Raw genomic sequence first — 72,089 nt, forward strand, 5'->3', positions numbered from 1 at the left:
AGGAGGAATTTTTTCACCCAGAGAATGGTGAACCTGTGGAATTCGCTACCACAAAAGGCAGTTGAGGCCAATTCATTAAATATATTCAAGAAGGAGTTAGATATATTTCTTAAGGCTAAAGGGATCAAGGGATATGGGGAGAAAGCAGGGACAGGGTACTGAATTTGGATGATCAACCATGATCTCATTAAATGGCAGAGCAGGCTCGAGGGGCCGAATGGCCTACTCCTGCTCCTATCTTCTATGTTAACTTCACTGCAGTATTACAGTTCTTAAAATTTTCTATACAGGATATCCATCAATATCAAATTACCTTAGATCCCCGAGGTACAAAGAGTGAAAGACCACTGAGCCGCCTCTGTAGTCGAGAATCGCTTTGCCCGATTAAAGCGATTCTGATATCACAATCCTGGAACTCCCTACTGAACAGTACTGTGGGAGTACCTTCATCACACACACTGCTGCAGTTGAAGAAGGCAGCTCACCACCACCTTGGGATGGGCAATAAATGCTGGCCTTGCCAGCGCCACCCACATTCGAGTTGGGCAATAAGTGCCAGCTTTGTCAGCAATGCCCACATCCTGAGAATGAATTTTAAAAATGGAAAGTGAAGAAAGTACAGGAAGTAAGCGTGACACAGCAAATGCACTCTGCATGGAAGACCTTTGTGGTAAACCACTGTTGTTGTTGTTGTTACACACTGTTGTACCTATGCATGCCTCAACATGTCTCGGCTGGCTCCACCCACACAGGCCCAGGTATAAAGGTGATTGACCTGCAGCCCCCTGCCTTCTTGGAACCCAGTCAACCACGAGAGGCATGCTCTGTTCTTTGCTAATAAAAGCCTTTAGTTACTCTCTTAACTCTCAGTCTTTTATGAGTAATTAATAGCGCATCAATTTTATTAGCAAAAACAAAATGTCGACATTTGCTGAACAGCAGGCTGCTGCACCAAACGCTGAGCAACAGGAGCTGCTGCGAGCCCTCAGACCAACATGCCTGGACCTAGACCCCCAAGAAGCGGGTTCGGCTACCAAATTCGCGCATTGGCTGCGTTGCTTCGAGGCCTACCTGCAAGCCTCAACTGTGACCCTGGACGAAAACAAGTTGGAAATCCTGGCCTCAAAGGTGAGCCACCAAGTTTATACAATAATCCAGGACGCGACGACCTACGCGGCGGATATCGGTCTGCTAAAAGGGCAATACGCACGCCCGGTAAATACGGTCTATGCCCGGCACCTCTTAAGATCCCACAGACAGCAGCCTGGGGAATCGGTGGAGGCCTTCCTACGGGCACTACGGATACTCGGCCGAGACTGCGATTGCAAAGAAGCATCAGCCACAGCACACACGGAGGGATTGATCCGAGATGCTTTCGTTGCGGGTCTAAGGTCCGACTACTCCCGGCAGAGACTGTTGGAAAAGGGAGAAATGGACCTGAGAAAGGCAGTGTCCCTCGCGCTCTCGCTCGACGCGGCCCACAGGAATATGGACGCCTTCTCCCCTAACCACTCCGCAACGTGGACGCCACAACCTTGGGTCATGGGACCGCCACCTTCAACTGCTGCTGCGATGTCCAAGGCACAGAAATGTTATTTTTGTGGCCAGGCAAAACACCCCAGAGCACGCTGCCCGGCGAGAAACGCTACCTGCTCCGGCTGCGGGAAGAAAGGACACTATGTCAGCGCCTGCAAAGGTAAAACCGCTAACGCCAGTAGCGCCGCGTGCGAACCGTGGAGGCAGCCATCTTGTCCGCCATCTTGGACTCCCCCAGCCGCGTGGGGATCGGGACCATGGGCGCCGCCATTTTGTCCACCATCTCGGACGTCTCCAACTTCAACCACGGGGGACCCGGACTCAACCACCGCCTCATCTGACGACCACATCGACTCGCTTGACCATACGCTGGCCTCCGTGATGCTGGACCAATCTCTCCCTCATCAACTGTCCAGGTCCATGATGGACATTAAGGTAAACGGCCGCGCCACTACCTGCCTTTTTGACAGCGGGAGCACGGAAAGCTTTATCCACCCCGACACGGTGCGGAGTTACGCTCTCCCGGTCCTGCCGATGCGACATCGGATCTCTTTGGCTTCCAAAGCCCAGTCAGCGGACGTCGGTGGCTACTGTATAGTGACCCTTTCAGTAAGGGGCACAGAATACAAAAATTTTAAACTCCTGGTCCTGCCCCATCTTTGCGCTGCCGTTCTACTGGGGTTGGATTTTCAGTGCAACCTTAAGAGTGTCACATTAGCGTACGACGGACCCCTCCCCCCACTCACAGTCTGCAGCCAGCAGCTTTTAAATTGCCCGCTGCGCAACATTTGCAGCCTCTCCACCCTTAAATTCCCCCCCCCTCCTTGTTCGCTAACCTCACCCGCGACTGTAAGCCCATCGCTACCAAAAGCAGGCGTTACAGTGCCGGGGATAGGAGCTTCATTAAATCCGAGGTAGCAAGACTCCTGAAGGGATTATTGAAAGTAGCACCAGCCCATGGCGAGCACAAGTGGTGGTAGTGAAGACTGGCGAAAAACAGCGCCTAGTTATTGACTACAGCCAGACGATCAATCGCTACACCCAGCTAGATGCATACCCACTCCCCCGCATATCTGACATGGTCAATCAGATAGCACAATACCGGGTGTTCTCGACGATTGATCTGAAGTCGGCATACCACCAGCTCCCCATCAGGGCTGAGGACCGCCAGTACACAGCTTTTGAAGCTGACGGTCGTCTCTACCACTTCCTCAGAGTTCCCTTCGGCGTCACCAACGGGGTTTCAGTCTTCCAACGGGAGATGGACCGGATGGTCGACCAGAACGCGCTCCAGGCCACTTTCCCCTATCTAGACAACGTCACCATCTGCGGCCGCGACCAGCAGGACCATGATGTTAATCTAGAGAAATTCCTCCGTACGGCCCAGCGGCTGAACCTAACATACAACAAGGACAAATGTATGTTTTGTACCAAGCGCCTTGCCATTCTTGGCTGTGTAGTGGAGAACGGAGTCATCGGCCCCGACAGGATGCGCCCCCTTATGGAGCTCCCCCTCCCCCACTGCCAAAAAGCACTGAAGAGATGCCTAGGGTTTTGCTCGTACTATGCTCAGTGGGTGCCCAACTATGCGGACAAAGCCAGACCCCTCATCAAGTCCACCTCCTTCCCCCTGACAGCAGAGGCCTGTGCAGCCTTCACTCTCATAAAAGGAGATATTGCGAAGGCCACAATGCACGCAGTGAATGAGTCCATCCCTTTCCAAGTGGAGAGCGACGCATCCGACTTTGCCCTAGCTGCAACCCTTAACCAGGCCGGGAGACCCGTGGCCTTTTTCTCAAGGACCCTCCAGGGCCCCGAGATTCGACACTCCTCTGTCGAAAAGGAGGCCCAGGCCATTGTGGAAGCTGTGCGACATTGGAGGCATTACCTGGCCAGAAAACGATTTACCCTGCTCACTGACCAGCGTTCAGTAGCTTTTATGTTTAATAATAAGCAGAGGGGCAAAATCAAGAACGACAAGATCTTGAGGTGGAGAATCGAACTCTCCACCTACAATTACGATATCTTGTACCGGCCCGGGAAACTCAATGAGCCCCCAGATGCCCTATCACGTGGTACATGCGCCAATGCGCAGGTCGATAGACTGAAGACCCTCCACAATGACCTCTGCCACCCGGGGGTCACCAGGTTTTTTCACTTCATCAAATCCCGTAACCTGCCCTACTCCATCGAGGAGGTCAGGACCATGACCATGACCTGCCAAATCTGTGCCGAGTGCAAACTGCATTTTTATAGGCCAGACAGAGCAAGCCTGATCAAAGCCACGCGCCCCTTTGAACGGCTGAGCGTCGATTTTAAAGGGCCCCTCCCCTCCTCCGACCGCAATGTGTACTTCCTCAACATAATTGATGAGTACTCCCGTTTCCCGTTTGCCATCCCTTGCTCAGACATGAACAGTACCACGGTCATTAAATGTCTGAATGACCTCTTCGCCTTGTTCGGTTTCCCTAGCTATATTCATAGCGACAGGGGCTCATCCTTTATGAGCGACGAACTCCGGCAGTACCTGCTCTCGAGAGGTATCGCTACAAGCAGGACCACCAGCTACAACCCCCGGGGGAATGGCCAGGTGGAAAGGGAGAATGCGACGGTCTGGAAGGCAGTCCTTTTAAACTTGAAATATAAGGGCCTTCCGACCTCTCGCTGGCAGGAAGTCCTCCCTGCGGCGCTCCATTCCATTCGGTCACTGCTCTGTACAGCCACCAATGCTACCCCTCACGAGAGAATGTTCTCCTTCCCCAGGAAGTCCACATCGGGGATCTCGTTACCGACATGGCTGACTCCTCCAGGACCCGTCCTACTGTGGAAGCACGTGAGGTCCCATAAGACGGACCCCCTGGTCGAGAGGGTGAGCCTCCTCCATGCCAACCCTCAGTATGCTTACGTGGTGTACCCGGACAGGCGGGAGGACACAGTCTCCATACGAGACCTCGCACCTTCGGGTGCTCCCGAAACACCCCCCTCGCCATCCACCACTACCCACGCCTACCCCCAGTACGCTTACATAGCGTACCCGGATGGGCGGGAGGACACAGCCCCCACACGAGATCTCGCACCTTTGGGTGCCCCTGAAACACTACCATTGCCATCGACCACTACCCACAACCCAACCCCGCTAGACGGCATGCCGCAGCCCCAGGACCCGTCATTGACCACCCAACCACTCAATGAGACGCCAGACTCAACGTTGGATGCTGCACCATCACCGCCGCCACCACGACGATCAGGACGGCATACAAGGCCACCTGATAGACTTACTTACACGAACCTTTAGTACACTTCACCCCGCCAGACTCAATTTTAAACAAGGGGTGAATGTGGTAAACCACTGTTGTTGTTGTTGTTGTTGTTACACACTGTTGTACCTATGCATGCCTCAACATGTCTCGGCTGGCTCCACCCACACAGGCCCAGGTATAAAGGTGATTGACGTGCAGCCCCCTGCCTTCTTGGAACCCAGTCAACCACGAGAGGCATGCTCTGTTCTTTGCTAATAAAAGCCTTTAGTTACTCTCTTAACTCTCAGTCTTTTATGAGTAATTAATAGCGCATCAACCTTTAACATATTTTGTATCTTAAATTTAAGGTCAGTTGTTCTGTCCAATATAATACTTGCAGCAACTGCAGGTGTGAGATGTACGAATAATAAAACATTAGCCCCCTAGTATTACTGATAGGAAATCCAGTATTAATGGATTTCAATCAGTCTAACATACTTTGCCACTTCTAAAACTCTTGTATTCATCATTTACCATTATAGCCCTGCACAACAGTCAATATTTATCTAAAATATATATTCTCGGGCAATGATCAGTTTGGGTAAGGGTAATCACGTGTTATTTCAGCATCAGATTGCAAAGCACGCTTTATCGGGGTCTTGGTCAATCTTCATGGTGATGCACGCATTGTAGTTGCGACATTGAGAGGCAGAAAAAGAAATAAAATGTGAAACCGTGAACTAGGCAGTGGCTTTTAATTCGTTTGTTTGAGTCAACAGCTGGTTGTGTACTGTTCTGGTTAGGTGATTAAATTTTGGGTCTGTAACTTAAAACTTTAAATAAAACTTAACAAATTACATTAAAATTTCATTGGTTGGGGTGACAATGCACTCCAGTCCCCGCGGCGCCCACCGGTCGCAGAAGGCCTCAAGCATGCCGGCGGACACCGCGTGCAGCTGGTTGTGTAGGGTTACTGAATACCGAGATGCACGTTTAAACCACTGAGGGATGAATGACCTTTAACTAACCAGGCAACAGACCTCCCCATAATCCAGTTTAAACAATTCCAATTCCGTTCATTTTGATCCCGAATATACTACCATTTCAGCTGTTGATATGCCTGGTCCAGTTAAGCCTCTGAGCAATGGGAAAGGCTGGTTGATGATGATGCTGTTGAAACTCATCAAATAAACAGCTGAAGACGGTTGAGACAAGGATGCTGACCCGAGGAACTCCTGGAACGATGTTGTGGGACTGTGATAATTGGCTTCGAACAACCACCGACCTCTTCCTGCGCATCAGATTTAACTCCAGCCACTGGAGAGTTTCCTCGTTGACCTCCCCTGCTCACAGTTGACCTGTTTTGCTCGGGACTGTTGGTGCTATGCTCAGTAAAATGCTGCTTTGATGTTAGGGGTAGTTGTTTTTGCCTCTCCTCTGGCATTCAGTTCTTGGATCTACATTGCCAATCATACTGCCCATCATTACTAGACAAGTTCAATTAAGTCATGGTTACACTAACTGTAGTGTCTGAGGATCAATAATACTCAGACTGCAGGAGAACAATAAAACAGGTATTTACTGAACAGAGGGTAACTTAAGACTGACGTACAGAAGCCTGCTATGGCTTTATATACAGGGGTGGTCACTGCCGGTACTGCAGTATAGAATCAGTTCTTCTCTTAAAGGTACATACACAACAATTCCTCCCCTTTTAGATAAACAGTACATAACATTCATTTAACAACTAAATAATAACTAATTACAATTACAATTTTCTCTGTACTATATACACATCAACTGAAATAATCATTTATAAGTTCAGTCTTTGAGGAGGCTTCCTGATCCTGACTGGATAGCGCCTTTCTCAAGTATCCTGTTCTTGCGGCGGAGTTGATTCTGGCTCATTGTCATTGGTTGGTTCGTCAGCTTCCAATACCACTGCTTCTGAGGTAGACGCAATCTGTACTTCGGGTTGATTACCAGGTGCACCTGCTCGTGGTATGGGTTTGGCTTGTTCCTGTGACTCTAGAATCTGGTCAGCATGGCGTCTCACGATGCTCTCTCCAACGTCCACTGTGTACATTAGTGGTCCCTGCTGTGTGCATATCGTTCCTGGCTGCCATTTTTCTGTTCGGTAGTCGCGGGCCAAGACTGGTTGCCCTATCTTGAAGCTCCTGGTTGGCTTCTCATTTATGTGCTGGAATTGCTTATCCTCAACATCTCGTCTTATGTTTGGTTTCAGCAAATCCAGGCGACATCTTAGCCTTCGGTTGAAGAACATTATGGCTGGAGTTTGGTTGGTGACTGCATGTGTCGCATTCCGGTAAGCAAACAAGAAATTATCCACCTTGTGTTGTAGTGGTATGTCGTCATTATGCATTGCCTTTATTGCCTTTTTAAAGGTCTGAACAAACCGCTCAGCCAATCCATTTGTGGCTGGATGACATGGGGCAGATGTGTAATGTTTCACCCCATTATTCCTCAGAAACCTCCGGAAATCCTCGGACACAAACTGTGGCCCATTGTCGGAGCAAATCTGTTCTGGCAAGCCATTCCTGGCGAAGATGGTCCGTAGGACTGCAATAGTTTTCTCCGTGATGGTGGAGGACCTTTTGATGACCTCTGGCCATTTCGAATGGGCGTCCACAGCGATTAGGAACATTGAGTCCATAAATGGACCAGCAAAATCAATGTGTACCCATTGCCATGGAGATGAGGGCCACTCCCATGGATGTAGCAGGGCCTGTGGTGGAGCGTTTTGGACCTTCTGGCATCCTGTGCATCTCTTGGTCATATCCTCGATTTCTTTATCGATTCCCAGCCACCACACAAACGCCCTGGCTAGGCTCTTCATTTTTACCCCTCCCAGATGACCCTCATGAAGCTCATTGAGCACTCTCTCTCTCAACTTGGGTTTGTAACAGGTAGACATTCGACTATGGTCGCATGGAATATCTCAACAGGGTCCACTGCAGGTGCTTCCTCTACTGTAGGCAACGGTAGGCGTGACAGCCCATCAGCGTTTCCATGCTGTTTCGTACTCTATGTCGTACTGATGTGCCCCTAGAAAAAGTGACCATCTTTGCAGCCGTTGCGCCATCATCATCTGAATGCCCTTCTTTGGGTTAAAAATGGAGACCAGGGGCTGATGATCAGTCAGTAGGGTGAATTTCTGCCCGTGCAGATAGTGATTGAACTTCTTCACCCCCCACACCAGGCTGAGGGCCTCCCTGTCAATCTGGGCGTAGTTACGCTCGGCTGAGGTTAACGAGCGCGACGCAAAGGCTATTGGCCTCTGAACCGTCAAGGAATTTGTGTGACAGCACCGCTCCGATGCCATAGGGAGACGCATCACATGCTAACCGAATCAGTAGTGTTGGATTGTAGTGGGTCAATACTTCTTTTGAAGTGATTAGGCATTTACATTTCTGAAAGGCACGCTTACACTCATCACTCCATTTCCATGTTACTCCAGTTTGCAGTAGGGCGTTCAGTGGGTGCAGAATTGTAGATAAATTCGGCAAGAACTTATGGTAGTAGTTCACCAACCCGAGGAACGACCGCAGTTGCTACACATTTTCCGGTGCTGGAGCCTTGACTACAGCCTCAATCTTGTCCGGTGACTTATGCAACCCTTCCTCATCAATCATGTGGCCACAATACAAGATTTGTCTCCTGAAGAACTCGCATTTGGGGCGGTTAGCTCGTAGCCCATATTCCTGTAATCTCGTGAGCACCTGCTCCAGGTTGGCAAGGTGTTCACTGTCATTTTCGCCCGTGACCAGGATGTCGTCCAAATAACACTGGGTCCCCGGGATCCCTTGCAGGACTTGTTCCATCGCCCTCTGCCAAATAGCCGGGGCTGATGCTACCCCGAATACCAGTCGATTGTACTGGTAAAGGCCTTTGTGAGTGTTTATCATGAGGTATTTCCTAGATGCTTCTTCCACCTCCATTTGTAGATACGCTTGGGCCAGATCAATCTTTGTAAAGCGTTTCCCTCCAGATAGTGAGGCGAAAATATCTTCTATCCGTGGAAGTGGATATTGTACAGTGTACAGGACTGGGTTCACAGTTACCTTGAAGTCCCCACAGATGCGAACCTTCTTCGGTTCCCCAGGCGTGTTGCTCAATGATTTCTTCATTACAGGAACGATGGGTGTGGCCCACTCGCTCCAGTCCACCTTGGACAGCACACCCGAACGCTCCAGACTCTCCAGTTCTGCTTCAATGGCTGGGCGGATCGCATAAGGTACCGGTCTGGCCTTAAAAAAAATTTGGGTTTGCGTGATCTTCGATTTTTATCATTGCCGTTACTCCTTTTAGAGTCCCAAGTCCTTGTTGGAACACCTCTTTTGCGTCAGTTAGAATTTTTGACAGTCGTCCAGGTGTGACGTCATCATCCTTTTTATCAGTCACAGTTAGCACCTGAATGGAATGCCAATCCAATTGTATTTTTCGGATCCATTCACGTCCCAATAGTGGTGGTCCTCCATCCGGTAGTATATATAGATACAGTTTGTGTGTTTCCTTGCCGTCGTATTCAACTGGCACCCTTATTTTTCCTCTGGGGTAGACTTTTTGCCCCATGTCTTCAATACAATGTACGTGTCCTTCAAGGGTATGTGTGAGAATAGCCGCTCATAATCTCGTCGATTCATGACAGTTAGGGCTGATCCTGTATCCAATTCCATCTTTACTTGGGACCCTGCTATCATGAGGGTGACCCAAATGGTTCAGTGATCCTCCTTTGCGATCACGTTGTGTAACTTTAGACAACTTAGTCTCCTGCTCCCGGAGTCATTATCACTCTCCTGATCTTCCGAACTACTGCCTGTCATTTTTTTTTTTTTACTGTCTTCTACTTTTCCTTAGTAGTTCTTGTAGTGTTGGTTTTCTTTCCCGACCTGCAGACTCTTGCTATATGTCCCATTTTCCCGCATTGCCTGCATACTTTGTCCTTAAACCAGCAGTCCTTCTGATCATGGGTTGTTCTGCCGCAGCAATAGCACTTTTCTGCTCCATACGCCATTTCGTTAGCGCTGTATTCTTGTGGTTTCTGTTGTATTTCCGCAGCTCCCCATGCTGCTGCTTCGTAGGATACTGCCACGCTGAAAGCCTATTCTAGCGTCAGGTCCTTTTCCGAAAGTAGTCGTTTCTGGGTTCCTTCACTCTGGAGCCCGCAGACAAACTTATCCCGTAAGGTGGCTGCCAGTCCTGCTGCGAACTGGCAGTGCTTCGATAACTTGCGTAGTTCCGTAAGATAGTCAGCATTGTTCTCATCTTTGTGCTGGTTTCTTTTATGGAACTTGAATCTTTCTATCAGCAGTGGTGTTCCTCTAAGATATTAACAATCTCTTCAAAACTTTTCTCCATTGGTTTAGCTGGGGTAATTAAATTCCATAATAGGCCGTACATTCTCGTGCCCATCAAATTTAATAATACCGACGCCTTCTTTCCATTGGCCACCTCATTGGCATTGCAGTACACTTCAATTCTTTCCACATACGTGGTCCAGTCTTCTACCTCGTTGTCGAAAGCAGTGATACTGCCACTCTTCGGCATCTTGGGTGATTTAAAATGGCGCCTCCCGTGCTTTTACTTCTTCCCCAATGTAATAAAATGGCGCCTCCCGCGCTTTTCCTTCTTCCTCAATGGAATAAAATGGCGCCTCCTGCGCTTTTCCTTCTTCCCCTTGCTGCCACGCTGCTCCTAGCGTTCTGCAGGGTAATGGCGGCGACCCGCGGCTTTGGCGCGTCTCACTTTTCCTTCCCCGCGTTCTATCCTCTCCACGCTGCCCTGTTCTTGAGCACCGACCACGCCCTGTGCGCTCCACCCTCTCTCTCTTCCTCCCGACAACGCTGCACGGCCCCTTTGCAGAGCCGTTCGATCGAGCCCGACGCAGTCCGGAAGGGTCAGCACACTACCTGCTACCAGCCCGACTTGCTGGAACACCTCGACTGGGGAGCCAGGCCCAGCTCTCCACAGCCTCCCCTGCAACTCTCTGATGGATCCCTGGGCGGTTGTCCGCGGTCGACGCCCGCCGTTCTGACTTCGACCTCCAAGAAGCTTCTCTTCAGGGAAAAGATCCCCGTGAGGTGATGCAATACTGCAGGAGAGTTCAAACCTGCCCGTCGCCAGTGTAGTGTCCGAGGATCAATAATACTCAGACTGCAGGAGAACAATAAAACAGGTATTTACTGAAGAGAGAGTAATTCAAGACTGAAGTACAGAAGCCTGCTATGGCTTTATATACAGGGGTGGTCACTGCCGGTACTGCAGTATAGAATCAGTTCTTCTCTTAAAGGTACATACACAACACTAACAAAAGCCATGGAATGATAAATTAACTATGGACCAAGGAACAATATGCAGAGTGACAAACATTGCTTATTAAGGAATGTATTTACATGCAGCCCAGATACATCCTTGGCTTTGTATTTCAACGGAATTTTCTTATGCTATTTAAGTGGTGATTGGTTATATAAAATCCCCCCACCCCATGAGGAATCTTTTGAAATAACAACAGACAATGCTGGAAATACTCAGCAGGCCAGGCAGCATCTGTGGAGAGAGAAACAGGGTTAACGTTTCAGGTCTGGGACCCTTCATCAGAACTGGAAAAAGCTGGAAATGTAACAGATTTTAAGCAGGTGTAGAGACGGGGCGGGGGGGGGGGGGGGAGGTGGTTTAGGAGGGGAGGAAGGAATTGAAAGAACATGCTGTGAAAATGTTGCAAATGGGAATGGCAAAATCATACTGCATGAAAAATGGGGGCAGGGATTATTATCTGAAATTGTCGAACTCTTCCTATCTCGACTTTTTTCTCCCCTTGTCCAGTCTCTTCCCGCCTACATTTGCAACTCTTCCGACGCCCTCCGTCACTTTAACAGTTTCCAGTTTCCTGGCCCCAACCATCTCCTTTTCACTATGGACGTCCAATCCCTCTACACCTCCATCCCCCACCAGGACGGCCTTTGGGCGCGCCGTTTCTTCCTTGAACAGAGGCCCAACCAGTCCCCATCCACCACCACCCTCCTCCGCCTGGTTGAACTTGTTCTCACATTGAACAACTTCTCCTTTGACTCCACTCACTTCCTCTAAATTAAAGGTGTTGCTATGGGAACCCGCATGGGCCCTAGCTATGCCTGCCTGTTCATGGGATATGTGGATCATTCTTTGTTCCAGTCCTACTCAGGTCCCCTCCCTCACCTCTTTTTCAGGTACATCGATGACTGTATTGGTGCCGTTTCCTGCTCTTGCCCTGAACTAGATAAGTTCATTCACTTTACTTCCAATTTCGGCCCTTCCCTCACCTTCACATGGTCCATCTCAGACTCTTCCCTTCCCTTCCTTGACTTCTCCGTCTCTATTTCTGGCGATCGGCTTTTGACAAACATCCACTACAAGCCCACCGACTCCCACAGCTACCTGGACTACACTTCCTCCCACCCCGCTTCCTATAAGGACTCTATTCCATTCTCCCAGTTTCTCCGTCTCCGCCGCGTCTGTTCTAACGATGCCAGTGCTTCCAACATGTCTTCCTTTTTCCTCAACCGAGGATTCGCCTCTACTGTGTCCATTCTATTTCCCGCACTTCTGCTCTCACCCCCTTCCCCTCCCTCCCTCCCAGTACCATGATAGGGTTCCCCTTGTCCTCACCTTTCACCCCACCAGCCTTCACATTCAACGGATCATCCTCCTCCACCATTTCCACCACCTCCAACGTGATCCCACCACCAAACACATCTTCCCCTCACCTCCCCTTTCAGCATTCCGAAGGGACCACTCCCTCCGCGACACCCTGGTCCACTTCTCAATCACCCCCAACAGCCCTTCTCCTTCACCTGGCACCTTCCCGTGCAAACGCAGGAGATGCATCACATGCTCTTTTACCTCCTCCCTTCCCACTGTCCAGGGCCCCAAACACCTCTTCCAGGTGAAACAGTGATTTACTTGTACTTCTTGCAATTTAATATACTGTATTCGCTGCTCACGATGCGGTCTCCTCTACATTGGGGAGATCAAATGCAGATTGGGCAACCGCTTTGTGGAACACCTCCGTTCAGTCTGTAAGGGTGACCCGGAGCTTCCGGTTGCCTGTCACTTTAATTCTCCACTTCGCTCCCACTCTGATCTCTCTGTCCTCGGCCTATTACATTGTTCTAATGAAGCTCAACGTAAGCTCGAGGAACAGCACCTCATCTTTCGATTAGGCACTTTGCAGCCTGCCGGACTCAACGTAGAGTTCAACAATTTCAGATAATAATCCCTGCCCCCATTTTTCATGCAGTATGATTTTGCCATTCCCATTTGCAACATTTTCACAGCATGTTCTTTCAATTCCTTCCTCCCCTCCTAAACCACCACCCCCCCGTCTCTGCACCTGCTTAAAATCTGTTACTTTTCCAGTTCTGATGAAGGGTCCCAGACCTGAAACGTTAACCCTGTTTCTCTCTCCACGGATGCTGCCTGGCCTGCCGAGTATTTCCAGCATTGTCTGTTGTTATTCCAGATTTCCAGCATCCGCAGTATTTTGCTATTATAGGAATCTTTTGCAGTTCAGCCAGATACAAGTGAAGAAAAACTTTTTGCAAGTTTAGAAACAATGGTTTTGAAAGAAGTATTGCTAGAAGTAGCAATTATAACACGAACAGCTTTCCTAATTAGATTAAGATTGCATATTTATGATGATCCCGTCTGGATAAATTAAGAATCTACCATAATTCTACCAATTTTTTTCTGCGGTATTTAGCGATGTCTACTTTCACCATCAATATCTGCAGATCAACCGCCGTTGAAATATTTATTTGGTTTTAAGGGGCGCTGTAAATAATCACAATTCAGAGATCAGGTATCATTACAACAGCTAATTATTTCAAATGAGTTACATATGACTGAAACACGTGACCTGTGGTGACGAGATACAGAATGCTGCTCAAGGACTATTTTGCTACAATACTGACCAAGGAAGGCCAACTCAATAAGCCAACTGCAGTCATGGGATGCGTGTTTGTGCCTGCTTCTCCACACAAGATCCTGGACTAGGCTAGGGCGTAACGTGAGGTCGCAGCAGATAAAGGCCAGACGCTTCCCCACAGGGGAGACATAGAAACAGTGACTGCATTACAGTCTTGCTCACTCCTGTATAGAACACACCTATGCCCTGCCCCTAGAATACTAAAGCAAATACACTCCCGTCCCCGAGGTCAAACATGATGTGTTTCACACTTAAAAGGAGCCGCATGTATTAATTAAAATCACTAGTGATTTAATAAGTAAAATATTTCAGGTATTTAAAAAGAGCAAAGTTTAAATTACTGAAATTAAAACAAATATACAGAGCACCGGAGCGAGAGACAGGGGATGGAGGGATTGAATAAATACTTGAAGGGAAAAAAATTACAGGGCTATGGGGAAAGGGTAGAGGAGTGCGACTAATTGGGAGCTCTTTCAAAGAGCCGGCACAGGCACAATGGGCCAAATAGCCTCCTTCTGTGCTGTATCATTCTGTGATTCTATGTGACAGCGGGAGAGGGGGGTCATTGAGGGAGAGATCGAAAGTCAAACATTTCAGGTGGAACCTTTCATCAGAAGAAAGCTTGGGTTCATGACTCAAGTGACTCAGAATAGGACGCTCGCTGCCCTGGCACTTCTCCAGGTGCCACCATTGCATTACATGTCCGCTTTGCTCAACCCAAGCCCCCAATAAGGGATGATCTCGATAACATCAATCAGCCTTACCTAAATGTACAGATCTAGCTGTACTTGCAAGTAATGAACTGTACAACGATCCCATAATCAGCAAAAACGTTGTTGCTGTTAATAAAAATTGAAGGGGGGGGGGTGGAGGGAATATCCTGCAACTTCCATTTGAATCCAGTCAACAGGAAAAAACTTTGGAATAGTTCATTTCAATTCTTGTTGCGTGTGCACCTGAAAAGTGATTCCACTCTCCTGATGTATCTAAATAATCTCCCAGTGATTGTATAATCACTTCCATATCAGCTGATTCCTGCTTTTGGAGTTCGGTTGTAGTAATCCGTGTAGATGCGGATTGAAAAATAGTAAATATCTGCCATCACCTTAATTAAATCTGATTCTTGCTTCACCAGAAGTAAAAATGATCAGTGGTAATCCCTAAAGTATGGGCTTTGTGCTTTTTTTTTTTTTTAATTTAGTAGAATTAATTTAAATAGCTTGTGCAGTTCGTATTGAGAGGGTGGCTAAGAGCTGAGCAAGTTTTTGAGTGAGTAATCAAGTACATTCTTGGAGGTACAAAATACATTTGCACGAGGGAGATTTCTTGAACTATGAGAGGACGACGGAGTGAAACGTTGACAGAGCTCGTCTTTGCTGAGAGAAGGTAAAGAAGTCGATGGGCTGAATGGCCTCCTTCTGTGCCGTAAACCTCTAGTGTTGTACGAATAGGAACAGGAATTTGGTGCAGAGACAGAGTGGGTCTGAATCTGCAAGATCCAGCTAGAAAGTAAGAATTAGTTCCAATTAATTTTGTCTAGAATATCATAGCAGTTAGGAGTAAAGGAATGGGAGATCAGGAGCTAGGCTAGTGATATGGCATGCATAATGTGACATGCCCTGGCTCTGCAAAGTATCCAGGAACGGATGTACATAACGCAGGGAGTCTCAGAGGTGTGTTGCTCTAACAGAAGAGCACAAAGTTTGACGACCAAATGACTGCATTCTGCAACCTACACGGAGGATTTCATGAAGATACATTCCAGAGGGTGGTTACCCCACACATAGAGAGGAATAGCGAAGCAGAGGAAGGGGAGTGACTGACTGCCTGCAGGGGTGGGGATGAGGACACAGTACATGAAAATCCTGCGGATTATCCAATTGCTATATAGTTGATGTGAACAAAGGGGGAGGTAATCAAGAACAACGCCATGGAACAATGGGTTACACATGGACAAAAGACTCTAATAAGAAAACTGGGAGAATGGTAATTGTGGGCAATTCTATAATTAGGCCCATTCTGCAGCCCTGACCAGGAATCATGAATGGACTGTTGACTCCCAGGTGCCAGGGTAAGGATCATAATCGAATAGGTGGTAAAGCATTTGAAAAGGAGGGAAATCAGACAGTACAGGAAGGTTAAGGGGTGATTTGATTGAAGTTTTCAAGATATTAAGGGGAACGGATAGGGTAGATAGAGAGAGAAACTATTTCCACTGGTTGGGAAGTCTAGGACTAGGGGCATAGTCTAAAAATTAGTGCCAGGCCTTTTAGGAAACACTTCTGCATGCAGAGGTTGGTAGAAGTTTGGAACTCTCTTCCGCAAACAGCAATTGATGCTAGATCAATTGTTAATTTTAAATCTGAGATTGATAAGATTTTTGTTAACCAAAGGTATAAAGGGGTATGGGGAAAAGGCAGGTATATGGAGTTAGGTCACAGCTCAGCCATGATCTTACTGAATGGCTGAACAGGTTCAAGGAGCTAAATGGCCTACTCCTGTTCCTATATTCCTATGAACCAGTGACGCAGGAAAGAGTAGGATGGAGATCTTACAGAGTTTAAGGAGTAAGATCTGAAGTGCAAATCTTCAAGGGTAGTCCCAGTTCTATGTACACACTGGACAAGTTAGGGTGAAACAGACAAATATTTCAATACCTGGGATTATTCAAGATTCTTGAGGGAATAGATTAAATGAATCTCTGATATGTTCAACACTGCCATAAGCTCGAGAACCAGAGGGCAGAAGCCCAAACTTAGAAGAAGGAAGGTGCACAGTTAGTTTAGATTTATCTACTTTATGCACAGGACAGTGAATATGTGGAAAAATTTGAGAATTAGTCAGATATTTGAGGAAGTGGGCAATCGAGTAGAAAACTACAATGGCCCAGAAATTCGGGTCGGAGGCTTCCCGCGGGTGCAAGCCTCCGTCCTGCACTTACCTAGCGCGCCGGCCGTTGAGCTGTGGGCCTGCGTGGTATTCCGATCCTGGGCCCCTCCAACTGCCGGCGCGCAGTGCTTGCGTATCCCATGGGGCGCAGTTAGTTCAAAGCATCCCCTGGGATCACGTGGGCCATGGAGAGCCAATGGTAGCAGGGAATGCTTCATTCATAAATTTGACAGGAAGAGCTGTCAAACCTATAAATACTATAAGCCCCAAAACATAACTAAAACTTCAAATAAAAAATTTTTTAAATCACGTTTAAAATAACTATAAATTACATGAAATAACTATTTTAAACAATAATTTAAATTTTTGAAAAAACTAATTACATTTGCTAACGGGGCTAAAAATAAACTTACCTTTCTTTAAAGTATTTAAAAATAATAAACTTGTGGAAAAAATGTTTTAATTTTAATTAATTCACCACTTACCTTGTTAAAAGTAGGCCTTGCGCCTGCTTTTTAAAAAGTGTAACTGCTGGAGACTTCCCCTCCCGGAGAACCCTGCAAAAAAAACGCAAGCTCGATGCGCACGCGCTGCCTCTCCGGCGCACGTGTTCCACCTGTCAACCCCTTCTTTCAAGGCAACGGAAGTTCTGGTTTCTCGCGCATGCGCAGTGCATGCATGAAACTGGCACTTTCGTTGGACCTACGCGTGAGTACCCAGTGCGTACTCACGCGTGGGGACCCGAATTTCTGGGCCAATATCTTTTTTAGGCATATATTTTCTATGTGCCATTGATAGGGCTTTACTGTAATGTTTAACTACAAAATAGGGAAATATAGAAGCTTAATATAACACTGTAAATGTCACAAGGAAACCTGCCAATCACATATCTTAAAACACTAACTGTAATTTTCCATGTATAACCAGCACTTTCCTGGTTTCTAATTATGTTGGATACACTTGGGCTTTGTACCTACTGTCCAAATATAAACAGTGTGTTAGATATAGTGAACATTGCGAGGTCCTTTTTCTCAGTAACCATTTTTAGATGGAACATACACTGGATCTGGTTCATTTTCTCCATGTAGGTTATAAAAAGAAAAAAAGACTTGCATTTATATAGCGTCTTTCACGACCACCAGATATCTCAAAGCGCTTTACAGCCAATGAAGTACTTTTGGAGTGAAGTCGCTGTTGTAATGTGGGATGCGCAGCAGCTAATTTGCACACAGCAAGCTCCCACAAACAGCAATATGTTAATAGCCAGATAATCTGTTTTAGAGGTGTTGGTCGAGGATAAATGTTGAGGACACCGGGGAGAACTCTCCTGCTAATCTTCAAATCGTGCCATGGGATCTTTTACATCCACCTGAGGAGGCCTCGGTTTAACATTTCATTGGAAAGACGGCACCTCCAACAGTGCAGCACTCCCTCAGCACTGCACTGGAGTGTCAGCCCAGATTTATATGCTCAAGTCCCTGGAGTGGGATTTGAACCCACAGCCTTCTGACTCTGAGGTGAGTGTGCTACCAACTGAGCCACAGCTGACACTGAGAAAGTAGGGTAACTTAAGCTCAAATCAAATGAGGTCAAATCAAACTTAAGCTCCATGAAGAGAAGACAACTCCACTGATACTTGGTTACATCCATATGATATAAAGAACAGATTATTTATACCCGTTATAATTTCCTGTCTATACGAATCAGTCACAGTGGTTTTTTTGTTATTTTCCTGACCATTAGACAGGTATAATCATTTCAATTAAAGTCACTGTTGCCATTAGGCTTATTTAGTACATTGGTATCAACATCCTACAGGGAAAAGAAAAATCACTTGGAACAATACATTTCGCACAAAACTCTTAATTCACCACCTTCAATTGATGTCATGACTACCAGCAACAGATTGTAACCAGCGGTATTTTCTCCCAGTGTTGTACAGCTCAAAATATTCTTTCCAAGGACAACCCAAATTTGGAAGGTCCAAATTCATAAGTGAGAAGGTGGGTGAGTTTTTCCACAGTTCAAATGGACATGCAAAAAATTCACACATCCTAGTGACAACATTGAAAAGACGCTTTTTCACTTGTATCCCAATCCTTACATTTGGTCAGCGGGACAAGTCCATTTTCAATGCAATAGGTGCCAAACAAACTAGTTCCAATCATGGACTGGAATACAGAGACACAAAGTTTAAAGCATAATACAGGCACATCTTTGCACAGCAAATGTAAACCATGTGAAGGAGAACCCTGGGATCCTCTACAGCATAGACACAAGGAGTCATCACTGGTGTATGACAGCCTCCTCTTCACTGTCCTCGTTTGCCTGTCCATTCCTTAGCAGTAGCTCCATATCAATATCAGTCAATGCCATATCCTGGAGTTTATCCATCCTTTTGTCTTTGGGTGAGTCTGAGAAAGGAGAAAAACAACAGAAAGGCAAAGTCAGTGAGACTCTGATTGAACGATGAAATTGGGAGCAAGACTCTGCTATGAAGTTGTGATGTGTATTCCATTGGTTAGCTTTTGGCCCTGTGATATTACTTTGTAAGTATTTGTAATGTATAAAATTGCCACATCTATCAGACAGTGCAATTGCAATTATATATTTTTGACATTTGAGGTATTCCAAGTAAAAATCTGTGCATTAAATTCTTTGAGACTGAATGAGGTGATGAGGTGTCCCATGTTTCCTAACACAAAGATGTCCTGACCCTGCTTGTTCTGTAAGGGAGAAAAGCCCATGAGTTTCCCCAGAGAGAAAATTTAAAGTCAAGTCACCCCCTGGTATTAACATAAACCTGCACTTCCAAAAATACGCTCAAAACAAGTTAAATCCCTCCTCACCCATGAACAAGTAAATCTGTTGACTGCACCCAAGCAGAACCAGTTAAAATACACCTTTCACACACAACCTCTAACTAAGGAAAATCCTCACTCCCAGAGCTCATGGTGAAGACAAGTTTTGAAGCCCTGAGATATCTGCTCTCCTCTAATTCTGGCTTTTGAGCAGCCTCGATTTTAATCGCTCCACCATCGGTGGCCGAGCCCTCTGTTGCCTAGGCCCCAAGCTCTGGAATTCCCTGCCTAAACCTCTCCGCCTTGCTACCTCTCTTTCCTCCTTTAAGATGCTCAAGACCTACCTCTTCTGCCCTAATATCTCATGTGGCTCGGTGTCAAATTTTGTTTGACAACGTTCCTCTGAAGTGCCCTGGGACGTTTTAGTATGTTAAAGGCACTATATAAATACAAGTTTTTGTTGTTATCTGAAAACTAATTTAACCCGCTATGCCCCTTCTAAATGGAAAGAGGAGAAGCAGAGTACATAAATATAATTTTACACTGAAACTGCCTCATGTGCAGTGTTTTCAGGCTACTTGTCACTCCATTAAAAACTTTTATAATTTATGTTACTGGTTCTTGGGATGTGGGCAACACTGGCACGGCAGTATTTATTGTCCATCCCTAGTTGCCCTGAGGGCATTAAGTTAACCACCTTTTTTTTAAATTAAAGAAGTATGTGGGAATGCAGTCACAAGTAGGCCAGACTAGTTTGGCATGGCAGGTCCCTTCACTAAAAGACATTTGTGAACTGTGGTGTCCGAGTACTACACGGACTGCAGGAGAATAACAACAGGTATTTACTGAACAGAGGGTAACTTAAGACTGACGTACAGAAGCCTGCTATGGCTTTATATACAGGGGTGGTCACTGCCGGTACTGCAGTATAGAATCAGTTCTTCTCTTAAAGGTACATACACAACAATTCCTCCCCTTTTAGATAAACAGTACATAACATTCATTTAACAACTAAATAATAACTAATTACAATTACAATTTTCTCTGTACTATATACACATCAACTGAAATAATCATTTATAAGTTCAGTCTTTGAGGAGGCTTCCTGATCCTGACTGGATAGCGCCTTTCTCAAGTATCCTGTTCTTGCGGCGGAGTTGATTCTGGCTCATTGTCATTGGTTGGTTCGTCAGCTTCCAATACCACTGCTTCTGAGGTAGACGCAATCTGTACTTCGGGTTGATTACCAGGTGCACCTGCTCGTGGTATGGGTTTGGCTTGTTCCTGTGACTCTAGAATCTGGTCAGCATGGCGTCTCACGATGCTCTCTCCAACGTCCACTGTGTACATTAGTGGTCCCTGCTGTGTGCATATCGTTCCTGGCTGCCATTTTTCTGTTCAGTAGTCGCGGGCCAAGACTGGTTGCCCTATCTTGAAGCTCCTGGTTGGCTTCTCATTTATGTGCTGGAATTGCTTATCCTCAACATCTCGTCTTATGTTTGGTTTCAGCAAATCCAGGCGACATCTTAGCCTTCGGTTGAAGAACATTATGGCTGGAGTTTGGTTGGTGACTGCATGTGTCGCATTCCGGTAAGCAAACAAGAAATTATCCACCTTGTGTTGTAGTGGTATGTCGTCATTATGCATTGCCTTTATTGCCTTTTTAAAGGTCTGAACAAACCGCTCAGCCAATCCATTTGTGGCTGGATGACATGGGGCAGATGTGTAATGTTTCACCCCATTATTCCTCAGAAACCTCCGGAAATCCTCGGACACAAACTGTGGCCCATTGTCGGAGCAAATCTGTTCTGGCAAGCCATTCCTGGCGAAGATGGTCCGTAGGACTGCAATAGTTTTCTCCGTGGTGGTGGAGGACCTTTTGATGACCTCTGGCCATTTCGAATGGGCGTCCACAGCGATTAGGAACATTGAGTCCATAAATGGACCAGCAAAATCAATGTGTACCCGTTGCCATGGAGATGAGGGCCACTCCCATGGATGTAGCAGGGCCTGTGGTGGAGCGTTTTGGACCTTCTGGCATCCTGTGCATCTCTTGGTCATATCCTCGATTTCTTTATCGATTCCCAGCCACCACACAAACGCCCTGGCTAGGCTCTTCATTTTTACCCCTCCCAGATGACCCTCATGAAGCTCATTGAGCACTCTCTCTCTCAACTTGGGTTTGTAACAGGTAGACATTCGACTATGGTCGCATGGAATATCTCAACAGGGTCCACTGCAGGTGCTTCCTCTACCGTAGGCAACGGTAGGCGCGACAGCCCATCAGCGTTTCCATGCTGTTTCGTACTCTATGTCGTACTGATGTGCCCCTAGAAAAAGTGACCATCTTTGCAGCCGTTGCGCCATCATCATCTGAATGCCCTTCTTTGGGTTAAAAATGGAGACCAGGGGCTGATGATCAGTCAGTAGGGTGAATTTCTGCCCGTGCAGATAGTGATTGAACTTCTTCACCCCCCACACCAGGCTGAGGGCCTCCCTGTCAATCTGGGCGTAGTTACGCTCGGCGGAGGTTAACGAGCTCTGAACCGTCAAGGAATTTGTGTGACAGCACCGCTCCGATGCCATAGGGAGACGCATCACATGCTAACCGAATCAGTAGTGTTGGATTGTAGTGGGTCAATACTTCTTTTGAAGTGATTAGGCATTTACATTTCTGAAAGGCACGCTTACACTCATCACTCCATTTCCATGTTACTCCAGTTTGCAGTAGGGCGTTCAGTGGGTGCAGAATTGTAGATAAATTCGGCAAGAACTTATGGTAGTAGTTCACCAACCCGAGGAACGACCGCAGTTGCTACACATTTTCCGGTGCTGGAGCCTTGACTACAGCCTCAATCTTGTCCGGTGACTTATGCAACCCTTCCTCATCAATCATGTGGCCACAATACAAGATTTGTCTCCTGAAGAACTCGCATTTGGGGCGGTTAGCTCGTAGCCCATATTCCTGTAATCTCGTGAGCACCTGCTCCAGGTTGGCAAGGTGTTCACTGTCATTTTCGCCCGTGACCAGGATGTCGTCCAAATAACACTGGGTCCCCGGGATCCCTTGCAGGACTTGTTCCATCGCCCTCTGCCAAATAGCCGGGGCTGATGCTACCCCGAATACCAGTCGATTGTACTGGTAAAGGCCTTTGTGAGTGTTTATCATGAGGTATTTCCTAGATGCTTCTTCCACCTCCATTTGTAGATATGCTTGGGCCAGATCAATCTTTGTAAAGCGTTTCCCTCCAGAGAGTGAGGCGAAAATATCTTCTATCTGTGGAAGTGGATATTGTACAGTGTGCAGGACTGGGTTCAGTTACCTTGAAGTCCCCACAGATGCGAACCTTCTTCGGTTCCCCAGGCGTGTTGCTCAATGATTTCTTCATTACAGGAACGATGGGTGTGGCCCACTCGCTCCAGTCCACCTTGGACAGCTCACCTGAATGCTCCAGACTCTCCAGCTCTGCTTCAACGGCTGGGCGGATCGAGTAAGGTACCGGTCTGGCCTTAAAAAATTTTGGGTTTGCGTTATCTTCGATTTTTATCGTTGCCGTTACTCCTTTTAGAGTCCCAAGTCCTTGTTGGAACACCTCTTTCGCGTCAGTTAGAATCTTTGACAGTCGTCCAGGTGTGACGTCATCATCCTTTTTATCAGTCAGTTAGCGCCTGAATGGAATGCCAATCCAATTGTATTTTTCGGATCCATTCACGTCCCAATAATGGTGGTCCTCCATCTGGTAGTATATATAGATACAGTTTCTGTGTTTCCTTGCCGTTGTATTCAACTGGCACCCTTATTTTTCCTCTGGGGTAGACTTTTTGCCCCGTGTATGTCTTCAATACAATGGACGTGTCCTTCAAGGGTATGTGTGGGAATAGCCGCTCATAGTCTCGTCGATTCATGACAGTTAGGGCTGATCCTGTGTCCAATTCCATCTTTACTGGGGACCCTGCTATCACGAGGGTGACCCAAATGGTTCGGTGATCCTCCTTTGCGATCACGTTGTGTAACTTTAGGCAATTTAGTCTCCTGCTCCCGGAGTCCTATCACTCTCCTGATCTTCCGAACTACTGTGTCAATTTCTTTACTTTCTTGTACTTTTCCTTAGTAATTCTTGTAGTGTTGGTTTTCTTTCCCGACCTGCAGACTCTTGCTATGTGTCCCATTTTCCCACATTGCCTGCATACTTTGTCCTTAAACCAGCAGTCCTTCTGATCATGGGTTGTTCTGCCGCAGCGATAGCACTTTTCTGCTCCATACGCCATTTCGTTAGCGCTGTATTCTTGTGGTTTTTGTTGTATTTCCGCAGCTCCCCGTGCTGCTGCTTCGTAGGATACTGCCACGCTGTTCTAGCGTCAGGTCCTTTTCCGAAAGTAGTCGTTTCTGGGTTCCTTCACTCTGGAGCCCGCGGACAAACTTATCCCGTAAGGTGTCTGCCAGTCCTGCTCGGAACTGGCAGTGCTTCGATAACTTGCGTAGTTCCGTAAGATAGTCAGCATTGCTCTCATCTTTGTGCTGGTTTCTTTTATGGAACTTGAATCTTTCTGCTATCAGCAGCGGTGTAGGGTTTAGGTGTTCCTGTCAGATATTAACAATCTCCTCAAAACTTTTCTCCATTGGTTTAGCTGGGGTAATTAAATTCCGCAATAGGCCATACGTTCTCGCGCCCATCAAATTTAATAATACCGACGCCTTCTTTCCATCGGCCACCTCATTTGCCTTGCAGTACACTTCAATTCTTTCCACATACGTGGTCCAGTCTTCTACCTTGTTGTCGAAAGCAGTGATACTGCCACTTTTCGGCATCTTGGGTGATTTAAAATGGCGCCTCCCGCGCTTTTCCTTCTTCACCAATGGATTAAAATGGTGCCTCCCGCGCTTTTCCTTCTTCCCCAATGGAATAAAATGGCGCCTCCCGCGCTTTTCCTTCTTCCCCTTGCTGCCACGCTGCTCCTAGCGTTCTGCAGGGTAATGGCGGCGACCCGCGGCTTCGGCGCGTCTCACTTTTCCTTGCCCTTGTTTTATTTTCGCTACGCTGCCCGGTTCTTGAGCACCAACCGCGCCCTGTGCGCTCCACCCTCTCTCTTTTCCTCCCGACGACGCTGCACGGCCCCTTTGCAGAGCCGCTCGATCGAGCTCGAGCCCGCCGCAGTCCGGAAGGGTCAGCGCACTACCTGCTACCAGCACGATTTGCTGGAACACCTTGACTGGGGAGCCAAGCCCAGCTCTCCACAGCCTCTCCTGCAACTCTCCGAACTCCGATGGATCCTTGGGCGGTTGCCCGCGGTCGACGCCTGTTGTTCCGACTTCGACCTCCAAAAGCTTCTTCTCAGGGAAAGATCCCCGTGAGGTGATGCAGTACTGCAGAGGAGTTCAAACCGGTTTGTCGCCAATGTAGTGTCCGAGTATAAATAATACACGGACTGCAGGAGAACAATAATAACAGGTATTTACTGAACAGAGGGTAACTTAAGACTGACGTACAGAAGCCTGCTATGGCTTTATATACAGGGGTGGTCACTGCCGGTACTGCAGTATAGAATCAGTTCTTCTCTTAAAGGTACATACACAACATGAACCAGCTGGGTTTTTACAACAATCCGACAGCTTCAATGGTCAACATTTCTGGTGCTCACCCACAAATTACCAGATTTATTGAATTCAATTCACAACTTAACCTCACGACATCTGGGTTACTAATCTAGTACCATAGCCACTAGGCTACCATATTGATTCCCAGTGCATCAACCAATAAATATGTAACCTTACCATTTGCCAAGTTTTACTGAAAGGAAAATGAAATGGAAACGCTTTGCATTCATACAACTGCAGTAAGAATTAGCTTGAAGTTCAAAAAGAAATATCTTTACCTTCTGAATAAATGACTTTAAGTGCAACATGTAATGAGATTCCAGAGAGACACATTGCAAATCCCAACCAGTTTAACATGCTCAGCTGGTCGCCCATCACATGGCTAGCAAGGACCAGTGTGCACACTTCCTGCAAGACAAACACAAAGCTCCTTTGGGATCCATTTCCACAAGCTTGCTCTCCTTCCAGTATATATAAAGCACATTCCAAAAACAAACAAGCTTTTTTTTAAAAATCATCACTTAACACCGGCTAAAATGGATTTTCTTCCCAGTTTCAATTGTCGGTAATTCAATGGTTTGTTGCTTTGGTTTGACCACGGAAAAGAAAGGACAAGTAAAGTATTACTCACTCACTACAGGTGTAGTTACCTTCATTCTTCAAACGCAGTACAACCTCCATATACAAATAGGATATTTAGTTGCATGGAGAAAACTAGTGATGATAGCCAGCTATAAGTTTTGAGAGCATCTAAACGTTCATAAGGCAATACAGAGTGCAAACAAAGTACTGGGGTCAATTTTCAGCAGAACAGAATACAAAAAGCAGGATAGAACTTCGGTTAGCAGTTGGTGTGCAATTAGTATGGTGTGCAGTTGTGGTCTCTAGACTACAGAAATGATATTGAAGCACTGAAGAAAGTGCAGAAAAGGATGTTATTGGAATTGAGAGGATGCAACTAGCAGGAAAGACTGAGCAGGCTGGGGCTCTTTTCTCTATCAAAAAGATGAAGAGGAGACCTGATAGTGGTATTTAAAATTATGAAGCCATTCTCTAGGGTGGATGTGGAGAAACTTTCCACTTGTGGGTGAGTCCAGAACAAGGTGGCAGAAATAACAGACCAAATAAAGATTTTAGGAATTTCTTCGCATGGAGAGCGGCGAGAATGTGGAACTCGCTGCCACAAGGAGTAGTTGGAGCAGAGAGCATTGATGCATTTAAGGGGAGGTTTGATGCAGGCATGAGGGAGCAGGGCATAGAGAGAGATGAGGGGCAGTGTGGGAAAAGACAATTGGAGCAAGACAAAACTCGTGGCGAATGAGCACCGACATAGACCAGTTGGGCCAAATGGCCTCTTTCTGTGCTGTAGATTCTATGTAATCTAGAGGCCTATTTGCACATCTAGTCTTGTTCTGCAACATATCCTCAGCAGGTACATGGCCCAGGTGTACAGGGGGGTAGAATATCCTATTTGTATGTGGAGACTAATCAAAGGAGTTTATTTTTATTTTTTTATTTTTTTGAGGTCTTCAATCCTGTTATGTTATTTTTTTTTTTTTTTTTTTTTTTTTTTAAGTATCTGGAGTTTAAAATCACAACTTAAAATGGGTTAACTTGCCTTTTAGTTATCATAAGAGTACAACCCACAAAGATATGCAACCCAGAAAAATCAAACCTAGTTGTCCATTCATGAAACTATTCAACTGAAACCCGTGACATTCTCATAGGATACGTTCTTGCAGGATCCGTTCTGGAACATCTTCAGCCCTTCAAACATAAGAGCTTGAAAATGTACAAGAGTTTAGTAATAAACCAAGGGCAAACTCTCATGACAGGGAAACACTCTCCCCATTAAGCTGGAATAAAATAATGAAGCTCACCTGATTATTAGTTTATCCAGTCAGTAGCTGAACTACAGACATTTGGAATGTCTCAGGTACAATCCCCAGGATCTGGTTCGGCTGGGATATGTCCCACAGCCGAATAGTCTGTCAAAGCTCACACATGAATAATGCCCACTGGAGCTTGGTTCACTAGCACCCATGGAATTGTGTCCCAGCAAGGAGCAAACGCCTTCAAGAGAGGAGGTAGAGGAAAAAACTGCAGAGAGAAAGTCTATAGCATATCGTTCTTCCTCCCCTCTTCTGAAGGCGCAGACTCTTGATAAAAAGTTCTAGGGGTATCAGCGGCCCTCTGACACCTCATCCAAGTGGCCATTTGTCATGTGCAAGCCCAGGCAACGAGTATCATAGTATTACATGGTAGTTACAGCACAGAAACAAACAGGCCATTCAGCCCAACAGGTCTATGTCGGTGTTTATGCTCCACACGAGCCTCCTCCCATTTTACTTCATACAGGAAACTTTGGTTTATCCGGAGGTTGTATGTCCGGAAACCTCGATCTAACGGCAGAAATCAGCAGCCGTTTTGGTTAGGTTTTTTTTCTTCTCCTAGCATTTTTTTTTTTTTTTTTTTATAAAAACAGTCAGGTTCTGGAAAGCGTCTCTGTAGCTAAGCAACAGTGTTTGTTGTCAGAAACGGAGATGAAAACCTCCGTATCCTTCAACATTAGCGCTGGTCTATCCGGAAGTTTTGATAGATCGGCAGCAGCTCGGTCCCGTCGGTGCCGGATATCGCGAAGTTTCCTGTATATCCCTATCAGCATATTCCTCTATTCCTTTCTCCCTCGTGTGTTTATCTAGCTTCCCCTTAAATCCATCTATGCTACTCACCCTTTCATGCACTTTCTAGCAGGAGTTACTGGATAGCCATAGACAAAAAAAAGTCAACTTTTTTTAAAAGCAGCTTTTCATATATCAAAGCACAATTACCGTGCAGACTGCTTTTACAAAGAATGAATTTGCAATCTACAGTATGTGCTATTAAGTTTGCCTACATTGAGAATTCTCAGTCACTGGTATAACAATGGGCCAATACAGAGATTGGTTGAAGGGATCCACCCTAATCACTAAGCTAAATTTCTCTTTCAAATGCTGAGTAACCCAGTATGCATTCTTAGAATGAGGTGTTTCTATTTCACATTTCCAGCATCCGCAGTTCTGATTGCCTCCATCGTCCGGACAAATACTTTGCGATCACGACTACAACAGTGTCATGTGGAAAGGTTAGAGACCGTGGCTCACCTTAAAAATACCCGCTATGGATAGGGTCAGGCTGGAGGTTTTAGAGACCAATAGGAATTCAGAGAAGCACAGTCCAAATGCCAGAAATCCTCCTGCAGCCAATACAAACATTATATGCAGCAAAGTCGAGGCCTCATGGTAACGAAACAGTCTCTCCGAGGCAGACAGACTTAGTCCTTGAGAAAGGGAAAACTCAATGTTAGTAGAACATCAAGGACCAGCTAAGCTACTAGTGATTTTAATTCTAAATATTTTAAATTGGAATTCACAGTTTTACAGCACAACACAGAAACATGCCATTCAGCCCAACAGGTCCATGCCAGTGTTTATGCTCCACACGAACCTCCTCCCACCACTTTTCATCTAACCCCATCAACATAACCCTCTATTCCTTTTTCCCTCATGTGTTTATCCAGCTTCTCCTTAAATGCATCTATGTTATTCACCTCAACTACACCCTGTGGTAGCGAGTTCCATATTCTAACCACTCTCTGGGTAAAAAAGTTTCTCCCGAATTCCCTATTGGATTTATTAGTGACTATCTTATATTTATGGCCCCTAGTTCTGGTCTCCCCCATAAGTGGAAACATCTCTACATCTACCCTATCAAACCCTCTGATAATCTTAAAAACCTCTAAAGAGCCCCAGCCTGTTCAGTATTTCCTAATAGGTATAACCTCTCAGTTATGATATCATCCTTATACATTTATTTTGCACTTTTTCAAATGCTTCTATATCCTTTTTATAATATGGAGAGCAGAACAGTGCACAATAAGTGTGGTATAACCAAGGTTCTATACACATTTAACGTAACTTCTCTAACATACAAAAGGATTTCTTTTGCATTTCAGTGTCAGCTTGTCTCAGTGGTACTACTCTCACCTCCGAGTCGAAGATCAGGGGTTTAAGCCATAGTCAAGGCTGACACTTCAGCACAATACTGAGGCAGTGCTATATTGCTGGAGGTGCGGTCTCTCGGAAGAGATGTTAAACTGGAACCTCGTCTGCCTGGCCAGCATTCCTCCTTCAACCAACAGATTAACTGGTGGTTTATCTCACTTTCTGATGGTGAGACTTTGGGGTGTGCATGTTTGGCTGCCGTATTTGCCTAAATAGCAGACGACTGCACTTCAAAAAGTAAATCATTGGCAGGAGAGTGTTTTGGGATGTCCCGAGGGCTGTCTAGCAACAGGGTGCGCTCTTAGTAAGGAGGGAAAGGGAGAGGAAGTTGGGTGGGAGAGGGAGGTGAAGAAATGAGTGAAGGTGAGAGAAGGCAAAAGAAATCGATATACAGCAAGGATGAAGGGAACAAGACACTGATTACAGAGTGGCAAACTGTCAACAAAAGTTGCATCTCAGTGTACCTCAACCTGTTGCCCAATTTGTACAACAAAAATTACAGGCACAGCAAACAGTACTGAGGCAAAATTCATTAAAAAAAACAACCAAGGTACCCAAATCATTAATGGGGAACCTTGCTGACGCGGAAGCACACACGAATATCAGGTGAATCAGGGCTGTGATCCAATCAACAGTTTGCCAAAACTCTTGTCTAGGTACACATGAAAATGGAACCCATACATAACTACCATTATGAAGAAACCTGTGCCATTTGGAGATGTTCACCAAGCATGCCCCACTTCTATCAAACCCTGGTACTGCCTGTCCAGTGTCCCCAAAAAGCTTCCCCCCAAATCTCACAACTCCTCTCCCAGTTCTTCCACACCCTTCCGTCCTCAAACGCTCTCGCACGCCATACCGCTACTCCAAATACGCTTGGGCCTGACCTTCCCACGACCTCATGCCTACTACTCTCACATCCAATGGCTCTCCATCCCAATTCCCCCAGAACCCAACACTTCTCCATTTTTCACTGACCCTACCACCCCATTTCTAGTGCTCCCACAGCCCAGGGCCACCGGTGTAACTCAAAACTTGCGAGAGAGGAAGTAAGGATCTGTAGGGATAACAGTATGCAAGACTTAATATATTACCCTCCCAGAGTCCTACAGTCTGGACAAACACCAGAGACCCAAGATCTATTGAACCCCAAAAGATCCTTTTGTTTTACACACCTAATTCTTTAAATATAGGGCTGTCAATCAATCAAGATCAAAACAACATTACTGCTTTGATATGTAGAGGTTTTTTCTAGAATTTTTTTTTTAAACATTATAAAAAGATTAGCAGAAATATGACAACTTGTGACACTTAATGTAGAGTCCCAATAGCAGACTTATACAAAGTTTGCACTGAAAGCATGCAGCACTCATTGCAGACCCATTAAGCAAGCTACAGGACACCATATGTACAGTGACTATAGTGAACTTTTGAACCTTGCTGTTCTTCACGGAAGTCTACAGTGCATTGACCATTATCCCAACAAAACAGCCCAACATACCTTCGTTGAATACAAACAGTGGGAAGAGGCCAATGAACATCAGTGGCTGGAGATGGTACATGGTGTCAATGGGATTCTGTAAACCTGAACAACAAGACAGATTAAAGTTTAGCCATTCCTTCACATCCTGATATTCCTTGGAAAACTGAAATAGCGAATTAAATTAAATTTAAAAACAAACTTTTTACTTCAAATGGTTTCATAATAGCCAAAATAAAGCTGAAACATGGAAATATAAAAGAAAATAAAGGTTAACACACACTGGCAAAAACTACAATTACAAATCATTCAGTATAAGCAGCACCAACATGGGATCATGAAATCTGATTTAAAAAACTCAAACAAGATTCACACATCCCTCTGTACCAAGGATACATGAAGAGTACCCAGGTACTTCCAGGCTGCATTGAACAGGTCAGGATATATTTGGCAGCTTCTGGAACCAGAACACATGTTCAGACCAGGGCTAAATCTCAAGCATCTGGAGTTATGCATAATCAGCACAGGCCATATCGGATTCCAAACCCAAGGATCAGACAACTGAGCAATTTTTTTTTTTTATAAATTGAAAGGTTCTGTAAAGTTGGCTTTGGAGTTAAACTGTCAAACTTCTAACCTGCACCCACTGCAAGTCAAGCAGTATCCAGCAGGTACAAGGGTTAGAGGATGAAGCAAATTTCAGCCTATACATAAATAAACACTTAGTATATTTTGATGGTCCACAGTTTCAATCTGTAATGGTTCAATTTTTATCCCCGAATACATTTGTGCCAGTTGGATTCAAAAAGGGCCCCAAATCAGTTTAGTGACAAAGCCAGAGTCAGTTAATCACTCACATCTTAGAAGTTGTGCACTGTAATTCATTCTACCAACAATATGCCAAATAAGAATACATCATTGTTTTCATTGTTGCTGGCAGAAAACCAAATTCTGCTAGTCTGTCAGGACCAAGCAGAATCTAGCTTCGAGTCCCCATCCACCTGAAGCCTGAGCCAGTTTCACTGGCAGCAACAGACAAGACAGGCACACTAATGTGTCTGTCATTCCTGCTACAGGTACCTCCCGGACACAGAGTTTAGAGCTAGGAGCTACTGGTTTAAAGGGATGAATTGCTGAGTGATCCAAGCGTGACAATTTTTGTATTCCACACAAAAAAATATAATAAATGGGTAGATAGGAGAGGCAGCCACTTACAGGGAGTAGAGCAAGCAACTGCTCCCCTTGTGTTCCTTTGAGAGATTGTCTTTACCTTACTCAGCGAGGAGGTAACTAATTCCCATAACCTCAGCTGATGCCTCAGTTGTCCACATTTGCACTGAAGTTATATATAGTGGCAAGGTACAAAAAATAATTTAAAAGGCCAATAGAATGCTGCCCTTTGTCTCAAAGGGGTTGGAATACAAAGAGGTGGAAGTTATGTTACAGTTATATAAAGCTCTCGTTAGACCTCACTTGCAATACTACGTTCAGTTCTGGACACTGTACCTCAGGAAGGATGTACTGGCCTTGGAAGGGCTGCAGTGCAGATTCACCAGAATACCAGGGCTAAAAGGGTTAAATTATCAGGACAGGTGGTATAGATTAGGCTTGTATTCCCTCGAGTATAAAGATTAAGGAGTGATCTAATTGAGGTATTTAAGATGATTAAAAGGAGTGGATAGAGTAGATAGAGTTCCAGTTCTAACGAAAAGTCATCAACCTGAAATGTTAACTCTGTTTCTCTCTCCACAGATGCTGCCTGACCTGCTGAGTATTTCCAGTATTTTCTGTTTTTATTATAGACAGAGATAAACTATTTCCTCTGGTGGGGAAATCCAGAACAAAGGAGCATAATCTTAAAATTAGAGCTAGGCCGTTCAAGGATGATGACAGGAAGCACTTCTTCATACAAAGGGTAGTGAAAATCTGGAACTCTCTCCCCAAAAGGCTGTTGAGGCTCGGTCAATTGAAAATTTCAAAACTGAGATTGATAAGATTTTTGTTAGGCATGGCTATTAAGGGTTACGGAACCAAGGCGGGTAGATGGAGTTAAGATATCGATCAGCCATGATCTAATTGAATTGTGAACGGGCTCGAGTGGCTGAATGGCCCCCTCCTGTTCCTGTATCAGTTGTTTTAAAATTCCTGTACTCCAGGGAGTCATCCCATCAGGCTCCCCAGACCACAGACATTTTGAACCTGCTGTAAACTCCCTCAGTGGGCATGCTCGCTGTGCCTCAGTCTTGCCTCCCCCAGTATTTCATGCAAGTTGGTGTCCATGTGGTGGTTGGTCTCTATGAGGAGAGAGGCTGTCTGTCTCGTACAAAAACTTTGCATACAAATGGAAAAGCTAAAAAATGCATCACATGTGCACAATATTACAATAGGCACATACTGCAACTTTCACACACAATCCCACCATGTACAGGAAACTTTCTGGTATCCGGCTCTGACGGGACCAAGCTGGTGCCGTTAGATCAAAACTGCCGTATAAACCAGCGGCAATGTTAAAACATAGAGCTTTTCAGCTCCGTGTGAATCAACAAACCCTGTTGCTTAGCAACAGCTTCAAAACAGTCGGCTGCAGCTGCAAGCGTCTCTAGCTGAAGCTGTTGCTTAGCTACAGACCTTGCAGAGCCTGACTGGGAAAAAAAAAGCAACGAGAAGTAAAAAAAACTTATAGAAAACGGCTCCTGAATTTTGCTGGTAGATAGAGCTTTCCAGACTTTTAAGCTCCGGTTAAACGAAAGTTTCCTGTAGATGCCCAGGTATGGACTCCGTCCCACTCCAAAAAGCTGTCGTATTGAGGTATTGAAATTACCTAGCTCTGCCTTCTGGGTAAGAATCTGCGTCAGCGTCCACCGTATCCCCCCGATGAAGGATGCGACCAACACCAGAATGAATCCCTTCACGTTAAACTGGGTTGACTTGTACGTAAACATGAAGAGGCCTCCAGCTATTAACAAGATTACCACGATCAGCCATGGTCTCTGTGAACAAAAACAGCAACACAGCCAACAGATTATTCAATAGATAACTGCAAACAATCAAATACATCTCCATTCACTAAGGTAAGCAGGCAATAAATCAAATCTTTCTGGTGAAAGGTTCCCACCCAAAACATCACCTTTGGACACCAGCTGATCAGTTTGTCCATGCCCGGGTGGCCCTGGAGAGGGAGAGTTTGGTGTCTGCCGGTGCTCGAGTCCTTCCGTGACCAGTGGGCACCGCAACGACTGGTGTGTATAGTGGGAACCAGGAATAATATTATAATTTAGTTTTATAAGTTTCCCTTTGTCTTGTTCAAAGTTATTGAATAGAAAAAAGATCTGCATCTTTCCAGCACTTTGTTTTGAATTCAGGTTTTTCTAATTTGTTTACTAGATCAAAGATTCATGAAACTGAAATTAAGGAAGGAAAATAATACCAAGCAACATTGAACCAAATATGCCTGGTGGGCAAGCAACATTATTTTTAGAAACTGCCCAAGAAACCTCCCCCTTGGTATAATCCATATTGTAGTATATGTACTTTGAAGAAGGAACTATATTCTGCAGCCCCTGTATACTGCAGTACCAGTAGTGACCACCCCGGTATATAAGCCTGTGTAGTAACTTTGTATAGTAGTTCCAGTTTTGTCTCCATTCAGTAAACACCTGTTATAACCAACTCCTGCAGTCCGTGTCTCAATTGCACACGGACGTTACACTGGCGACGAACAGATCCGAACTTACCTACAGTTCTGCACCACCTCACGGGGATCCATCCCTGAAGCGAAGTTGTTAGAGGTCGAGGCCAGAAGGAAGAAATCCAAAAAGAAAAGAAAAAAAGAAACGGGCGTCGACCGTGGGCAACCGCCCTCTGATTCATCGAATTCGAAGATTTGCAGGAGAGGCTGTCGAGAGCTGGGCTTGGTTATCCAGTCTATGGTGTTCCAGCTAATCGGGCTGGTGGCGGGTAGTACACTGATCCTTCCTGGGCTGCGGCGGGCTAGAGCTTGATCGGGTGGCTTTTCAACGGGGCCGAGCAGCGTTGTCGGGAAGAGGAGAGAGAGAGAGGGTGGAGCACACCGGGCGCGGCCGGTGCTACGAAGCCAGGCAGCGTACAAACCCGAGAAGAGGGAGGAAAGTGTCCCATAGGGTCTGCTCTGACGACGGGAACAGTAATTAAAATAAAAGAAATTAGAAGCGCAGAAAGCCGCGAGGAGCTGCAGTTTGCCACGGGGACCGCGGAGAGCGGCGTTGGCAGCAGCGCGGGGGGGGGGGGGGGGGGAAGTGCACGAAGACCATAGGGCGTCGCCATCAAGGCATAAAAATGCCAGCAACAGCGCTAGCAGCAGCGGAAAAGACAGAAAGCGCGGGAGGCGCCATCTTAATCCAGCGGGGAAGAAGGCAAAGCACGGGAGGCGCCATTTTGTTCAATCGGGGAAGAAGGCAAAGCGCGGGAGGCGCCATCTTAAATCTCCAAGATGCCGAAGACTGGCAATATCACTGCCTTCGATAATGCAATAGAAGACTGGACCATATATGTGGAAAGAGTCGAAGTATATTGCAAGGCAAATGAAGTAGCCGATGAGAAAAAGGCATCGGTACTACTAAACTTAATGGGCGCAAGAACGTACGGCCTATTGCGGAACCTGATCACTCCAGTCAAACCGATGGCGAAGAGTTTTAACGAAATTGTTGATATCCTACAGGAACACCTAAATCCTACACCGCTGCTGATAGCAGAAAGACTTAAATTCCACAAGAGAAATCAGCATAAAGAGGAGAGCAATGCTGATTACCTTACGGAACTACGCAAGCTATCAAAGCACTGCCAGTTCGGAGCAGGACTGGCAGATACCCTACGGGACAAATTTGTCTGTGGACTCCTGAGTGAAGGAACCCAGAAGAGGTTACTCTGAGAAAGAGCTGACGCTAGATAAGGCTTTCAGCGTGGCAGTATCGTACGAAGCAGCAGCAAGGGGAGCTGCGGAAATACAGCAAAAGCCACAGGAATACGGCACCCATGAAATGACACGGGGATTTGAAAAATGTTATCGCTGCGGCAGTACAACCCATGACCAGAAGGACTGCTGGTCCAATGACAAAACATGCAGGCAGTGCGGAAAGATGGGACACATTGCACGAGTTTGCAGGTCCGGGAAGAAGACTAACGACAACAAAAAGACTACTAAGGAAAAGTACAGGAAAGTACAAAAGATGACGGACAGTAGTTCCGAAGACCAGAAGAGCGATAGTGAATCCGGGAACAAGAGACTAAGCTGTCTCAAACTACACAACGTAATCACAAAAGAGGATCACCAAACCATTTGGGTCACCCTCACGATAGCAGGGTCCCAAGTCAAAATGGAATTAGATACAGGATCAGCCCTGACCATCATGAATCGACGAGACTACGAGCGGCTATTCTCACATATACCCTTGAAAGACACATCCATTGTCTTGAAGACATATATGGGGCAGAAAGTATACCCCAGAGGGAAAATAAGGGTGCCTGTCGAATACAACGGCAAGGAAATACAGAAATTGTATCTGTACATACTGCAAGATGGTGGACCACCGTTATTGGGACGTGAATGGATCAGAAAGATAAGTTTAGACTGGCACTCCATTCAGGCACCGACGGTGGCTGGTAAAAAAGGATGACGACGTCACACCTGGACGATTGTCAAAAATCTTGGCTAACGCTAAAGAGGTATTTCAACAAGGACTGGGAACTCTTAAAGGCGTAACCGCCTCGATAAAAATAGAAGAGAATGCAATTCCCAAGTTTTTCAAAGCAAGACCGGTACCGTATGCAATTCGCCCAGCCGTCGAGGCAGAGCTGGAGAATCTGGAGAATGCAGGCGTGCTAACTAAGGTAGACTGGAGTGAGTGGGCGACACCCATCGTTCCTGTCATGAAGAAAACGTTAAACAATAAGTCTGAGGAGCCAAGGAAGGTTCGCATCTGTGGGGACTTCAAGGTGACTGTGAACCCAGTCCTTCACACAGTACAGTATCCTCTTCCGAGGATAGAAGATATTTTCGCCTCACTATCTGGAGGGAAACGTTTTACAAAAATTGACCTAGCGCAAGCATATTTGCAGATGGAGGTTGAAGAATCCTCTAGGAAATATCTCACGATAAACACTCACAAAGGTCTTTACCAGTATAATCGACTGGTATTCGGAGTAGCATCAGCTACGGCTATATGGCAAAGAGCAATGGAACAAGTCCTGCAAGGGATTCCGGGGACTCAGTGTTACTTGGACGACATCCTAGTGACAGGTGAAAATGACAGTGAACACCTTGCCAACCTAGAGCAGGTGCTCACTAGACTAAGAGAACATGGGCTACGAGCCAATCGCGCCAAGTGAGAGTTTTTTTAAGAAACAAATATCGTATTGTGGCCACGTGATTGATGAAGAGGGGTTACATAAGTCCCCTGACAAAATTGAAGCGGTAGTTAAGGCTCCAGCGCCTGAAAATGTGTCGCAACTGAGGTCATTCCTCGGATTGGTGAATTACTACCATAAGTTTTTGCCGAATTTGTCCACAATTCTGCACCCACTGAACGCCCTGCTACAAACTGGAGTAGCATGGAAATGGAGCGATGAATGTAAGCGGGCCTTTCAGAAGTGTAAAGGCCAGATCACTTCAAGAGAAGTATTGGCTCACTACAACCCATCACTACCGATAAGACTGGCGTGTGATGCATCTCCCTACGGCGTTGGAGCGGTACTGTCACATAAATCCCTTGATGGTTCAGAGGCCGATAGCTTTTGCGTCACGCTCGTTAACTGCAGCCGAGCGTAACTACGCCCAGATTGACAGAGAGGCCCTCAGCCTGGTGTGGGCGGTGAAGAAGTTCAATCTCTATCTGCACGGACAGAAATTTACTCTACTAACTGATCATCAACCTCTCGTCTCCATTTTCAACCCTAAGAAGGGCGTCCCGATAATGACAGCACAACGGCTACAGAGGTGGTCCCTTTTCCTAGGGGCACACCAATATGACATCGAGTACAAAGGAACTAAACAGCATGGGAATGCTGATGGATTGTCGCGCCTACCGTTGCCGACGGTGGAAGAAGCACCTGCAGTGGATCCTGTGGAGATATTCCACTCGACCATAGTCGAATGTCTACCTGTGACGAATGCAAACATAGAAAAGGAAACACGAAATGACCCGACACGCTCCAGGGTCTATGATTTAACGGTGAAGGGATGGCCAGCACATGGTGAACCACTGTTGCCAGCATTCTCACCGAGAAGAGAACAGCTGTCAGTGTGCCGAGGAACCTTGATGTGTGGATCCAGAGTAGTAATTCCACCCAAATTGAAGGATAGAGTGCTCAATGAGCTTCATGAGGGTCATCTGGGAGGGGTAAAAATGAAGGACTTAGCCAGAGCGTTTGTGTGGTGGCCGGGAATCGATAGAGAAATCGAAGAGATGACCAAGAGCTGTACAGGATGCCAGAAGGTCCAAAACGCCCCACCACAAGCCCCTCTACATCCATGGGAGTGGCCCTCATCTCCATGGCAAAGGGTACACATTGATTTTGCTGGTCCATTTATGGACTCGATGTTTTTAATTGCGGTGGATGCACATTCAAAGTGGCCAGAGGTAATAAAAATGTCCTCAACCACCACAGAAAAAACCATCACAGTCTTACGAACCATATTCGCCAGGAATGGGCTGCCTGAACAGATTTGCTCCGACAATGGACCACAGTTTGTGTCTGAAGAGTTCCGGAGGTTCTTAAAGAACAATGGTGTTAAGCATTACACATCCACCCCATATCATCCAGCCACCAATGGATTGGCTGAGAGGTTCGTTCAAACATTCAAGAAGGCTATCAAGGCAATGTGTAATGAAGACATACCCCTACAACACAAGGTGGATAACGTCTTGTTTGCCTACCGGAATGCGACACATGCGGTTACCAACCAAACTCCAGGCATGATGTTCTTCAATCGAAGACTAAGATGCCGCTTGGATTTGGTTAAGCCAAATATCAGAAGAGATGTGGAGAACAGGCAGTTTCAGAATATGAATGAAAGGCCAACCAGGAGTTTTAAGATAGGTCAACCAGTTTTGGCCCGGGACTACCGCACAGAGAAATGGCAGCCAGGAACGATCTGCACACGGCAAGGACCTCTAATGTATACCGTGGATGTTGGAGAGAGCATTGTAAGACGCCATGCTGACCAGATTCTAGAGTCACTGGAAAACGTCAAATCTACACCACGATCCTATACACCTGGTGATGAAACCGAAGTACCAATTGCATCTACCTCAGAATCGGTGATATTGGAAGCAGACGAACCAAACAACGACGTTGATCCCGAATCAACTTTGCCAGAAGAACCGGATACCCCAAAGAGGCGTTATCCGGACAGAATCAGGAAGCCTCCTCAAAGACTGAATTTATAATTGCTTAACTTCAGCTAATGTATATAGCAACTGTAATTGTAAATATGTTATTTAATTATTAATCGAATGTTATGTACTGTTTAGCTAAAAGGGGAGGAATTGTAGTGTATGTACTTTGAAGAAGGAACTATATTCTGCAGCCCCTGTACACTGCAGTACCAGTAGTGACCACCCTGGTATATAAGCCTGTGTAGTAACTTTGTATAGTAGTTCCAGTTTTGTCTCCATTCAGTAAACACCTGTTATAACCAACTCCTGCAGTCCGTGTCTCAATTACACACGGACGTTACACATATCACCTCTTTTTATGAACGTCATAAAAGGTGTCTATGAAATAGCCAGGTCCGCTGGCACAGCAATCTCCGGGGTCATTCGGCAGCGCAGTCTCCACCTGCTGCAACGGCCAGTTAATGGCACAGTTAGACTCCACAGTACGACAGCACAGCCAGAGCTGCTCCTCTGATTCCATGGCAGTCTGTTCAGAGTTATTGCCCGGCATGTGGGACAAACAGCAGGAGTGGTTTGCAATTTCATAAGTGACATTACTTGCAATTTAAAAATATACAACAAATTATCTTTAAAATATGCTGCACAAAGGACAAATAACACCACCCTTAAGGCCCAAATATTTCACATGAAGCATTCGACCTGCAGTGTTGACCCATATCTCTTTATATATAATCAAATGTAAAAACGTTACAACGTTTTCATTGCACTATTTTTTTTTAAACTAACACCCGACTACATTATACGCATTTTCACTCTGTACAGTCTCACACTTGCAACACTACCTGCAGCTCTGTTTCACTCATCCCAGCCCCAGGATCTACAGTTCAATGTTGCACAGCTTGGGTCTACTAAACCCATTTACACAACCTGCAATTTTAATGACCAATATTCACCCATTTACAAAGTAATGCGCCATCACCTGCGCAAGAGTACTTTCTTTTTAAATCTGTTCTCGGGATATGTGCACCGCTGGCAAGGCCAGCATTTATTTCCCATCCCTAATTGCCCTTGAGAAGGTGGTGGTGAGCCGCCTCCTTGAACCACTGCAGTCCGTGTGGTGAAGGTACTCCCACAGTGCTGTTAGGGAGGGAGTTCCAGGATTTCAACCCAGTGACCATGAAGGAAAGGCGATATATTTCCAAGTCAGGATGGTGTGTGACTGGGATGGCAACTTGGAGGTGGTGGTGTTCCCATGCGCCTGCTGCCCTTGTCCTTCTAGGTGGCAGAGGACATGGGTTTGGGAAGCACGGTCTTAGAAACCTTTGGCAAGTTGCTACAGTGCATCTTGTAGAAAGCACACACTGCAGCTACAGTGCACCAGTGGTGGAAGGAGTGGATATTGAAGGTGGTAGATGGGCTGCCGATCAAGCAGACTGCTTTGTCCCGGATGATGCCGAGCTTCTTGAGTCCTCTGTTAGCTTGAAATTAAAAATGAAAGGGCTAGTTTGACCAAATGGCCTTTTCCTATTCCCAAATGATTTTAGGGTTCAGCTTCAGTTTTTGACCCTTGATCTCTGGTGCCAGGGATATGGGAACTCTACAGCAATATTTCAGGCGATTTCATGGGTTGTCAAGTTACATGCCACATACGTATTCCTCCAGTCACACCAACAACGTGCTTGTTTAACCTGCAAACATTCCAGATAGCTCGGTAGAGAAGTGCAGTGCTTAGTGTGCAATTGGAACATACAAATGAGAAGAGCTCAGGTTTAATCTCTGACCTGTGCATAGTTAGGGGGCGGGGGTGGAGGGAGAACCATTAACTAACCACTTCTGGGCTAGGGAGGAGGGTAACTAAAACTTCGGATTGCTATCCGGTGACTCCTGCTGGAATGTATTGGGGTCTGGTCATCCAGTCAGGAAAGGATCAGCCCGATTAGGACGCCCTTCATGGTAGAAGAGCATGCCAACCCCCTCACCCATGAAAAACAGCGACCTGGCAAGGTGCTAGAGGGCTGTCAGCGCCCATGGAACCATACTACAGCACTTCGAGGACAGAAGGGGAGAAAGAATAATGAAGCCCACATATACAGTGCTTCGCTTCCACAATGTCTGTAGACCACCCTTACTCTTCCACTCAAATCCACATCAACTATTATCTCCTTGCACATAAACCACACTTTCAAAACCCTCAATCACATCATCAACATGGTTATTCACCCCGAAACTCCATCCTCTCCCTCTAGGTCACAACGTATTTCTCCCCTGCCCCCATCAATACTATGCACATCCTCTTCCCTAATTCATCACAGTGTTGAAATCTAGACCATGTCTGACTCTAGCTCATTCTTTCCAAAGAGCTCAGAACTGTGGAACTCTCAACCTCCGAGTCAGTCATCGCTTCCTACAGGCTTTTAAAACCCAAGGTCTCACCACTACTTCCCGATTTACTTCATCAGGGCTATTTGGCCTAGGTAGTCCTGAACAATGGCCTGAGTTTCTCAACTAAAGAGTAACCAACCCACGGATACCTTCTTATCACATTTGCAGTAAGGTTGGTTTCAGTGATGGTTTAAACTGGCAGCTGAAGCTGCAATGCTTACCAATTTCTCTAGTTTGAATAGGACTGAAAAGAATAAAATAAATAAGACGGCAGTTGATTTTGTCATAGTATACCTGAAATAAAGAAAGAGCCGCAATTAGAACGAACGTAAGGAAGCAACGCAACTCAGTTATCAGCAATCAGAATCAGTGCAAGGAAGCATCTCAAACATGTTTTCAGCTGAGAAATTTGTCATCCTTGGAAATGTGGAGACAACAAGGGTCTGGTGAGGTACTGGGATCATACAGATCAGGACGGTTCTAGGTTCAATCCATGAGCCATCAGGGAACGTATGTGTCCTTTTGGAGAAAGACCCAGTCTCTATGAATCCATGGAAGTCACTAATGCGGAGTTAACTATGGACGAATTGGAAAACACAAAGGAAGTCCAACATACCAGGTTCAGTACTGCAACTAATGGAAATTTGGTTAGTTCTTTGAAACATTTTCCTAAAGGATTTGTGGTTTAGCCTGATAACGCAGCGATAGTGATGTTCTGCTGCATATCGTAGTCTCAGAGGGTCCTGATTCAGAAAGGACTAGATATAGTAAGACATCAGACCATAACAACAATAACTTGCATTTATGTAGCATCTTTAATGCAGTAAAATATTCCAAGGCACTTCACAGGAGCACAGTCAGACTCGGAGCCAGCTTGGTCAAAGAGGTAGGTTTTAAGGAGCATCTTAAAGGAGAAGAAAGAGGTGGAGAGATTTAGGGAGGGAATTCTGGAGCTTAGGGCTTAGATAGCTAAAGGCACAGTTAGAGATAGTTATCAGTGGTGGTTAGATTATAAAGATGCAAAAAGGTACCAACAAACCAAGTTATTAAAAGCCCAGCCACATTCCTCCTCCCGTGTGGAGAAATAACTCAGGACTAAAGAATGGTCAGCATTGGCTGGAGTATGAAGGTTCTTAATGAGAGCCATCAGGGTCTCATAAGTTAGGAATTTTTAGTTGAAAAACACATTACCAATAACCTTATAACTAAACGCTTATAAAAATCCTTGAACAAAAGCAGTTGATTGAGAACAGTTATTCAAAAGGTCAAAGCATGTTGAGTTACATAGAACCTCTACATCACGACCAATCCCAGTAACAAGATGCGTGACTTACAGCGAGACTGTGATAAACAGGAAGCTCCAATTAGACAGTCCAATGTCCAAGGCAGTCGCCAGGGCTGCAATAGCAAGGTTACAAAAAAGGATTCAGTAGGAAAAGTTAGCACACTAATTGATCTCCCATGATGTTGCTAATGGATGAAAACATTGTGTCTCTACCTGTATGTTTATCAGCTTCCCACTCTAATCCTTTCTGTGCCCCTTTAGGTCTTTCTTTTCATCTGCCACAATTTGTCCGCTTGCTTCTCCTACATCTTTTTATCTGTCATTTTCCAGTACTCTTTCTACAATGTTTCTCCTTCCCTCTTGTTGCCTCTCTTTTCCCAATGTCACTGTAAAGCTCTCACACATCTGCGTTTACCAATATTCAATTACAGGAAACTCTTTGGTATCCGGCACCGATGGGACCGGGATGGTGCCGGTTGATTAAAAATTCTGGATGACGGAGAGGGTTATCTACCAAGGCTATTTTTAACAAACAAAAATTAAAAAATCAAGAAATGTGCAGTATACAGTAATTGGGTACTCACCTACAGAATGTTGTGTTAAATGGATGGTGGAAGATGCTTGATTAAATACAGTACTGCCAGTTGAGGGTGATCCACAACTCTTTAATTCATTAACAGTAAAACAAAACTTATACAGTAAACAGAAAAATGGTGGATCGGAAGAGACTACCGGCAGCGTGGGAGAGTCAGACTCCTGTTATTGAGGCGTTCGGACTTCCGACAGCGCCAAGAAGCCGAGTAGTGGCAGTTTGGAGAACTACCCCCACTGACTAACTCGGCCACTGCGGGAGACTCAGACTCAGCAACATTTCCGGTTATTGAGGTGTTGTTTTTGGAGTATGAATTGTGCCAGTTAATAGAGAATTCCGGATATTTTAGGTGCCGTTTAAACGAGAGTTTCCTGTATGTTGCTTTCGGTTTCCCTTCTCGTGTTTGATATCTACTAAAACTCGCTTTCACACCACATCTTCTTCCTCAGCAACCATCTCAGATTCCAACTTATTCCACGTGGATTCCAACTGAAATTCCATCCTCCATGTTTCGGATCCACCCAGGATTACAGATATTTCCAAGATATTCAGCGTTCCTAGAACCACTGCTCTCACCGCTTCCTGTGATCCACACATCACACCGACACATGCACGCTCTCCACCTCTCTTCAGCAGCACCAACTCACTATCTCAGAGCTGTCCTGGTCCACAGTTCAATTTCATCCTTCGCCTCATCTGGCACTTTAACAAAAAACTTTTTTTCAATCCTTTCAGGTGTCAAGGACTGCAAGTTCAACAACTCTTCGATACCAACGCCCCTCCGTATCCTGCTTTCCGTTCACCTTCTTCCGACCCATCCCTCCTTCCAATCTCACCCTTTGCCCTGCTTTCACTATCCACTCTGACCTTCCCCTCTCTGACCCTGAATGATCAGTCCTCAGCAAAGGCCTCAGCTTCATCCCATTACTCCCCCTAACTAAAAGAATTTCAAGCTCGCACGATGCTGAACTCTTCTTCTGTCGTCTTCTCCTCCACGCCCACGTCTTTGGCCAGGAGTCTACCCCCACACAGCGGACCCTTTCTCCAGTCTTCAGAATTCTTGTTCCATCGGGACACCTCCCTCTGGCCTCTTGCCTTCTCTAGGTCTTCTCATTGGGGACTGCCAGCGTGACGTCGCCTGTCTGAACTTCTCTGCTCCCCTCACTCACTCTAACCTACCTCCTTCTGAACTTGCAGGACTCCGTTCTCTCAAGTCCAACCCCGACATTGGCATTAAACCTGTTGTTTGGCGAACAGACCTCTAGCTTGCGGAGGCCAAATGCCAACTCTCCGACACCTCCTCCTACCTCCCCCTGAACCATGACCCCACCACCGAACATCAAGCCATTGTTTCCCAAACTGTCACTGACCTCATATTTTCTGGAGATCTTCCCTCCACAGCCTCCAACTTTAAGTCCACCAACCCTGCACAGCCCGCTTCTACCTCTTTCCCAAGCTTCCCATCTTGACTCTATTGTTTCTCATATTGTCCAGTCTCTAACAACCTACATCCACAACTTTTCTGATGTCCTCTACAACTTTAACAGTTTACAGTTTCCTGGCCCTAACCATCTCCTTTTCACCATGAATGTTCAATCCCTCTACACCTCCATCCCCAAAAGGACAGCCTATAGGACCTCTGCTTCTTCCTTGAACAGAGGCCCAACCAGTCCCCATCCACCACCATGCTCTTCTACCTGGTTGAACTTGTTCTTACATTGAACAACTTCTCCTTTGCCACTCACTTCCTCCAAATAAAAGGTGTTGCTATGGGAATCCGTAAGGGTCCTAGCTAGGCCTGCCTTTTCCAGGCCATTTCCAACTCTTCCCTTCCTCGACTTCTCTAGCTCCATTTTTGGGAACAGGCGGTCAACCAATATCTACTATAAGCCCACTGACTCCCACAGCTACCTTGATTACACTTCCTCCCACCACAATTCCTGTAAGGACTCTATTTGTTCTTCCAGTTTCTCTGTCTTGCTGTTCTGACAATGCCATCTTCCAATATGTCTTACTTTTTCCTCAATCAAGGATTTCCCTCCAACGTGTCCGTCTCATTTCCCACACTTCTGCTCTCACCCCTTCCCCTGCCTCCTAGAACTACGATAGGGCTCCCCTTGACCTCACCTTACCCCCCACCAGCCTCCACATTTAACGGATCATCCTCCACCATTTCCAGCACTATGCCACCACCAAACATCGTCCCCTCCCCTCCCAGCATTCCAAAGAGACCGTTCCATCCGTGACATCCTCGTCCACTCTTCAATCACCCCCGACACCTCCTCCCCTTCCCACAGCACCTTCCCATGCAAGCGCAGGCGATGCAACACCTGCCCTTTCACCTCCTGCTTTCCCACTATCCAGGGGCCGCAAAGGTGAAACAGCGATTTACTTGTATTTCTTTCAATTTAGTATACTGTGTTCGCTGCTCACAATGCAGTCTCCTCTACAATGGGGAGACCAAACAGAGTGGGTGATCACTTTGCTGAACACCGCCATTCAGTCAGCAAGCGTGAGTGACCCTGTGCTTCCGGTCACTTGCCATTTTAATTATCCGTCCCACTCCGACCATGGCCTCCTACACTGTTCCAATGAAGCTCAACGGAAGCTCAAGAAACAGCACCTCAACTTTCAATTAGGCACTTTACAGGCTTCCAGACTCAACATCGAGTTCAACAATTTCAGATCATAACCACTGCTCCCATTGTTTCGGACAGCAGCTGTTGCTGATGATTCTGCTGTAGCCATTTACACCGCCTCTAGACCCATTCTCTGTTTCTTTGCTTGTCACATTACCACCCCCTTTTGCCTTGCTCAGTCATCCCTTTTGTCATTTAAATCTCTCCTGCCTTCCAGGCCTTCCCTTTTGTCCCTTCTTCCCTCCCTGCTTTCCCTGCCTCTGCACTTGCTTAAAACCTGTTATATCTGTAACTTTTTCCAGCTCTAACAAAACGTCAAAGACCTGAAATGTTAACTGTTTCTCTCTCTCCATAGAAGCTGCCTGGCCTGCCTAGTATTTCCAGCATTTTACATAGAATTTTACAGCACAGAAACAGGCCATTCGACCCAACAGGTCTGTGCCCGTGTTCATGCTCCACACGAGCCTCCTCCCACCTTACTTCATCTCACCTCATCAACATATCCTTCCATTCTTTTTTTCCTCGTGTACTTATCTAGCTTCCCCTTAAATTCATTTACGCTATTCGCCTCAACCACTCCATGTGGCAGCGAGTAACACATTCTCACCACTCTTTGCTAAAAAATATTACTTTCTGTTGGTGTTTCTTACCTTTTCTTTGTTGTTAAAATTAACTAAGGAAATGATGCCCCCATATCTACTGATACCTCCTGTGATGTGACCAAGTATGTCTAATTTCATGGCAAGAAAATGCCATGGATTATAGTTAAGAAATTTACCTCACATGGGCATGCGCCAATTGATGTTGTGATTTGCTTTATGATTGAAGGCAATAACTAGTTGCTCCCTTTTCTGTTTATATATTCAATTGCTATGCTTTACCTTCATTAAAAGTCAAGGTATGGAGTAAGTTGGCAGTCAACATGTAATGTGTCAAAGATGGAACATGGATTGGGTGAAGATAGGCTGCCTGGGAGGTTGTGCAATATGTAGAGGGAAATTCTGGTGGGGGTGGGTGGGGGGTGCCGAGCCCTGAAGCTGATGTGTGAGCAGAAGCAGTAGGACTAAGCAGCTAACTGGAGCTCAGTTTTGGTGGTCTAACGCCCAACAGCACGAAGGAGGCCACTTGAGTGAGGTAAAGGAGGACCAACACTCATGGAACTGTCAGTCGGGTTAATTTAAGTACTTGCAACGGTGACGCAATATCTGAGAGTCATTGCCTCAGGCCAACTTGACTTTGAACTGAGTCCAGTACCACTCCAACCTGATGCCAAGCCACATTCTAAAAGTGTAACAAACCTTAAAGTTTATAGCCTAAATTATTCACTGGCTATTATTAATGCAGAAAGCAGACATTCCTGCCCAACATGAAAAATCCACCATTCGAGGAGTGCAACATTGGGCTTGCATCCAAGCACGCACACACGTGTGCGGTGCTACTTTCTACATGCGTCAGTGTGATCAACAGTCAGCAATAGAACTACAGTCTACCTGCTGAAACCAGTCCCTGCAGCCTGGGATTCTGGCCCCACGCATGACTTTAGGGAGCAGACTCCCAACCTGTACAAATTTCAGAGATTGTCAGTGCCTGATGTGGGTGAGAGAGGTGATCAGAGTAGGGAATGAAGTTACCTGTGGCAGCAATCCTCTTCAGGTACAGTTTCCATGACAGACAGATGTGGGACTTGCCAGTATACCACGAGGTGAGTGTTCGGCTTACTCCGGAGAACACAAAGATCATCACAAGGTGAACCAAAGTCATGAAGATAGGGTAATGAAACTTCTAAGAAATGGGGGAAAAATATAATATTGGTTAGCAATCATTAAAATAAAATTATAACTGTCTGGAGCTATCAGTAGAATTTTGGATGATACACTGTTTTATAATGAGAGGAATGTAATACCATGTACTGTACAGTGTTTTATGTAATTATATAATGTATTAATCGGTTCATACGGTCAAACTGTGTCCCTTTAATGTCACAAAGTCTAACTGCTGTCACGTAAACACACGGTGAGGTCAGAATCCAGGATGAAATACTGAGCTTACTTTCAATTTTTGATTTTAAAAGTGCCACTTCTTTTTTGAAGCATGTCAGAAATTTGCATGTAAATAGGTGTGAGGAACAAAACGTGCAATGCACGTACCATTCTTAAATATATACACATTAAAAAAATATTAGTTTGCTCTCCTCTCCCAAGTGGCTATTCTGAATATGCAAGCCTCAATAGCAAGGATGAATAGGCTATTCAATCCGGGGGGGGGGGGGGGGGTGGGGAGAAAGAGAGAGAGGGGGGAAAACAGCGGATATCCGCACATGCACACTTTCCACACTGTGAGTCAGCAAACAGCATCTCAGAGCACATCAACAGCAATCCGGAAAACCGAATTAATGTACAACCTCCCACCCAAGTCCATACAGAGGGCTTCAACCTCTACTTTAGACGAGAAAAAAAGTAGAAGAAAAACAGCAAACAGATTGAGGGGCCTATCGCAGCCCTCTCTATCTGTTAGCTCGACTCAGTTGGGAGCCGATCAGGAGCAGTAATTCTGGCTGATTTTCCTTTCCCAAGCCCATGGACCTTGAAGCCAATTGGATGTAGCATCTTACTGCTGCTCCAACTGAGATCAGCCCAATCAGCAGAGACTACAAACTGAACCCTGGACCTTCTGGTCTGCGTGGTTTCATGCTACACCAGCACTAACAACAGATATCAGGGTAGCAATTCTGTCTCTTAATTGCATCAAACCACTCAGGAGATTCTTGTACAATTAAGCAAACTAACAAATAACGAATCCGTCCAAGATAAATCCTTAGTACAAACATTCAGAATGTAACAAACACATTTTAGTCCCAGGTTGGTTATTCTGTATTCACTTTAAGCAGTCCAGCCTGTTAGAACAGTGGGGAGTGTTGTTGCTGACAAAGGATCAGGAGACAAACCAGAGACAGCCACAGATAACAGATAAGCAGCCCAATAATCACAGCAGTGAGCAAATAAAGTGCTTGCTGAGACAGTATAACAGTGTCTTGTAATACAGGTGCAGATCAACAGCTAAATGCAATTAAACAAAGTGAGATTTAATACAGATCTTCCAAATCACCTTCACTTCAAAAGGCAACACTATAATTTGTGATCATGTACCTTTTTAACATGCATGCACTTGTAGCTGGCAGATTCCTATCAAACAGAATAAAGGGCTTGTGCACTTGGCCAAATCTCCTTTCCTCTCCCCTCCCTCAAAGTGCTCCTCAGGTCAGAAGGTTTGCTCATACAACTTAGGGACTCTTAATCACCTCTGCCCACTGCCCTTCCCCAACCCAAGGTCCAGTCTGCAACTGGCAGCTCAGGTTTTTGTTTTTCTTTATGAAATGTTTTACCTTGCCCTGAAAGAGGTGTCAATGACATCCTTGGCTTGTGAGTCTTTGCCATAATCCTTGACAACACAGCTGCAGGTGTCTCTTCTCAGTCTATTTTGCACAGGCGTACCCACTCAGTTTCGTGTTGTCATCAACCTTAATCAGATTGATCTGATGCTCTACCAACTTAACATACTGTATCTCATCAATCACCTGCCACAACATACAAGTGGGCTTTTCCTTTGTCCAGTGGCAGCTCTCTCACCTCGGAGTCAGAAGGTTCCACTTCAGAGACTTGAGCACATAATCTAGGCTGACACTCCAGTGCAGTATTGAAGGAGTGCTGCACTGTCAGAGGTGCCATCTTTCGGATAAGACGTTAAACCGAGGCCCCGTCTGCTCGCTCAGGTGACCGCAACAAGATCCTATGACACTATTTGAAGAACAGCAGGAAGGAGGGGGGGGGGTTTCGCCCCAGTTTTCTGGCCAAGATTTATCCCTCAACCAACATCACTAAAACAGATTATCTGGTCATTATCACATTGCTGTTTGTGGGAACTTGCTGTACACAAAATTGGCTGCAGCATTTCTCACATAACAACAGTGACCAAACTTCAAAAGTACTTCCCTGGCTGTAAAGCGCTTTGGGACGTCCTGAGGTGGTGAAAGGTGCTGTATAGATACAAGTCTCTCTTCCTTTATATAAATGCATGCAAGTTGTTTTTGTCCAGCACCTTTACAGATTCAGGGAGACAGATCGCAGCACAAGCCAGCATGGATGAATGTCTGCACTGAACTCACCTTCATCACCCACTTGTTGTAGAAGGTGATCCCTATGGAGAAGCAGTAGTACAAGAGCACCAGGATAACAGTAAACAGGGCTTTCCTCGGGAAAGACAGGCACAGGACCAGCTCACTCATGGCCCAGCTCCTCTTGCTGCTCTTCCTCCGATGATGATGATGATGATGATTGCCCGGGATCTCCAGTCCGGCCTACTCAGGGCTCGGCAGCGACCCCAGCCTGGTCCTGGTGCGGGTGCCTTGCCCGCCGGCCGGCCTGGCCCTCCATGCCGCTGCTGCCGCGGACCCGGCTGCCAGGAGACGCCGGCTTCACAACGCCTTCCACTCACTGACGTGGACACCGCACAGCGCCATGGGAGGAGGTGCCTTGCCATTAAAATTAAATCTCCTCTGGTCCAACAATCGGCCCGGTCCTTCTCAGAAAGTTACCTATTGTCGCTTTCAATCTTTATTCATGCGAAAGGATGGCATTCTTTGGTCCGTTCCTTTTTCATTTAACGAACGAACTTGTCCCCGACAGTCCGCCATGTTGGTGAGGTCAAGGATTGAGCCTGCGCTGTCAGGGCAGTGGGAGGAGGATGGACATTTATTTATTTTTTATATTACATACTAGCTGGGGAGCCCCGCGTTGCGAGGGCAATTTTGGGGCGCTTGGTCTCCCTGCCCCTGTGTGTCCCCCCCTCTCCCTGTCATGTCCTCTCCCTGTCCTATCCCTCCCCTCCCCTCTCTCCCCTCCCCTCCCCTCTCTCCCCTCCTCTCTCTCCCTCCCTCCCCTCCTCTCCCTCCCTCGCCCGCCCCCCTCTGTCCCTCTCTCCGGCCCCTCCCCCTGCCTAGCGCCTGAGGTCCGGTGCCGTTGCGATAGCGGCCGTGCGGGGCCTAGCGCTTAAGGCGCGGTCGGGTTCTGAGGCCGGGACGGACCGGAGCTGAGGTCCCCCGTGTTGTGTATGTAATATGTGTGCTACTTTGAACCTATGGACAGGACTGCACTACTTGTTGGGCGTAGTGATACGCAGTACCACTCCTGGCCATAGGGGTAAAAATAGTACTGTGGGTACTGATCCCCCTCAGTTCCCGCCTGTGGGCATGAAGTAAAGACCTATGTATAGTCCCTACCTCCAACCAGTAAAGACCTGTTTGAGTTATACGTTTAAGTCTTTGTGTTAATTGTTCAATACAATACACATACTTAACACTGGCGACGAGTCGGTTCGAACCCTGCGGCAGTTATTCCACAGCGGCTTCGTCCAAAGGCAGGACGTTGAAGAGAGGTTCCAATCCTCAACACCCCACTGAAAACTGAAGGGCAGCAGAAATCCTGACAGCTTCCAGCGACTGGAAGCGACAGGCATTAGGACCCTGAAGCCTCCATAACCTCGTGGGTAAGCCAGAGCCCGGGAGGGCGCGAGCGGGTAAGCCAGAGCCCGGGAGGGAGCGAGCAAGAGCCGCCGAGCGGGTGAGCCAGAGGCCGGGAGCCGCTTCAAGCGGGAGGCGCTTAGCGGGCCAGCGATCGCACCGGTGATAAGGGCTGAGAACCGTTTCGGGCGGGCGGCGCACCAGCGATCGCACAGGAGATAAGAGCCGCAGTCGGGCTGAAAGTCAGCGACGAGAAGCGCGGGAAAACCGCCATTGAAGTGGGCGGGGAGAGCGAGAAGCGCGGGAAAGCCGCCATTTTTCACGGGAAAACCGCTGGGGAAGAAGGCAGAAGCGGGAAAACCGCCATTTTGTGGGCGGAGGACGACGGCAAGAGCGGGAAGCCGCCATCTTGGATAACAGTAAAAAAAAAAAAAAAATCTGAGAAATTGCAAATCTGATAAAGTACTACAATGCCTAAACACGGGAATATTAGCAACTTTGATAGTGACATCGAAGATTGGGCCATATATGTTGAACGAGTTAAAAATTATTGTAAGGCCAATAAAATTCGTGAGGCTGATAAAGCACTAACATTATTAAATTTAATGGGTGCGAAGACATACGGGCAATTGAAACACCTGTTATCACCAGATGAACCGGCGGATAAGATGTTCGATGAGATTGTTACTGTCCTGAAAGATCATCTAAACCCCACGCCGCTGATGCTAGCGGAACGATTTAAATTTTACGACAGAAGGCAGCTACAGCATGAAAGCAATGCTGATTATTTGCTGGAATTGCGTAAATTAGCGAAATATTGCCAGTTTGGAACGGGACTGACAGAGGCACTTCGAGACAAATTTGTGTGTGGTTTATTTAAACAGGATACACAAAAGCGACTGCTCGAGGAGAATGAGCTGACGCTTGAGAAGGCGGTCACTATGGCAGCAGCACACGAAGCCGCAGCGAGAGGCACGGCAGTAATGCAGCTACGGTCACCGGAGCTCAGTGCACACAAATTGGGTGTGAGTTCTGGCAAATGTTATCGTTGTGGAAAGACAACGCATGATCAGAACCAGTGTTGGTTTAAAAACCAAGAATGTAGAACTTGTGGTAGGCTTGGACATATAGCTAGAGTATGCAGGTCAGGGAAGAAGACCAGCAACAAGAAGTCACCGCAAGGAAAATACGCAAAGGTACACAAGGTGACCGAACAGGAGTCCGATTCAGACGCTAGCAGTAATGAACTGGCTAGCTTAAGCTGTAATGAACTGGCTAGCTTAAGAGTACTCAACGCTGGTAAGGGTGCAGACCTCCAGACAATTTGGGTCACTCTTCAGATAGAAGGAGTCCAAGTAAAACTGGAATTGGACACTGGATCGGCATTGACGGTCATAAATAAGAAAGATTACGGAAAGTTATTCCAACATATTCCCCTACAGGATACGGGGATTATATTGAAAACATACACGGGGCAAAGAGTGTACCCCATCGGGAAAATAGAGGTTGCAGTGGTCCACAAGGGCGAAGACAGTCAAATAATGGACTTATATGTGATATCTGAAGGAGGTCCTCCACTACTAGGACGGGAGTGGATTAGGAAAATGAATATGGACTGGCATTTCCTACAAACAATAACGAGTGAGAACTCTGTGAAGATAGTCGGCCCAGACTCTGGAACGGATGATGGTAAGCCCAACTCAGGTGCAAAAGACAAAGTTTCAGCACAGAATTCCACTGAGCAACAACAACATAGTTTAACTGTGGATTCTGAGTCTGGCAAGTCTACTGATGTGCCCATTTCTGAGGGACACCGGGCTCGAACTCAACTCCATTTCAAACTACAACAGCAATTAGAACAAATGCTTCGCCGTTTTGAGCAAGAGTTGAATGCAACGAAAGAGTTCTTTGATATAGAGTTGGAGAATCTGGAAAGACAACAGAAGCAGCTGATGGAGAAAATGGAGCAGGAGCACACAAAACATCTGATGTCAGAGGAGTTAACGGTCAGCCAACTCCTGCATATGCTGAAGGACAGGACTCTGAAATGGGAAAAACTTGAACATGAACTTCAATATTCAAACGAAAGGGGTTCGGAGCTCTCAAAGGTTATTGGAAGAGCTGAGGTGGCAACACAGACTGAGATGACTGCAACAGAGCAGCCCTTGGATGCCAAAAGTACGCTGACTCACGTCAACGTAGAACAACAGACCGCTGAAACAGCTGCTCCGGTAGAGGGATTGCATAGTCCGATCAATCAATCTCCAAAGGAAGTTGAAGTATTAAAATCACAAATGAGGTCACTAGTAAACGACTTGCTGAAAGCCCAGAAAAAGCTGGATGCAGAGGTACACATGAAGAAGTCTCTTCAGGAAAGATGTCTGGATTTGGAACAAGAGCTGGCTAACGTCCAGCTGGGTATGGAGGAAATAGACGACCCTCTCACTGGTCTAGCTCAGGACGACACCGAATATTACGATGTCCTGTCCTGCCCAGCTTGTAACTTCGACTCCCAAAGTGCAGAAATCATGGAGGAGCACCAAAAGTCTACGGAACATCGGGAGAAGCTGGCTCTACGACGGAAACAGGAGGAAGAGAAGGAGGAACTGCGCATGCAGCTGGCAGCTGTGGCAGCTGACAATGGAGCCCAGAGAGTCTCCAAGAAGCAGAAAAGGAAAAGTAAAAACAGAAGATGACCCATCTGAACCATTATCACCTCTACCAGATCACACACGTGGTCCCTCCGAACGGAGCCAATTCAGTTCGGAAGTTCAAACTGTTAAATCCATGGAAGGACTATTGAATGAGTCACTCCAGCAACGTGAACCGACTACACCACAGAGATTGAATCTGTGAACTGTTTTCCGCAGAGACTGAATCTGTGATCTGTTTTGACATGAAGTTATCTATGTATCTATGTTATTCTGTTATGTAAACCTGAAGTTATATATGTATATATGTTATTATGTTATGTTAAATGGGGAGATGACTGTAAAGCTAGGAAGGGAGGAATGTTGTGTATGTAATATGTGTGCTACTTTGAACCTATGGACAGGACTGCACTACTTGTTGGGCGTAGTGATACGCAGTACCACTCCTGGCCATAGGGGTATAAATAGTACTGTGGGTACTGATCCCCCTCAGTTCCCGCCTGTGGGCATGAAGTAAAGACCTATGTATAGTCCCTACCTCCAACCAGTAAAGACCTGTTTGAGTTATACGTTTAAGTCTTTGTGTTAATTGTTCAATACAATACACATACTTAACACCCCGCGTATCGCGCGGCTGATGGATGGCCGCTGCGGGCGGCGCATGCGCGGTCAGTGCGGGCGGCGCGAAGCGGCCCGCGGGGAGCAGGCAAGGGCGGCTTGGCGGCCGTTAGCGAGCGGGAAACTTCGGGCGGCCCGCCTGCGCTCCGTCCGCGACACCGTGAAACCTGAGAGGGGGAAGTAGAGAGAGACAGAGAGGGAAGAGGAGAAGGAGAGAGGGAAGAGGAGAGAGGGAAGAGGAGAAGGAGAGAGGGAAGAGGAGAAGGAGAGAGAGAGAGAGGGAAGAAAGAGAGAGAGAAATTTTTGGAGCTTCAGGCCCCGAGTCCCCCCTGCGCGAGGGTGAGGAGGGGTTGCTAAACACAATATAAAACTCAAATAAATTGTTAATTAATTCCCTAATACATAATTCAAATATTTACCTTACTTCCCTAACACACTGAAAGTGTGGGGAAAAAATCGTGAAAAATCAAGATGGCGGCCACTCACCTTGGTTCAGAAGGATAAGGCCCGCCCACACACGCACCGATTGGTCGACCGGTCAGGTCACCGAAGCGTAGGATTGGTCAATCGTCGAGTCACTCGACACTCAACTGTAGGAAGGAACCCGCCATCCGATTGGTCGACCTCGACGTCACACGGTCGCTAATGAGATGCTAATGAGCGGAAGGCTGAACGTTTTTCGGATACCGCGGGCGGGATTTTTGTGCTTCTTTTGAGGCGACGCACGCGTCGGTACGCTCTGTAACTTTCAAACGTATAGAGAACGGACGGACAGACAGACAGACAGACATCGGGACAGACAGAAGAGCCGCTTTATATATATAAGATAGATAAACTACAGCACAGATACAGGCCATTTGGCCCAACTGGTCTATGCCAGCATTTTTGCTCCATGTGAGCCTCCTCCCACCCCTCTTCATCTCACCCTATCAGCTTATCCTTTTATTCCTTTCTCCCTGGTGTGTTTATCCATCTTCCCTTAAATGCATCAGTGCTATTTGCCTCAACTGCACCTTGTGGTAGCAAATTCCAAATTCTAACTGCTCTCTGGGTAAAGAAGTGTCTCCAGAATTCTCGATGAACAGCCCCTCATCTTTCGATTAGGCACTTTACAGCCTTCTGGACTCAACATTGAGTTCAACAATTTCAGACTATAACCTCTGCCCCTATTTTTTCACATGGCAGCTGTTGATGATTCTGCCATCCCCATTTGCAACATTTAACCGCTCCTGCCTTCCACCCTATCACAGACCGTTCCTTTTATTCTTTCTTCCCCTCCCCCTGCCTCTGCACCTGCTTAAAATCTGTTACATCCCTAACTTTTTCCAGTTCTGACGAAGGGTCACAGACCTGAAACGTTAACTCTGTTTCTCTCTCCACGGATGCTGCCTGGCTTGCTGAGTGTTTCCAGCATTTCCAGCATTTTCTGTTATTCCAGAATTCTCTATTGGATTTATTAGTGACTACCTTATATTTGTGGCCCCTAGTTCTGGTCTCCCCCACAAGTGGAAACATCTTGGGGCAGTAATTCGGGTCGGTGGCTTGCCGCGCGTGCAAGCCCCCGATATGCACTTACCCGACCTCCAGGGACGCCTGGAATTCCATTTTGAAACAGAAGAATCCCGGGCAGCGTTTGACGTCACGCCGCCCAGGAGTGCAGCCAGCGCGAAGCCTGGAGCGTGCTGTGCAAGTGAGACACGCCCCTTAAGGTCTCATTGTAGTAGGACACGCCCCCAATCTCTCCAAGCAGCTGCAGAGGACTTTGTAGTTACACAGCTGCAGGGAAAGTAAGTTATCTGCTATTTTATGAATGTTTTGTGAACTTTTATAAAAAAATTTAAACGTTTACATTATTTTGAAGAATCTGAAGTAGTTTTGAACAGAATTAAAGCAATTTAAAGACTTTTAAAAGCCCTAAAAGAATTTTTTTTATTCCATTTATTTATTTAGCAATGTCGTCGTCATACGTGTCTTCACACTGTTCCCTTTGGGGAACTGTATGAAGTGGTGGAAGGATTTATGGCCGTGATTAATGCTCATTCCGTGACCGTAACCATCTTTGAACCAGCCATTAGGGTGGTTAGTCCTATGGCGGGAGGGTTTTACGGGCTCCCACAAGCTATACAAGGAGGGGGGGCCACCCACACCCACGGACGCAAATATCCCGCTGGATGTCAACCCAGAATTTAGAGCCGGAGCTCCGACTCCACTTGCCGGGACTGTGTGGAGCGGGGTTCGAAACCCTACCCCGTCTGGCCCAGCGGCGGGGATCCTACCGCTACGCCAAAGGCCCAATCCGATTAGCAACATGAAATGGCTGGAATGAGCACAATTCATGGCATTAAAAGAACTCACAATTGAACTGATGATGACCTCAGCAATCTCCTCAACGAGGTGGAGGCGCAGCGCCTGCTCATCATTGGTAATGAGAAGTCAAAGGCGCCGCAAAAAGGACAGATGATAGCTTGGTCTTTCAAGTGGCAGCATAGGGCTCCAGTCACGGGGAGGGAAAAGGCGCAGGAAACGTATGGGTGTCACCTTTTGCGCGGAGTGGGCCTTTTGCGTAGCGGTAAGCATCCCCGCCGCTGGGCCAGAAGGAGTAGGGTTTCGAACCCCGCTCTAGACAGTCCCGGCAAGTGGAGTCGGAGCTCCAACTATAAATTCTGGGTGGACATCCAGCGGGATACTTGCGGATGTGGGTGGCCCCCCCCCCCTCAGATGGGTTGTGGGAGCCCGTAAAACCCTCACGCCATAGGACTAACCACCCTAATGGCTGGTATGAAGATTGTTATGGTCACGGAAGGAGTGTTAACGTGGCCAGAAATCCTTCCACCACTTCATACAGTTCCCGAAAGGGAACAGTGTGAGGATACGTACGACGATGACCTCTTGCGCAATGCACCTCCTTGGACCCTCAGTCGCAGATGCGAGGGGGCAAATCGTGCAATTGTTAAATTTTTCATTTTATTGACATGTAAAATGTTGGCCCAGTAATTCCCTTCCAAACGCGCGAGTACGGTCGGGGTACTTACGCGTCTGGCCGGTGGAAATGCCGGTTTTCAGCATGCACAGCGCATGCGGGGAAAACCGGCATTTCCTGTCCTCTGAACGAAGGGGTTCAGAGGCAGAACGCGTGCGACTGTACAGGCAGCGCGTGCGCAGTAAAATTCGCCGCTTTCATTCATGCTTTCAGTGAGGTCAAGTCCTTACAACTTACACATGAAAAAAGCATGAGTACAGTTGCTCCAAAGGCTGCGGAGGAAGATATTTCTTATCGTGGAGCTTCTGAAAGGCAATATTTTTGTTTGGGAAAGGGAGGAAAGTTATTTTAAGAAATGCTGAGGTAAGTTTTAAAGTTTATTTTTGTTTTTTAAAACGGGTTATCAGTACTGTAAGTAGAAGGATCAATTGTGGCTATGTGAATTGAATTTGCTGTGTTTATTAAATGTAAAAATGACTCCAACATTTTTAAGAAAGAAACTTTTCATCAGTAATATATTCTTTTAAGTAATTATGTATGTATGTCTGTATATATTCCTTTGCGTGTATGTATATATTCCTTTACTTATGTGTATGAATGTATGTATTTAATTATGACTTTCAGAGAAAGTAACTTATTGGAAAATCATAATTAAAATTATACATTCATACACATAAGTAAAGGAATATAAAACATATATACATATACGTAAAGGAATATATGCGGACATATATACATAATTACTTATTACTGATGAAAAGTTTCTTTCTTAAAAGTGTTGGAAATGTTACATTACTCATTTTAGAACACACATTTTCACATTCAATTCACACAGCCACAATTGCTCCTTCTACCTACCGTACTGAAAACCCGTTTAAAAAAAAAAAAAATTAAACTTTAAAACTTACCTCAGCATTTCTTAAAATAACTTTCCTCCCTTTCCCAAACAAAAATATTGCCTTTCAGAAGCTCCACGATAAAATATATCTTCCTCCGCAGCCTTGGAGCAACTTTACACATGCTTTTTTCAAGTGTAACTTGTAAGGACTTACCCTCACTGAATCCATGAATGAAATCGACGAAGTTCACTGCGTAAGCGCTGCCTGTGCAGTCGCACGCGCTGTGCCTCTGAACCCCTTCGTTCAAAGGACTGGAAATGCCGGTTTTCTCCGCATGTGCTGTGCATGCTGAACGCTGGCATTTCCTCCAGCCAGACGCGTGAGTACACCGACCGTACTCACGCGTTCAGAGAGGAATTACTGGGCCCTTCTCTACATCTACCCTATCAAACCCTTTCATGATCTTAAAGATCTCTGGTGTGGAGATGCCGGAGTTGGACTGGGGTGGACAAATGTAAGAAGTCACACAACACCAGGTTATAGTCCAACAGCTTTATTTGAAATCACAAGCTTTCGGAGCGCTGCTCCTTCTTCAGGTGAAGTGGAGAAATGCATAAAGACACAGCTTATATAGTCAGAGAATCATGTCAGATGTTTACAGGTAACCTTTCCAACTGCCATTTATCGCACCTCGGCAGAGAGATAATCACAGCAGTCAAAGGTGTGAATGGTGTCCAAACAGGTCAGTCAGGGAAACATTACATCAAAGAACAATGAGGTGGGGTCACAAGGGGTCAAATATTGCAGATGCTGGGGTCTGTATGAAAAACAAAAAAACAGACAAAAAACATTTTTTTTGGCTGGAAATCACAGCAGGTCCGGCCGAGGGCTCAATTTCTGCCCCACCACCAAAATGGACCCCATCGGTCTCGCGGCAGACACAGAGGAATTCATCAGGAGAATGAGGCTCCGGGAATTCTTCCACAAATCCCAAGATGTCAGCAGCGAACCCAATGAGACAATCAATGATCCGGAACAGCAGACAGAGGGATCCGCAGTGCAGCTACCGAAGAAGAAAGAGTCAAATTGGACCCCTCCGGAGGGTCACTGCCCTAAGCTTGACATGTATGCTCAAGCTGTCAGGAGATGCATCAACGCCAGATTCATCAGCCGCACTCACAAGACAGTCCAGAATGTCACCCGAGCACAACGCAACGCCATCCACGCTCTCAAGACCAACCGCAACATCGTCATCAAACCAGTAGACAAAGGAGGTGCCATCGTCATACAGAACAGAACGGACTATTGCAAAGAAGTATACCGACAACTGGACAACCAGGAACACTTCAGACAGTTACCCGCAGATCCGACCAAAGAACACACCCGCCAACTCAACAGACTGATCAAAACCTTCGATCCAGACCTCCAAAGCATCCTACATGCTCTCATCCCACGTACTCCCCGCGTGGGAGACTTCTACTGCCTCCCAAAGATACACAAAGCCAACACACCTGGATGTCCTATCGCATCAGGCAGCGGAACCCTGTGTGAGAACCTCTCTGGATATGTCGAGGGCATCCTGAAACCCATCGTACAGGGAACCCCCAGCTTCTGTCGCGACACTACAGACTTCTTACAGAAGCTCAGCACCCACGGACCAGTTGAACCAGGAACACTCCTTGCCATGATGGACGTCTCGGCACTCTACACCAGTATCCCCCACGATGACGGCATCGCTGCGACAGCCTCAGTACTCAACACCAACAACAGCCAATCTCCAGACGCCATCCTACAACTCATCCACTTCATCCTTGACCACAATGTCTTCACCTTCGACAACCAGTTCTTTACCCAAACACACGGAACAGCCATGGGGACCAAATTCACACCCCAATACGCAAACATCTTCATGCACAAGTTCGAGCAAGACTTCTTCGCTGCACAGGATCTCCAACCAACGCTATACACCAGATACATCGACGACATTTTCTTCCTATGGACCCACGGCGAAGAATCACTGAAAAGACTACACGATAACATCAACAAGTTCCATCCCACCATCAAACTCACCATGGACTACTCCTCAGAATCAGTCTCATTCCTGGACACACGAATCTCCATCAAAGACGGACACCTCAGCACTTCACTCTACCGCAAGCCCACGGACAACCTCACGATGCTTCACTTCTCCAGCTTCCACCCTAACCACGTTAAAGAAGCCATCCCCTATGGACAAGCCCTGCGAATACACAGGATCTGCTCAGACGAGGAGGAACGCGATGGACACCTACAGACACTGAAAGACGCCCTTGTAAGAACGGGATATGATGCTCGACTCGTCGATCGACAGTTCCGACGGGCCACAGCGAAAAATCGCATAGACCTCCTCAGAAGACAAACACAGGACACAACCAACAGAGTACCCTTCGTCGTCCAGTACTTCCCCGGAGCGGAGAAACTACGCCATGTTCTTCGCAGCCTTCAACATGTCATCGATGACGATGAACACCTCGCTAAGGCCATCCCCACGCCTCCACTACTCGCTTTCAAACAGCCGCCTAACCTCAAACAGACCATCGTTCGCAGCAAATTACCCAGCTTTCAGGAGAACAGCGACCATGACACCACACAACCCTGCCACAGCAACCTCTGCAAGACATGCCAGATCATCAACACAGATACCATCATCACACGTGAGGACACCACCCACCAGGTACATGGTACATACTCATGTGACTCGGCCAACGTTGTCTACCTCATACGTTGCAGGAAAGGATGCCCCGGAGCATGGTACATCGGCGAGACCATGCAGACACTGCGACAACGGATGAACGGACACCGCGCAACAATCACCAGGCAGGAGTGTTCCCTCCCAGTCGGGGAACACTTCAGCAGTCAAGGACATTCAGCCTCCGATTTTCGGGTAAGCATTCTCCAAGGTGGCCTTCGAGACACACGACAACGCAAAATCGTCGAGCAGAAACTGATAGCCAAGTTCTGCACTCATGAGGACGGCCTCAACCGAGATCTTGGGTTCATGTCACGCTACATGTAACCCCACCTGATGCAGGGTCATCCAGACTCGAGTCGACATTGGCTTGTTCTCTCTACACAGATGCGGCCGGACCTGCTGTGATTTCCAGCCAAAAAAAATGTTTTTTGTCTGTTTTTTTGTTTTTCATACAGACCCCAGCATCTGCAATATTTGACCCCTTGTGACCCCACCTCATTGTTCTTTGATGTAATGTTTCCCTGACTGACCTGTTTGGACACCATTCACACCTTTGACTGCTGTGATTATCTCTCTGCCGAGGTGCGATAAATGGCAGTTGGAAAGGTTACCTGTAAACATCTGACATGATTCTCTGACTATATAAGCTGTGTCTTTATGCATTTCTCCACTTCACCTGAAGAAGGAGCAGCGCTCCGAAAGCTTGTGATTTCAAATAAAGCTGTTGGACTATAACCTGGTGTTGTGTGACTTCTTACATTTAAAGATCTCTATCAGGTCACCCCTCAGCCTTCTCTTTTCTAGATTACTGATCCATTTAAATATGATGCAACAGTGCTTTATTATTCAAGGGTGACGCACATCAAAATGGTTCAGATGTTTAAACCTAAATGAGTGCTTGTCACTTGACTCCTAATGGGTGATACAAAGCAGGTTTGTTGCAGGGCACTTAATTCATTATTAAATGCAAATTGGCTCCTGTATTTGCCTACATAACAGTAACCTCACTTCAAAAAATAATCCATCACTTGTAAAAAAAACACTTTGATGATATGATCAGATGCTGTATAAAAGCAAAATGCAATGTCTGGTGATGTTCACTGATTGCGATATGTGGGTTTTGTTTTTGCAGCTATTACCATGGTCTCTAAAAGAAAGACTTGCATTTCTACAGCACCTTTCATGACCTCAGGACCTTCCAAAGCACTTTACAGCCAATGAAGTACTTTTAAAGTGTAGTCACTGTTGTAATGTAGGAAATGTGGCAGCTAATTTGTGCACAGCAAGGTCCCACAAAATAGCAATGTAATAGTCTCTTTTCAGTGATGTTATTTAGGGATAAATGTTGGCCATGACACCGGGAAGTACTGCCCTTCTTCAAACAGTGCCATGAGGCCTTTTACATCTACTCGAGGGGGCGGATAATCTAGGCTGACACTCCATTGCAGTACTGAGGGAGTGCTGCACTGTCGGAGGTGCCGTCTTTCGGATGAGATGTTAAACCATTTAACGGCTCACTAGAAAGACGGCACCTCTGACAGTGCAGCACTCCCTCAGTACTGCACTGAAATGCCAGATGTGATCATGGGCTTAAGTCTCTGGAGAAGGGCTTGAACCCACATGACCTTCTGACTCAGGCGAGGCCAAGGCTGACATTCTAGACTCCTGAGGCATCTCAAAATCCATTTCTGAAAACTGCACTTCAGGGCAGGTAAGCCCTGCTCCAGAACGCACCACACGCAGGAGTTTGAAAAGGTGAACAATTTTGATGTGTGTTACCCAAAAATAAAGCAACGCATACACAGTTTTGAAACAGCTGTATAGATTAAATGGATTTGTGGCCTGTTCACACTCTTGGCCAGAAATTTCACTCCTAACCTTTCCCAAGTGTTCCTTATTTCACTGGAGGGTTAAAGATTTCCAAAAGCAAAATACTGTGGATGCTGGGAATCTGAAATAAAAACAGAAAATGCAGGAAATACTCAGCAGGTCAGGCAGCATCTGTGGAGAGAGAAACAGAGTTAACGTTTCAGGTCTGTAGTGAGCAATGCACTTGTTGCTCCTGGTTCATTTCCTGCTAAGCAAATGTTGATGGGGTGGAGCAGACTTTGGGCAGCAATTGGGCACATAATGTAAATTTAGGATAAAACCAGAAAATGCTGGAAACCCTCAGCAGGTGGAGAGAGAAACAGAGTTAACGTTTCAGGTCATTGACCTTTGATCAGAACTAGAAGAAGTTAACTCTGTTTCTTTCTCCACAGATGGTGCCTGACCTGCTGAGTATTTCCAGCACTTTCTGTTTTTATTAAAGATTTCCAAATATACTATCACTTTTTTTTCAAAATTCTATGGCTTTTAGACAAGAGGAATGGTCTTCATGAAAGAATGCTTTTTTTGTTTGGAAAGAGAGAAGAGCCACAGGAGCAGAGTTTCATTTTGATCATGTCGGAGTGATGTGTTGGTGATCCCATATATATTCCAGTGTGATTTATGCCATTATGTTAAGTGTTGCAAAAAAAATGTTTTCCCATATATTTTTCACAAAGCCCGTCAAAATATGTAAATAACTAAATACAGATTGAGCGTCCCAAATCCAGAGTTCCGAAATCTGGAATGTTCCAGAATCCAGACTCCGGGACAATTGGTGGCAGGGGTCAGGAATCCGTAAATGTTCCGGAATCCGGACACCATGAGGGAGGCTTACCAAAAACCGGAACCTGGGCCCAGGCATTTCTGGATTCAGCACGTGTTTCTGATGTCCGAAGTCTGGAAATATCACAACCTGGGCTCGGGCGTTTCTGGACTTCGGACATCAGAAATACGTTCCGAAGTCCAGAAAAACCCGAAAACGGGCTCGACCTCGGTCCCGAGGTTGCCAGATTCGGGAGCTTCTACCTGTATACTGGAATGTTCTGACCGCTGTGAGGAGAAAGCATTCAACATCTTCAACCTTCCGTAAACTTGACCTCATCCAAAACTCTGCTGCTCATATCCTAACGCACACCAAATCCTGTTCACCCCTGTGCTCATCAACCTATATTGGCTCCCAGTCCAGCAATACCATAAATTTAAATTTCTCATCCTTGTTTTCAAATCCATCCATGGCCTCGCCTCTCCCTATCTCTGTAACCTCCTCCAGCCCCACAACCCTACGAGATATCTGCGCTCCTCCAATTCTGGCCTCTTGAGCATCCCTGATTTTAATCGTTCCACCATCGGTGACCGTGCTTTCAGCTATCTAGGCCCTAAGCTCTGAAATTCCCTACCTAAACCTCTCCACCTCTCCCTCCTCCTTTAAGATGCTCCTTAACACCCACCTCTTTGGCTAGGCCTATTGTTACTGTAGTGTATGTACCTTTAAGACAGAACTACTTTTACAGCTCCTGTATACTGTAGTACCGGCAGTGACCACACCTGTATATAAGCCTTGCGCATGCCTCTGTATCCCCAGTCTTGAGACTACCCTCCTCCAGTAAATACCTGTTTATAGTTAAGTTACAGCATCCGTGTGGTTATTGAAAAACATCATACTCTCAGAATCACAGATCTAACAGTGGCGACGAGTGTCGATTCGAATCTACCTGCAACTCTGCATTTCCCTTCGAGGATTCGCTCCGGGAGGGCGGTGTAAGAAAGTAGAAGCCAGGAACGCGGGCGTCGACCACGAGCAACTGCCCAGTCGTCCGGCAGAGAGTGAACATCGCAGGGGAGGCTATGGAAAGCCGGGCTTGGTACCCCAGCCACGACGATCAGCAAGAGACTGACGACAGGTCCAGCGCAGACCCTTCCCGGACAGCGGCGGCTGGAGCCGACCGACAGCGGAGAGAAAGCCGAGCAGCGTCGACGGGGTAAGACAGAGGGTGAAGCGCACAGGGCGCAGCCGGGGGTTGAAAACCGAGCGGCGTCGAGAAAAAAACAAAACAAAAACAAACCGGAGAGAGAGAGGGTAAAGCAACAGCCGGGTTCAGGACCGAGCGGCGTCGGAAAAAAACCCAAAAAAAAACGCGCAGAGCACAGCCAGGGCTCAAGGGCTGAACAGTGTCCGCGGGGAGAAGAAGGGAGAGCGCGGGAGACGCCATTGAGCCGCGGAGAAGAAGGAAGAGCGTGGGAGACGCCATTTTTAGAAGCCGCAGCGGAGAAGAAGGGCGAGCGCGGGAAGGAAGGAAAGCACGGGAGACGCCATTTTGTGCCAGCGGAGAAGAAGGGGAAGCGCGGGAGACGCCATTTTTGACAGTTAAATCACACCCAGGGATGCCGAAGAGTGGCAGTCTCTCTACATTCGACAATGAAGTCGAAGATTGGGCACCATATGTGGAACGTATTGAGGGGTACTGCAGGGCGAATGAAGTGCCAGATGCTAGGAAAGCACTGGTTTTGTTAAATTCCATGGGTGCAAAAACTTATGGGTTACTGCGAAATCTAATAACCCCAGAGAAGCCGGTGACCAAGAATTTCGAAAGCATAGTAGAAATCCTACAGGACCACTTAAACCCCACACCGCTGCTGATAGCAGAACGATTTAAGTTCCATAGAAGGAACCGACACAAAGACGAAAGCAATGCTGAGTACCTAACGGAACTGCGCAAGCTATCAAAACACTGCTAGTTTGGAGCGGGACTAGCAGATACGTTAAGGGACAAGTTTGTGTGTGGGCAATAAAGTGAAGGAACCCAGAAACGGCTTCTATCAGAAAAGGATCTTACGCTGGACAAGGCTTTCAGTATGGCAGTATCACACGAAGCAGCCGCAAGGGGCGCTGCAGAGATACAACGGAGACCGCAAGAATATGGCACCAATGAAATGTCCTATGGAACAGGGAAGTGCTATCGCTGCGGCAGAACAACACATGACCAGAAGGATTGTTGGTTCAAGGACCAAGTGTGCAGACAGTGTGCAAGAGTCTGCAGGTCTGGGAAGAAAACCAACAGTAAGAAATCTCCACAGGAGAAGTACAAAAAGGTACACCAGGTGATGGACAGTGGTTCAGACGAACAGAAAAGTGACACAGACTCCGGAAGCAAGGAGCTGGGTTGTCTGAAACTACATAAGGTAACCAAAATGGAGGATCACCAGACTATCTGGGTTGCACTCAAGATACACGGAGTCCAAGTGAAAATGGAATTGGACACAGGATCAGCCCTAACAGTCATAAACCAAAGGGACTACAAGCGGCTATTTTCACATATACCCTTGAAAGCTACAGAGATTGTCTTGAAGACGTATACGGGGCAAAAAGTCTACCCTAAAGGAAAAATAAGGGTGAAAGTGATATATAAAGGCCAGGAAATACCTAAAATGGATATATATGTATTGCCAGATGGAGGACCACCACTGCTAGGACGTGAATGGATCCGGAAGATACAATTAGATTGGCATTCCATACAGGCACTGAAGGTTGAGGCCAAAAAGGATGACGACGTCACACCTGGACGACTGTCAAAAATGCTAACTGACGCAAAAGAAGTGTTCCAGGAGGGACTCGGAACACTAAAAGGCATAACAGCAACGATTAAAATAGAGGAAAATGCAAGCCCAAAGTTTCTTAAGGCCAGACCAGTGCCTTATGCGATCCGACCAGCTGTCGAAGCAGAGCTGGAAGGGTTGAAACGTTCAGGAGTACTGTCCAAAGTGGACTGGAGCGAGTGGGCTACACCCATCGTTCCTGTAATGAAGAGGTCGTTGAGTAATACGCCTGGGGAACCAAAGAAGGTCCGCATCTGTGGGGATTTTAAGGTGACAGTGAACCCAGTCCTTCACACGGTACAATATCCGCTTCCACGAATTGAGGATATTTTCGCCTCGCTATCTGGAGGTAAACGCTTCACCAAAATTGATCTAGCCCAGGCATACTTGCAAATGGAGGTAGAAGAAGCTTCGAAACAATACCTTACGATTAACACTTATAAAGGTCTCTATCAATACAACCGGCTGGTGTTCGGGGTAGCCTCGGCTCCGGCTATCTGGCAAAGGGCAATGGATCAAGTCCTGCAAGGGATTCCAGGGACCCAGTGTTACTTGGACGACATCCTGGTCACGGGCGAAAATGACAGTGATCACCTCGCCAACTTGGAGAAGGTGCTCACCAGATTAAAGGAGTATGGGCTACGAGCTAATCGCCACAAGTGCGAGTTTTTCCAGAAACAGATCTCGTATTGTGGCCACGTCATCGATGAAGAGGGGTTACATAAGTCCCCTGAAAAGATTGAGGCAGTCGTCAAGGCTCCAGCACCGGAAAATGTGTCACAACTGAGGTCGTTCCTCGGGCTGGTAAACTACTACCGCAAGTTCTTACCAAATTTGTCCACGGTATTACACCCACTGAACACCCTACTGCAAACAGGGGTACCATGGAAGTGGAATGACGAACGTAGACGAGCTTTCCAGAAGTGTAAAGAATTGATCACATCAAAAGAGGTGTTGGCCCATTTCAACCCAGCACTACCAATTCGTTTGGCATGTGATGCATCACCCTATGGTATTGGAGCGGTGCTGTCGCACAAATTCCCAGACGGGTTGGAGAGGCCAGTAGCCTTTGCGTCTCGATCACTAACCTCAGCCGAGTGCAATTACGCCCAGATTGACAGGGAGGCCCTCAGCCTAGTATGGGGAGTAAAAAAATTCAACCACTATCTGCATGGGCAGAAGTTCACCTTGCTGACTGACCACCAACCACTTGTCTCCATCTTTAATCCTAAGAAGGGCGTTCCAGTGATGACTGCACAACGGTTACAAAGATGGGCCCTGTTTCTAGGGGCGAATCAATATGAAATAGAATATAAAGGCACGAAACAGCATGGGAACACTGATGGGCTATCGCGCCTGCCACTGCCTACTGTGGAGAAAGCACCAGCAGTGGACCCTATCGAGATATTTTATTCGTCAATAATTGAACGATTGCCAGTAACGAACGCGGATATAGAGAAGGAGACCTGAAATGATCCGACGCTGTCTCGGGTATATGATTTGACGGTGAGGGGACGGCCAACACATGGCGACTCACTGTTGCCAGCATTCTCATCCAGAAGAGAACAGCTGTCAGTATGCCAGGGGACAGTGATGTGTGGATCCAGAGTGGTGATTCCACCCAAGTTAAGGGAGAGAGTGCTAAATGAGCTACATGAAGGTCATCTGGGGGGAGTGAAAATGAAAAGCCTTGCTAGGGCTTATGTGTGGTGGCCGGGAATCGATCAACAAATCGAAGACCTAACTAAGAGCTGCTTAGGATGCCAGAAGGTCCAAAATGCACCACCACATGCCCCTCTACACCCATGGGAGTGGCCCTCCTCTCCATGGCAACGGGTGCATATTGATTTCGCTGGTCCATTCATGGACTCAATGTTCTTAATAGCAGTGGAAACCGATGAACTACCCGATGAAAAGGGGCCAGAATCGCCTCTGCACCAAGAACAAGAACCTCAGGAAAGGCGCTATCCCGAAAGGGTTAGGAAGCCGCCCCAAAGACTGAATCTATAAATGGACTATTGTTGTCTAATGTACATGTTAAAGTGTTAATTGTTATTTGAATATTAGGGGTACTACTAATCTAAAAGGGGAGGAATTGTAGTGTATGTACCTTTAAGACAGAACTACTTTTACAGCTCCTGTATACTGTAGTACCGGCAGTGACCACACCTGTATATAAGCCTTGCGCATGCCTCTGTACCCCCAGTCTTGAGACTACCCTCCTCCAGTAAATACCTGTTTATAGTTAAGTTACAGCATCCGTGTGGTTATTGAAAAACATCATACTCTCAGAATCACGGATCTAACAGTTACCTGTCCTAATATCTCCTTATGTGATTCAGTGTCAAATTTTGTTTGATAACGCTCCAGTGAAGCACCTTGAGATGTTTTACTACATTAAAGGCGCTATATAAATGCAAGTTATTGTGAGTATATGTTTATAAACTCTACGGCAGCTCACCTGGTAACCTGGTGGCTCAAGTGGTAACTGAACCGCTTATCATGGCACTGAGCCACATAGACCTGGTTTATGCTCAGTTGATTCAAGGTGGCTTCCAGGCAGTCAGCTCCCTAGGGAGCTCTTTATTGTGCAACTCTATCCTTGGCCATCCGCTGCCATCCTTTGCCCTTTCTCCCCCAATCTCCTCTCTTCCACTCTTTAAGTTCCCCTGGCTCTAATAGTGGGTGCATTTTAGCCCAAACTACAAGTCAACTGCCAGTTTAAACTGCCACTGCCCATCTCCACCCCCCCCCCCCTCCACCATCCCTGCTCTTTGTTTTCTTCAGTGAGCACTGGATCTTTTCTCAAATTTGGCTTCCAAATTCCTGAACTTCTTAGGACATCAAGACTACGCTTCTACACTGGACGACACTGCAAGACTCAGATGCTGTGTCTCTGATATACTGCTCAGTTGCTTAAATTTTAAAGTAACTTTGATCAGGTTACAGCCCTTCCCCGCCACCCCCCTCCGCACCCCAGTCTGCTGTTACCTGCTGAGCCTGTGACTGTCCAACTGTTTCTACTGGTTTTTCAGCTTCAGCTGCAGTCTGGTTCCAGGCCACAGTTTCACGCTCCTGGCCGAGGTACATTTCTCCGCCGCTTCTGGATCTTATGGTGACCGCCAATGCCGCCACCGTTTTTTTCTGACCCGCAACCAATTCTGCAAACCTCCTGGCTATTCATTCCCACAGAAATACCTCCATCACTGCGTCCTCCGATACTCAACCCTTCAAATAGCTTCTGGACTTCACTTGCCCATCACACTGTCTCTGAACTTGGACAACAGCTCATCGACGCTCCATGCTGACTCCACCCTACCGACGTCAACTTTATCCCACCACGGGACTTCTGACTGCCTCCTATTGTCTCCTTTCTAATCCCCATTTACTACCAGGATATATGTATCCTAATAATTGCTACATAACTAGACCTATGAAACTTGAATTTTCCCTGTGTCCATTCATGTGTGCATTTTGGCTGCCGCTCCAGACCCGAGCACATTACCTCTACTTTCACTTTTTTTCTCCCCCTTTTTTACTTCTTTTCTCTTTACCCCTCCTAGAACCCGCTTTCATTTCTCCCCTCTCAGGTACTCTGCCCTCCCAAATCACTAACCCAATCCTTCAGCACACTTCGATCTTCCTACTCTCCTGCCACCATCCCAGGTTGACTCCCTCTTAGACAAGTTTACAGCTTCCCTCTGTGCCTCTCTTGGCATCCTCCGAAGGACCCATCGAGGCACTCATCGATGCCTACTTACGAGCAGCAAACCCAACTGCACCATCCTACTCTCTCAATCAAATCAAATCAAATCAAATCAAATCAACTTTTATTGTCATTGTTAGTGCACAAGTGCAGTACAACGAAATGTAGGCTTGCGGCTCCCGAGAGTGTACAATTTGGATTAGGACACTTAAACATTTCAACATACATTTGTACATATATATTAGCATAAATATGACCATAATAAAGTGAATAAAGTGCATCGGCAGATGTGCAGGCTTTAGTGTTTATTTGTGGAGTTCAGTAGGATGACAGCCCTGGGAAAGAAGCTGTTCCTAAATCTGGTCGTACGGGTGCGAATGCATCTGTAGCGTCTTCCAGATGGTAGGAGGGCGAACAGACTGTGGCTGGGGTGGGTAGGGTCTTTGATGATGGTCCGTGCCCTCCGTAGGCAGCGTTTCTGATATATATGTTCTATGGTCGGTAGCCGGGTGCCGGTAATGCGTTGGGCAGTTTTGACTACCCGCTGCAGGGCTTTCCGGTCATGGGAGCTACAGCCGCCGTACCATACCGTGATACAGTTTGTCAGGATGCTCTCTATAGTGCAGCGGTAGAAGTTAGAGAGGATCGGGGGTGACAGATTACATCCCTTCAGCCTCCTCAAGAAATATAGGCGCTGCTGGGCCTTCTTCACCAGAGAGGAGGTGTTGAGGGACCAGGAGAGGTCTTCCGTGATGTGGACTCCGAGGAACTTAAAGCTGGCCACCCTTTCCACCTCCGCCCCATTGATGTGGATGGGGGTGTGACTTCCGCCTTTGGACTTCCTGAAGTCCACGATTATTTCCTTTGTTTTCTTGGTGTTAAGGGCCAGGTTGTTGTCGGCGCACCACTTCACGAGATGCTGGACCTCCTCCCTGTAGGCTGACTCATCATTGTTGGTGATCTGGCCTACTACTGTGGTGTCATCTGCAAACTTGATGATGGTGTTGGAACCATTAACAGCCACACAGTCGTGGGTGAAGAGGGAGTAGAGGAGGGGGCTCAGCACACATCCTTGTGGGGCCCCCATGTTCAGGGTCAGGGGGGGAGGTGTGGTTGCCTAATTTGACAGACTGGGGTCTGTTTGTTAGGAAGTCCAGGGTCGACCTTCCCACCCAGTGCGCCCGCTGGGGGCTAATCTTGCCAATCTCTTTCCCGTCCAACTCGCCCCTATCAATGCTGATCCGGTGGAGTCTGCCACTGGATCAGCTATTACTGCCCCTCTCTGCATCTCCCTCCAGAATGTCCATTCACTTGTGAACAAGGCCCTTGCCATCTATAAGTTTATCGTGGATGATTGCATCGACATCATGGCCCTGACGAATCCTGGCCAAGGGTGATGACACCTTACCCTAAATGAAGCCTCCCCGCCTGGCTATACCTTCCACCACTTGCCCCACCCAGACCGTCGTGGTGGCGGTGTGGCTCTTATCACCAATCACACCTTGATCTGTCCCCCTACTCCTCTGGCACTTTCTTCTCTTTTCAGCATCTTACCTTGTTTCCCCCCCCCTCATCTTTCATTTAATATCCTCATTCTCTACCGCCCACCCAAGTACCATAAAAATTTTCTCACCGAGATATCTTCACTGCTTTCCTCCCTCAGCCTTTGCACTGAGCGACTTCTCATCCTCGGTGATTTCAACCTCCATCTCAATTCATCATGCTCTCCCTCCTCTGAGTTCACTGCCT

General features: G+C 46.6%; 1 protein-coding gene across 3 annotated transcripts; it reads right to left on the minus strand.

The window, feature by feature from the left end:
* Nucleotides 1-10,958: 10,958 nt before the first annotated feature.
* On the minus strand, nt 10,959-50,341 carry LOC147108539 (solute carrier family 35 member H1-like). Of its 3 annotated transcripts, XM_086005204.1 has the most exons (9): nt 50,000-50,340; nt 47,469-47,619; nt 42,656-42,719; nt 41,543-41,615; nt 33,389-33,557; nt 30,589-30,672; nt 28,188-28,363; nt 25,323-25,452; nt 10,959-19,061 (listed from the first exon to the last, which is right to left on the minus strand). In XM_086005204.1, the coding sequence occupies exons 1-9, from the start codon at nt 50,117-50,119 to the stop codon at nt 18,934-18,936; spliced, it is 1,095 nt and encodes a 364-aa protein (XP_085861330.1). In that variant the 5' UTR covers nt 50,120-50,340; the 3' UTR covers nt 10,959-18,933. The 3 variants fall into 3 exon arrangements, with proteins under 3 accessions (XP_085861330.1, XP_085861331.1, XP_085861332.1); XM_086005205.1 differs by lacking the exon at nt 25,323-25,452 and having other exon boundaries at nt 50,000-50,341; XM_086005206.1 differs by lacking the exons at nt 42,656-42,719; nt 50,000-50,340 and having other exon boundaries at nt 47,469-47,615.
* Nucleotides 50,342-72,089: the final 21,748 nt, after the last annotated feature.

Source organism: Somniosus microcephalus, chromosome 13 (assembly GCF_052327205.1).
Source record: "Somniosus microcephalus isolate GS21.2 chromosome 13, FLI_Smic_1.0, whole genome shotgun sequence".
NCBI classification, from domain to species: Eukaryota; Metazoa; Chordata; class Chondrichthyes; order Squaliformes; family Somniosidae; genus Somniosus; species Somniosus microcephalus.

Bases quoted from the DNA above. Each gene is read 5' to 3' on its own strand.
- LOC147108539 (XM_086005204.1), bottom strand. From the start codon at position 50,119: ATGAGTGAGCTGGTCCTGTGCCTGTCTTTCCCGAGGAAAGCCCTGTTT. The intron at 47,620-49,999 runs GTGAGTTCAGTG...CCCATTTCTTAG, and splicing joins ACAACAAGTGGGTGATGAAG to AAGTTTCATTACCCTATCTT. The intron at 30,673-33,388 runs GTAATTTCAATA...CTTGTTGTTCAG, and splicing joins TACCCAGAAGGCAGAGCTAG to GTTTACAGAATCCCATTGAC.